This window comes from Coffea arabica, chromosome 11e (genome assembly GCF_036785885.1).
Source record: "Coffea arabica cultivar ET-39 chromosome 11e, Coffea Arabica ET-39 HiFi, whole genome shotgun sequence".
NCBI classification, from domain to species: domain Eukaryota; kingdom Viridiplantae; phylum Streptophyta; class Magnoliopsida; order Gentianales; family Rubiaceae; genus Coffea; species Coffea arabica.
The window spans coordinates 53996553-54068641 of record NC_092331.1 but is presented as its reverse complement, the minus strand read 5'-3'; the positions used below and the strand labels follow the sequence as shown (position 1 = coordinate 54068641).

At 34.5% G+C, this 72089-nt stretch overlaps 2 protein-coding genes and 1 non-coding gene across 3 annotated transcripts; 2 read left to right on the top strand and 1 right to left on the bottom strand.

Moving 5' to 3' along the window:
- Positions 1-22481: 22481 nt before the first annotated feature.
- Positions 22482-22588, bottom strand: LOC140026304 (small nucleolar RNA R71). The gene has a single exon (XR_011830249.1). It is a non-coding gene; the product is annotated as a small nucleolar RNA R71 (small nucleolar RNA).
- A 22916-nt stretch (positions 22589-45504) lies between these two features.
- Positions 45505-52171, top strand: LOC113718523 (uncharacterized). The gene is made up of 5 exons (XM_072072151.1): positions 45505-46426; positions 47268-47339; positions 50932-51444; positions 51823-52061; positions 52103-52171. The coding sequence occupies exons 1-5, from the start codon at positions 45505-45507 to the stop codon at positions 52169-52171; spliced, it is 1815 nt and encodes a 604-aa protein (XP_071928252.1).
- A 39-nt stretch (positions 52172-52210) lies between these two features.
- Positions 52211-53451, top strand: LOC140021744 (probable LRR receptor-like serine/threonine-protein kinase At3g47570). Its single transcript, XM_072073045.1, has 2 exons — positions 52211-52923; positions 53093-53451. The coding sequence occupies exons 1-2, from the start codon at positions 52248-52250 to the stop codon at positions 53443-53445; spliced, it is 1029 nt and encodes a 342-aa protein (XP_071929146.1). The 5' UTR covers positions 52211-52247; the 3' UTR covers positions 53446-53451.
- Positions 53452-72089: the final 18638 nt, after the last annotated feature.

Genomic DNA, 72089 nt, shown 5'->3' with positions numbered 1-72089 from the left:
ATCCAAACTGATTGTATCAAGCAACAAACATCAAGAAGTACACGAGCAAACGCACTTGCCTTGCATGTCGTAAAAACCCATGTGTATTCTAGAGCTGTTTCGTGAGATAATGTTCTCACCTGTTTGCAATGATGGAGCCAAGGGGGGCAGAGGGGGGCCATGACCCCCCTAAGTTTTGAGAATTTTAATTTATATTATGAGAGTTGATATATATATATATATGTATATGAATTAGTCATCTTTGAATGGCATGGCTTGCAAGCTTTAATTTGCCATGAATGTCCATATGCCTGTTACATTCATTGTTTGGCTCATAGGCTTCAATTTGCTTTAGTTGCAGCTTCTAGAGAAGTAGTTTCTGTTCACCAATTCTTCTCCAATTTAGTTGCAGAGAAGTTCTATCCGAATGATTTTATGGAGCAAGAACTAGTACGTCTAAAAATAGAACTTCAACATTTTGAACTCGACATTCCAAATCATCATGAATTGCAAGAATTATCTGGTATTCATGAGTTATGTCAAGGCTTGGTGAAGACAAAAAAATCAGTGATATATCCTCTTATTGATAGATTGATTAGACTTGTTCTTACTCTTCCTGTATCGATTGCAATTACAGAGTGGGCATTTTCAATTATGAAAATAATCAAGACAAAGCTCCAAAACAAGATGGAAGATAATTTCTTAAATGATTATCTAATTGTGTATATAGAAAAGGAAGTTGCTGAAAAATTTAGCAGTGATTCAATCATAGATGAATTTAGTTCTATGAAAGAGCGTAGAGCTCAATTTACTTCTAAGAAAAGATGTTGAAATTTCAAAATATGTTAACATAACTTTTATCTTTTTTCAATTGAAAATGGTTATATTTATATTACATGGTTATATATATATATATATATATATATATATATATATATATATTGCATAGGTGACATATTGGAGAGCATCTTCTCATAATGTGCAATTGGATGGTTTGTAATGTTATAAAATATTTAATCAAAGATTATCTTTTTTGTTAATTTTTGTTATGACTGTACCGTATATTTATGAATAGACGTACCTTTATAATTAAATTTAATATTTGATATTTTTAGATGTCATATATTTAAATAGAAGAAAATTATTTTGAACATAATATATTAAGATAATTTTATTAGGAAAAAATTTTGGCCCCCCCCAAAAAAAATTCCTGACTCCGTCACTGCCAGAGCATGAAGATTGGAGATAAAGAAGTATGCAGGAGCCAAGAAGACTACGGATCTTCTACTAGTGAAACTTGAAATGTAAACTTTTACATCTGGGAGCTTAGCCAAGAAGTTGCTTAGGCCAAGTCATTATGGAGTTCATCACTCATGCTAGGGGATATTGGACGGTTTAATTCCCACAGAAAGAGTTAAAGAGTTAGCTCAAGTTAGTGCCTTCTTTATATTTATGTGGCCATTAGTGACGAATGTGTTAAGCTCAACCCACACTCTTATGTGACTGTATATTAATATGCGTGATTTCTAAATTGTCAAACGGATAAATATTCTCAAATCAACCTTTCATTTTTTTTTCTGCCTAATCTTAAGTAGATTGCTTCGTTGATTCAATCAGATCAGCATTTAAATACTGCGAGCTTGCATTTACTTATTTGCCAAGCTACCAATCCCCCAAAGAGGCAACAACAAAAATACTACTTAGAAAAATCAATTCATCATTTTTAACTAATATTAGAAAAAGAAACGAAAAAGAAAAGCATAACCATAGACCCTGAACCACTAAGCAAGGTGGTGGAACAGCTTTCCACTTCCGGAGTGATACCCACCCTCCGAGTACCGAACGCAGCATTAGGCCAAAACAAATTTGAGTCCTGCACACATCGAAATGCATATACGGCATTATGCGTTCGTATCCCTATGAGATTTTTTATTATTACACCGGTTTCCTCTAAGGTTTGCAAAGTTACACTGACCTTCCCTGGTAGCAATTTGGGTTCAATTACTTTCATCACATGATGTGAAATTACTACTATACTATATTATGTCTTATTTGAAGACTAATATTTGACAAATGAGTAATTAGGGCATAAATTAATTAATTCCAATTGATTAACAAAAATAACTGTGGTGAAGTCCATAATCAGACACTATAACTACAATTACAAAAATAGCACTATTTTGTGATTGATATCAGTAACAAGAACAACAAATCAGTCCTATACACTATGAGAAGAAGGTATCTTGTAGAAGAAAGAAAACTAAGGACAAAGATGGAGAAAATAAAAGCTGAACATGAGGGGAATTTCTATTAAAACTTGTGAGGCTGTGATAGTAGCAAAGTGATTTAGTGGTTTCGAAGGAGAAAGAAGGGAGTATAAAGGCAAAATCTCAAATTGACAATCATAGCAATATAGGTAATCAATTCCTTGTTATCTCTGTCTAATACATGTTAGTTGCATATCACGAAATTTTCAGAGTTGATCATCATAAATTAAACCCTGCATGTGAGAACAATTAACTTAGTTCGCTGATAAACTACAAAGCATGACAAAAGAAACCTCTTCTCCTTTTATTAATTCTTTCTAGCTTTTATTAGTTTTCATTATTTTACTAATACAACTTGTATAGCTACAAAAGGGGCATTTATGAGAACTATTTTTCATTTTAATCCTCAAAATACCTTTTTAAGTGTACTTTTCTGATTTAAACTGATTTTGTTACAAAACACTTAACCTTAGGCGAGGTTAGTGTAATTTTACAAATCTCAGAGAAAGTAAGTGAAGTAGTCAGAAACTTCAAAGGAGGTTGCTGAAATTATCCCTATCTTAAATCTACTTGTCTGTGCTTTCCATCCAAACAAAGGGAAGAATAGCCGAAGAGAAAATGATGAAGCGGTCTAACTTCCCAGCCACTCATTTTATTTATCTTACCATTTTGAGTAAGTTAGAGCGTTTACACCTTACAAAGGGAAGGGTAAATGAAAAGACTGAGATTTGAACTAGAGATAGTGATTGCAATATTACTTGACTCCAGTATCACCCTAGATTAGGGGCATATAGACTCAAATGACAAGAAAAGGTGCCTAAAATTCTCCGAACTATATATCACTATCATGCATATTAGTCCTCTAACATGCATGTGTATTCACGCAAATTAATATGGCTGATGCTTTATTATTTGGAAAAAATATTTTCACTTGAATCACAAATACATTTTTTAATTACCTTTTTATCATTCCAACCACCATTTTATTTCACATACATCAAACTATAAAAAGTGTCACAACAATTATTCTAATAATGTCAATCCCTAGCTTTGAATTTAACAATTGGTTCGTTATCCACTTATTAATTCTTTGACAGTATATTTGTCCGGTCTTAGGTAGAATTTGATTCTCTTTATCCACCTTCTTTTCTCTGCTTCATCCTTCACTCACCTTCTAAATCTAAAATAGAAAATAAACATAATGAAAATGGCTCTGCCGTAGTCTAATTAACCTAAATGCCTTTATCGTAAACTTCTCTCAGGTCATGTTATGGACTTCATATTCCGCGTTTTCAAGTCTTCAGTATTACTGTTGAAGTCTTTTGTCGAGAATAAAAAAAAACTTGGGCGCCATCACAGTGGAATATCTTGAATAGCCTATGATTAATTATTTAATCCAAGAATTATTGCATCTCAATTAATTGTGATCTAAGCTGATGAATACCCTGTACGAATTAAACCAAGTTAGTTGGTTGCTTGGGTTGAATTCCTTTTTAAGACTAACTGAGGAGGAGGTACTGAGATTGGTGCCATCCACCTTCAAATTTTCAGACACTTGATTTTAGATTGGCTTGGAGTAATATCCTTTTCATCATTCTTGGAACATTGTTATACCCAAAATTCAATTTTGCCACATAGAATGCTAAAGCATCGGAATTGCTTGTGATATCAATTACTCGAAAGCGGGACACTACATAAAAAAGCTAGTCCGACAAAATCTATGTGCATATTTGGCTTTAAGTGGAATTCTCTCCCATCTAACCAAGTATAAGTCAAAAGACCATAAGGATCCTTTATCTTGATAAAGTAAAATTTACTCGAGTATTGAAAGAAACTCATTATTTAAGAACATAGTGTTCCCATTTTTTTAGTATAGTATCATAAAAACTAATCATCCTGATAATCTCAGAGCATTGGCTCTTTCATATATATTTATTTATTTTTAAATGTTTCGCATAAAGTTAGTAAACATGGAGCTATATGTGTTTACTCCCAATTGTAGGATAATTAGCCACATCTAATTGAGATTGGTCCCCCCCCCCCCCCCACAACAAAAAAAATATATTGAGGACATTTCACCTTAGTAGTCAGAGTATAAGGAAAATTTAAAAACTGGGAAAAGTTTGTTAATAGCATATTTGGGGACCAAATTTGTTTTAATTGAAACTTTGTCAGTTTGGCACACATGCCAAATATTGAGGATTAAAACTGTATTTTTCACTTTATTTCATTTCATGAGTTTGGTTTGAACACCATCCCTGCATATAGGGGTAAATGCAATTTGGTCAACCGACAGGTTCATGTGGTTATCTTAACCAAAAGTTAACATAATTAACCCACTTATACCATAGACTAGATTCATACAAAAGTTTCCAGTCAACTGCCATCCTTTCATGTAGAAAGACTGCACTAATAGCTTCTTTTGTTGGACTTGCCATCCTTTCATCTTGGTTGGTTGGAAGCAAATACATGGAAATGAGTGAATAGCTTCAATTCTCGACTCTGGAGCCTAAGGACTTAGACTGGGGTGGTTCTTGACCGAAACTTGTGTTTCCACACAATGAATGCCTTAGACTAATACAGGCCCATAGAGGATTAGGACACTTATCTGCATCTTCACTTCCTTTACCCTTAAAATTTTCAGACACTTAATAATTTTAGCTTGGAGTAGTATCCTTTCATCATTCTTGGAACATTATGTTATACCCAAAATTCAATTTTGCCACATAGAATGCTAAAGCACCGGAATTGCTTGTGTTACCAATTACTCGAAAGCGGGACAATACATAAAAAAGCTAGTCCGACAAAATCTAGTCGCCGATCGAGGACCAAGAATCAATTTTTTTAAGAAAGTAAAGTTAAAATTGAGAATGTTACTAAACATAGGACATGATGATAAATTAATTATCACCAATAGACTAGGAGAAAATACACTAAAATGGCAAGAACAAAGATTTTGGTTTAACCTTCCCACCCCTCCTTATTTCCTTCCAAATCCCAAACTGCCAAATTTAGGAATCAAATCCTGAACTTGGTAGCAAAGAGACTTCCTCATAGAAACTTGGTGAATAAATGAGGGAATTCTTTTTTTTTTTTAATGTTGTGTTTTTCATTTTAGGATATTTCAAAATATTTGTCATCTTAATAAAATTAAGGTTGTTTTTTATCACTTTTTCAATATTGTCCCTATCTTTAGTTGTATGTCAAGTTATATTCAAATTTGAATTTTAAATTTTTGAGGGCAAGTTTAGAAACAGATATCACTCTACCCTGGGACTACAATAACTGATATCAGAGATTCTTGACTAATGCCTCAATAATCACTTTCTCTACCTTATTTATTTCTCCCTTTGCCATTGAGTAATTACCTAATATTTTGATATAATAGCAACAGAAAAATTCAACTTAAAATTATTGACAAAAAAAATTTTGTGAATCGAAATACCAACTTTCCATGCTACATATTTTAGCTAGATTTTCTTAATTCAAGCATAATGGATAATTGTTATGCTGATAAAGTGGATTTGGAGATAAGATAGCGATAGAGATAAGCACAAAAAATGAAAATAAAAAAGGGCTCAGATGTTTAAGTTACATTTTTGTTAAACTTCAAGATTTCTTGTGTAAGTTGGACAAATATTGAGAGAGATCATGTGCTCTAACTAATTACCTTTGGGCAGTTGACCACTATCAAAGATTTTAGGTCTTGATGGGGGTGAAAAGTCAAACGTTCAAATTTTACCTCCCATCAATATGTCACTATATGTGGTTTCTTCTAAATCCATATGGGTGCATAGCGCACCTTTTCTGGTCCGATGTTGGTTCAGACTGTTCAGTCCTCGTCGATTTCTCTAGATCCTGTTGGGCCTCTCCCTCCACCCCCGGACTCTAGGTAAGAGTAAAGAGATCATGTGCTCTGAATATAGGGAATTTATGTCATTGTCCGAGTTTTGGTAGTTGGGTCTGAACGTTCCCACTTAATCTGTCCAGTCAACTGCCTTTCCTTCGTGATAAAAGGACTGTATTAATGGCTTCACTTCTTAGTTTGCCATGTTACTTGGAGGACAACAAACACAGAATCTGGAGTGTAGGGACTTAGACAGGAGTAGTTCTTGACCAATAAATAACTTGTCTTTCCACACAATGAATGCCTTAGACAAAATAGGGCCATGGAGGATTAGGACACTTCTCTGCATCCTCCCTTCTTTTATTCTTCAAATTTATTTTTGTATAGAAGTTTTCAAAGACATAAATAATTTTAGCTGGGCTTGGAGTAATATACCTTCTATCATTCCTGGAAAATTGTTATACTCGAAATGCCACATAGAATGCTAAAGCACCGGAATTGCTTGTGATATCAATTACTCTACAAAAACTCAACAGCGGAAGCTGAAGAAAATACATAAAAAGCTAGTCTGAGGAAATCTTGACAGCCAATCGAGGACCCCAAGAAATTTAGAATTGAAAATATAACTAAAAATAGGACAGGATGATAAATAAGGTTTGTAATTTTGAAAGTAATTAAGCTGTCTTTTTGATACTTGGAGAAGGGTTCTGTAGTAATCTACAATCAAATGATAAAATCTAACAAGGCCTTAGTCTGTAAATAACTAATTTTGAAAGCATAGAAGTAGTCCATCAATTGCAATTTTGAGACTGGGGTTCTTTGTTAAAGGATGTGATTGCAATGTTATGTGATTGTCACTAATAGACTAAAGCAACAAGACAAGCAAATTAGAATTCCCCCAGTAGGCATTTAATTCCTAGCAAGTAAAGGACAACAAAACGTCAGCATCCAAAACGCTATTGGGAAAGAACCCCAGTCCAAGTTGAGGTACAAAGCTTCCCCACGCAATAGATTCACCAAATTGAGCAATAGATTTCCTATAAGTTATTTTCTGTTGTGCTAGGGTAATATGTAGCAATCTGATAGAAGAAAACAATAAAGTAGCAAACATATATCGGAATGGAAACTTGGTGAACAGATGAGGAACTTCAATTTATCAACGTCCAACGGAATCATCAACCATGTGGTATACCACATTTGTGGATGAGTATTTTCTTTTTTTCATTTTTTTTGCCACACACTTATTTCTACAATGTGATTTACCACAATGTGGTAATATATCACTTCCTCATGGACAATGGGTAACAGAAATTTACTAATTCACGTGTGTAAACACAATCCAGTTTTACAATGGAAACACAACTACGATACGTTGTGGAAAAATTTTAACTCAACCCCAAGTATATGCCTATATAAGTCCTGCCCAATGTCACGATTTATGCTCATGTTTTATTAATTGTTTGGCATTCCTCAAATGATATTAAAATATATATCATGTAATGTTCTCAACTTCTTTTTCTTTCAGCTTTTGGCTTTTGAAAAGTAAAAGAAAAACTAAAATCAGAAGCTACAAGATGTCTACTTTTTCCAATAATTCTAAAATTTGAATTCTAATTTGGAATTTTGAAGAATCAACGTTTACAAAATGCGAATTAATTGAGAAGAGGCTCTATCCGTTATAATGTTCAAACTATGATATTAATGGAATGTTTTTGCTAGGGGGAGGGTTGGGTTAGGTAGTAAGATGGGAGGGATTGTAAGTATGATATTTTTGGTTTAATACCTCCAAAAAAAACTTAATAGAATATTTTTGTTAAAGTACATTTTCTAAATCAAAAAGGAAATTGCACATATACGAGCTAAAGTTTGCATTTACCTTTAGAATTCAAAAAAGTTAAATGGAAGTGCCATCGTAGTTCTTTTATAGTACCCTAAGAGTGATAAATAAGAAAAGTGGACAAATTATCTTTTTTAAGTACAGTTTTCTAAATAATCATGGTAGTCGTGATATATATTTTGTACAGGTCAAATTCCAAAAGATATTGGTAATCTTCAAGGCATGAGGAGATTCTGGATGGCAAGAGCTAACATGAATGGTAAGAGTGTTATCTACATTCACCTTATGTTTTAAGAAATTAAAAATATGTATCATAATAATAATCATGGTTTGTGTGAAATATATACACACATATACCTTTTATTATTGCAAGGAGAAATTCTAAGGGGAGAGGATGGATTGGATTGTAAGGGGAAGAGAGTGTCAGTGAGAAGTTTCGAATTCAAAACCTCCAACTTACACAAAAAAAAAAAAAAGAGAAAGTCTAACATCAGTCTATCAAAGCATATTACCTTTTACCTTTCTGGTTAAAGCATTCAACTTTACTATCCCTTAAACTTTGAGTCTGTTTAATAGAAGATTATTTTTTAAAAAATTTTGAGCATATTACCTTTTACCTCCCTAAGTAAAGTATTCGACTTCACTATCCCTTAAACTTTGAGTGAATTTAATTAGATAGAAGATTATTTTAAAAAAATTTACAATGATCTATAGTACTTTTTATGATGTAATATATATGAGATAAAAAGATAACTTCTTGTGATGTAAGTTTGTTAGAGCACATTACCTTTTACTTCCCTAGTTAAAGCATTCAACTTCACTATCCCTTAAACTTTGAATGTGTTTAATAGAAGATTATTTTAAAAAGGGTAAAAAATAAAAAAATCCCTTGTGGTAAATCTAATATATAGAAACCCCCCCTCCCCCCCCCCCCCCGGTGGCTTCAAAACGTATAAAACGACATCTCATACTTTGAACTAAATTGTAAAGGTGATGGTATCCATTAAAATTAATGAAAATGGCTTATTGGAATCTAAATTTTTTTTTCTATACCTAATTTGAGATAAATTTGCAATCCAAACATTCTTTATAATTGTGTAGGGGTATATCATGTGCCTAAATTTAGAAATAGGAGAAAGAGAAGTGTTGATTTTGAATCTACCCAAAAAAGAAGAAATAAAATAGTGCAGGTTTTGAAAAGTTAAACAAGTAATTTAGTCCTATAAAAAAAAGGATTATAATCACTTTACCCCCTTAACGTTTGGTGTCACTATCAATTTCCCCCTTAACGTTATCTTTTAGTCACTTTACCCCCAAAACTAGCTGTCAAATTTAATGGAGTTTGTTAATTAAAGTGAAAAGACATGTTTAACTCTTAAAATGATTATCACTTTACCCCCATAAACTATAGTCTCATTATCAATTTACCCTCTAGAGTTATTTTTTAGACAATTTATCTTACCATTAAACCAACTTAACAAGTTAAAAAACTTTAGAAGCAAATATCCTCCTCTTTGCATAATAAAAATAATAAAAAATTTAAAGTGGCTCTTCTCCTTTTTAGTATCAAGAAAAAAAAGTCAAAAAATTCATTTCTTTCTTCTTGGCAATCTTATTAATATTGAAAAAAATAGAAAGATGGAGAGGGGAAAGGGAGACGGAGAGAGAGAGCTCAATTTTTTTAAAAAAAATTACAAATAAGAAAGAATTGAATACTTTTATTATTATAAAATTATTTCACTTTTCTGTTTACTACCAAATTTCAATCCTAATCTGGACAACCTTAAAGTAATATGATAATGCTATATTTTTCTTTATTTTCTTTCTTTGCAAAATCTAATTTTCTGTCTCCTTCTTTCCTATCTCTTTTTCTTTTTTTGAGTATTAATAAGTGTGAAAAAAAGAAATTTGAGAAAATTCTTTTATTTTTATGTTTTTTGATCTCTTAAAGTGAAAAAAAGAAGAAGAATAACCATTCCAACTTTTTTATTTTTAATTATATATAAAAAGGGTAAATATATTTAAAATTTTTTGACCATACTAATTAGATTAACGATGAGGTAAAATGCCTAAAAAATAATGTTAGGAACTAAAGTGATTGTATCACTATAATCTAAACGAGTAAAGTGATAATAACAATGTAGTAATGCTATAAAATAAAAAGGGTATTTTTGTCCAAAATTTCTTAATATGTTGAGTTGAATTACTTATGGGGGTAAACTGACGAAAAGATAACGTTAGGGGGTAAACTGATAGTAGTGATATAGTTTAAGGGGGTAAAGTGATAATAACCCATAAAAAAATAAATAGTTGAGAAGTGACTAAAATATCCAATATCACACTGTAAGCAACTGCAGTATATTTCCTTCTATCATCTAGCGTGTGAATTGTAATCTTGGATTTTTCAGGCAAGATACCTGAAGCGGTTGGTTACCTTAACAAGTTGGAGGAAATAATACTAGACATGAATAGGTTTACAAGTCCCATCCCATCCAAACTGTTTACTGTGTCTTTGCTACGAGTAATATCCATGGCAGAAAATGATCTCCGGACAGTCTTCCCTCAAGTTTGGGTGCCATGTTAGCCAATCTTGAAGAACTTTATATTGGGGGAAACAGACTAAGTGGAGTCGTACTAACATATATCTCCAATGCTTCAAGACTTGCTCATTTAGACCTTACATCTAACCAGTTCACAGGTGTAATTCCTCGTTCTCTTGGTGACTTGAGACTTCTAAAAATTTTGTGTCTTGCGAACAACAGTTTTTCCTATGAATCTCATTATGGGGAATTAAGCTTTTTGAATTCCCTGTCAAATTGCAAATATCTAAATGTGTTGTGGCTAAATGAGATTCCTTTCAATGGGTTTCTTCCAGTTTCTGTTGGAAATCTTTCTAGTAATCTGGAATCTTTTTATATGAATGATTGTGGACTTTATGGACAAATACCAAGTTCCATAGGAAATTTAAGTAACTTGGCAGACCTGAATTTGTCTCAGAATGCCCTGGAAGGGACAATTCCACCAACCTTTGGAGGGCTATTGAAACTTCAGGAAATGGATCTTGGATATAACAAATTTCAAGGACCCTGTCCTAGTGAATTATGTTATTTATTGAACTTAGGACGATTAAGTTTGAGCAGCAATCTGCTTTCTGGTAGACTTCCTAGTTGCATAGGGAATATTACTTCCTTAAGATATCTATATCTGGACTCCAATAATTTAAGTTTTAACTTGCCCTCATATTTGTGGAGACTCAGGGATATCTTGGAGCTCAATTTGTCCACAAATTCTTTCAGTGGTTCTTTATCCTCTGAAAAATTTGAAGGCACTAATAATTGTGGACCTGTCTGTCAATAACTATTTTGGAGATATTCCCATTGCCATAGGAGCACTACAGAGTTTACAGGCACTATCCTTGAAGCATAATAGGCTGCAAGGATTTATTCCGGAATCTATGAAGAATATGTTGGAATTACAGTATCTGGATTTGTCATTTAACAATTTGACTGGTGAAATTCCCAGTTCACTGCAAGTACTCCAGAATCTTGTATACTTCAATGTGTCCTTCAACAGATTTAGAGGACCAATTCCACATGGAGGACCTTTTGCCAATTTTACGAAGCTATCTTTTCTCTCAAACGAAGCATTGTGTGATGCTCCTTGGCTCCAACCTCGTCAAACTTTTGAACAAAGTTCAAGGAAAAAGACAGTCTTGTTTGTGTTGTTGGCACTGTTGGATCCTTAATCCAACATTGGACTTATATGTCAATAATTATATGTTGCAAACTGTCAATTAAGGTTAAACCCAATTAAAGTGGTCAAATATAGTTTGGACTTAATGTATCTAATAGGGTGTGGACCTTTAATGTGTAGAGACCTAAGGGCTCCTATTTTCATGATGGGTTGAAATAGGGTTCCAAAGGATAACAGGAATATTACCTATAAATAGGGTCATGATCCCCAGGTCACACAGATTCTATTTTTGTCGTATTTTCTAGTACCACAAAATATAGCTCTTTCCTGATATCTCATCGTCAGGAAAGATACCAGAGAGATACTAAAGGGCTCTTTCAAGAATCGGTAAATACGTCTTGACCTGGAAGGCCACCCCAATACCTTTGGAGATTCATATATCAGTTTGTCGATATGAATCCAGATATGCTTCCGCATTTATATTACAGTTATATTCAAATATCTGATATTGGGATCCTGAAAATCTTACAAGTGGTATCAGAGCCTCCCCGATATCAAAATTTGAATTTTTAAGGTGGTAATTAATTTGGTCTTATTCATGAGTACACGGATTCCTCGTTGATTCTAATATGGCCAATTGTACTCGATTTTGACTATTCAATGGTTACTGTACTCGTGAATAGTTGTGTTTGATTCTGACTATGAGTCTGTGGACCCCTGCATGATACACAAGTCATGATATTGTTGTGAAATTATGTCTTCTGATTGGTTGCAAAGGTCATGATAGGGCCGAATTCTACATGACTTCTTTAGTCATGTTTTCGGCTTTACGGCTTCTTGTCCTTTTTTTGGAAGTCACGATTGTGGCTCTTTGTTATGTCTTTATGAATTGTGATAGCAAGAATGATGATTCAAGCTCTCTTATTTTATTTATTATTTATTGATATCTTGTGAATAATGAATGTTTACAGTAAGGGGACCATTTATGATTGCATAAGGACATATGGATTATGTGGTTTACCGTGGATTCCATATTAAACAACTTGTTTATATAGCTTTTATGACTTGTTTTCATGTTCAAGAATAAATATGCATATATTAATATGCTAAGAAAATTAGGGTTTATTTAATTTAAGTGAACCCTAATAAAGTTAAAATATGACATTCAAGTCCTATAAAGTCCGTATGTTTGACCCACTAAATATATAGTTTTATAAAGGATTTAAGGACTTCAAAAAAAATTGGGCTTGAATAATAAATTGGGTCAAATTATGGGTATGGACCTTTGGTCCAATAAGTCTTGATCCAATTGATTAGGTTTGACCACGTTTTGATCAGAGTTGACCAAAGGTGACTTTGATCAAAATTTTTGAATATTGGTATGATTATATATATTTTGGAATAAATTAATTGAAATAATATGCCACAAAAGTAACCTCTATTATGAAAATTAATTTATTTTAAAATATAACTAGTTGGGTACTTGTAATTTTATAAATATTGATCGATCCAAAGAAAGGTCAATATTTAATAACATTACATGTACACTTGTGATAATAAATACGTGATAATTATTTGAATTTTTTACATGTGATTTATAAATTAGCCCAAAGAAAAATTTATTTTTGGATATGTTATTATTATCAGTATTTATTACTGCATCAAGATATCACTTAAAAGTTAATATTTTTGTCTAAAGACAAAATATTAATGAAACACCGGTATCTTGAGATGGGACTACCATTATTTGAATTTATTATTGTTTTGGTTTATGTGAGATTGTTTTAATTATATTATATTTTCTGTTCAGTTGCGAATGATCTTACAAATATTACTTCCAACATCAATAATATTTCTATGTTGAATGGCACAAACTTCAAGTCTTGGAAAGAAAGTCTCTTGATAGTACTTGGAGTAATGGATCTCGATCTTGCGTTAAGAGATGATTCTCCCCCACCTCTTACAGATCAAAGTACCTCTGATGAAAAGAAAAATAATGAAAGGTGAGAGAGATCGAATCGCTTATGTCTGATGATCATTAAAAAGGCCGTTCCAAAAGCATTCAGGGGAACAATTTCAGAAATGATAGTAACCGCTAAAGAGTTCCTTCAAAACATTTGTCAAGAACGAAAAGGCTGAAATTAGTACGCTCTTGACACGCCTAATTTCGATGAAATATAGTAGTAACGGTAATATCAGAGAGTACATTATGGAGATGTCTCATCTTGCCTCAAAATTGAATGCACTCAAATTGAAACTCTCCGAAGAGTTTTTTTTTTTTTTAAATGTAAGTTGGAGGACTCGAACCCGAAATCTCTTGCTTACACTCCCTCCCTCCGTACCACCCAACCCATCCCTCCCCCCCAACTCTCTGAAGAGTTACTGGTGCATTTGATTTTAATATTTTTTCCTACACAGTTTAGTCAGTTTAAGGTGAGTTATAACTGTCAAAGGAGACTTGATTTCTAAATAAATTCATTTCACACTGTGTAGAGGAAGAGAAAAGGTTGAAACAAGATTAGACAGAAAGTGTCCATCTGGTATCAACCACTTATAATAAAAGTAAGGGACTTAAGAGAAAGAAGGAAAAGGAACTGCAAGTACAGCGCCACAAAAGAAACAACAAAAGAAATCAGATAATCAGGGAAAGAATAATTGTTTCTTCTGTGAAATTGAAGGGCATAAAAAGAAGTATTGCACCAACTATCACGCTTGGCGTGCTAAGAAAGGTATGCTTCTTAATTTGGTTTGTTCTGAGGTTAATTTAATTTCGGTACCTAGACACACATGATGGTTAGATTCTGGTGCAACAACTCATATCAGTGTGTCTATGCAGGGTTGCCTGAATTGACGAATGCCTAATGATAATGAAAGATGTATCTATGTGGGCGATGGCAAAACAGTTCAAGTTGAGGCAATTGGAGTTTTTTTATATTATTGTTAAACACCAGATTTTATTTGGATCTCAATGAGACATTTGTTGTACTGCCTTTTTGACGAAATTTAATTTTTATTTCTGCTTTGGACAAATTTGGATTCTTGTTCATTGAAAATGAAAAGTTTGAATTGTTTCATGATTAAAATTGGTTGGTTCTAGTTCTTTAATGCACTACGATAATCTATATTTAATTGATACAATTGTCTCATTTAATGAATCTCTGCATTTGAGTACTAGAGGAGTAAAGAGAAAATTAACCAATGAGAATTCAGTTGCATTATGGCACAAGAGATTGTGACATATCTCCAAACGGAGAATAGAAAGACTTGTGTCAAATGAAATTCTCGACTCTTTAAATTTTACAAATTTTGATGATTGTATTAACTGTATAAAGGGGAAACAAACCAATAAAAGAAGATTTGAAATCAATAGGTCCTTAGACGTCTTAGAACTTGTACATACGGATATTTGTGGGCAATTTTCTACATCTGCATGGAATGATCAACAATATTTTATAACGTTCATAGATGATTTTTTCAAGATATGTCTACAAATATCTCATTTCTGAAAAATCACAGTCACTGGACGTGTTCAAAATTTTTAAAATCGAAGTTGAGAATTAACTCAATAAAAGAATTAAAAGCGTCAGATCTGACCGTGGTGGTGAGTACTATGGTAGATATGATGGTTCAGGTGATCAACGTCCAGGACCATTTGCTAAATACCTAGAGTAATGCAGTATCGTCCCACAATACACTATACTAGATTCACCCACTACGAATGGTGTAGCTGAAAGACGAAATAAAACGCTTAAAGATATGGTAAGGAGTATGATATGCCATTCTACTTTACCAGAGTCACTTTGGGGTGAAACACTTAAGACTGCAGCATATATTATTAATAGAGTTCCAACTAAAGCAACTATCAAAACCCCTTATGAGATTTGGATAGGGAAAAAACTCAGTTAAAAGCATCTGTATGTTTGGGGGTATCCAGTTGAGACAAAGCCTTACAGGCCAAATGAAAAGAAATTGGACTCAAAAACAGTTAGTTGTTATTTTATTGGACACTCTAAAAGATCCAGAGGTTATAAGTTTTATAATCCCATAACTAAATCAATTTTTGAGACAGGAAATGCCCGGTTCTTTGAGGATATCGAGTTTGGGGGAAAAAATACAGTAAGAGACATTATCTTTAAAGAGGAATATATTAATATTCCCACGGTGTCATTGATCTTGCTCAAGATCCTATTCCTGATCTTGATCATGATATGACAAATCAAGACAATGTCGAAGAGTAAACTGTTATAGAAGAACAAACTCTTTTTCTCTAAAAACCAGTGCCATTAAGAAGATCCACTAGAGAAATGAGAAGTGTATTGTCAGATGATTACATTATTTTTCTCTAAGAACATGAGAATGACTTTAGATTGATGAAAGATGATCCAATCAACTTCTGTCAAGCCATGAACAGTTCAAATTTTTAAAAGTGGATTGATGCTATGAATGAGGAGATTAAATCCATGAAAGACAATGATATTTGGAATTTTGTTTCATTGTTAGAAGGAGCGAAATCCATTGGTTGTAAATGGACAGTTAAAATCAAAAGGGATTCGAAAGACAATGTGAAAAGATACAAAACTCGTCTTGTCGTCAAGGAATTTACACAAAAGAATGTATCGACTACAAAGAAACCTTCTCTCCAGTCTCTTCATAGGACTCTTTGAGAATTATCAAGACATTAGTGGCGCATTTCAATCTTGAGCTATATCAGATGGTTGTAACGACAGCGTTTTTCAATGGTAACATTGATGAAACGATTTATATGGTGCAACCAGAAAATTTTGTATCAGGAAATCCAAAAAATATGATTTGCAAATTTAAAAAATCCATCTATGGGTTCAAACAAGCGTCTCGACAATGGTATTTTAAATTTCATCAAGTGATCATCTCATTTTATTTTAAGATGAATTTAGTAGATGATTGTATATACCATAAGTTCTGTGGGAGCAAGTATATTTTTCTGGTATTGTACGTTGATGATATTTTACTTGCTAGCAACGATATTGATCTATTGCATGAAACTAAGAAATTTCTAACTAAAAATTTTGAGATGAAAGATCTTGGTGATGCATGTTTTGTGTTAGGCATACAGATACACCGGAATCACTCTCGGGGTATTTTAGAACTATCACAAAAGAGCTATATCGAAAAGATTCTTAAAAGGTATGACATGCAAAATTGTAAATCATGTGACACCCTTGTGGCTAAAGGAGACAAATTTAGTCTTGAATAGTGTCCTAAGAATGCTTTTGAGGAACATCAGCAGTAGAGAGTCTAATGTATGCTCAAGTATGTACGCGTCCGGATATTGCGTACATTACTAGAATACTGGATAAATATTTGATTAATCCTGAATTAGATCATTGAAAAGCAACCAAACGGGTCTTACAGTATCTACAGAAAATAAAAGATTACATGCTTACGTATCGGAAGTCAGATGAGTTCGAGATCATTGAGTATAATGATTCCGATTATGTTGGATGCCAAGATACTATGAAATCAATGTCAGGATATATCTATTTGTTGGTTGGAGGTGTCACATTCTGGAAGAGTACTAAACAGTCCCTGATAGTATCTTCTACTATGGTTGCATAGTTTATAACTTGTTATGAGACATCCAATCAAAGAATTTGATTGCGAAACTTCGTCACAGAATTATGTGTAGTGGATAGTATTGAAAGACCACTCAAATTATTTTGTGACAATAAATCAGTAGTCCTATATTCCAATAATAACAGGAGTTCGACGAAATCTAAACATATAGATATCAAATTCCTAACTGTTAAAGAAAGAGAACAGAGTGGACAGTTATCGATGGAGCATATCGGGACAAACTCCATGGTTGCAGATCCGCTTACTAAGGGATTGCCACCCAAAATGTTTCATGAGCATACTGCTCGTATGGGTGTCATGTTATTAAATGATGTACAGTTTTAGTGGGAGTTTGATATTTTAAATGCTCTTATGATACTTTTTCGGTTATTAATGATTTAACGATATTTTATGCATAAATAAAGTTTGGATTCATTTACACTCTGACTTTGGTATGGTTTGATCTCGTGAAAATTTAAGATGGACTAGTTGAAAATAGGCATGTTTTGATTACATTACATGAAATTTCGATGCTACACATCCATATCATTATTCATGTCATTCAATTATATCCATATATGTGACCATTAATGGGTCGGGTTACGAATTTGTAACAAAGCGCTTTGATCCTATATTGGTATGATTGATGGACCGAATTGGTTACAGATACATTATGATAATGACAGTAAAGTTGAGCTCATACGGTTAATTGCGAAACATAATTATAAGGTTACACATATAGGTCAAGTGGGAAATTGTTGGATTCTTAATCCAACATTGGATTTATATGTGAATAATTATGTGTTGCAAACTATCAATTAAGGTTAAATCCAATTAAAATGATCAAATATAGTTTGTAATTAATGTATCTAATAAGGTGTGAGATTTTAATGTGTAGAGACTTAAAGGCTCCTATTTTTATGATGGGTTGAAATAGGGTTCCAAAGTGTAACAGAAATGTTACCTATAAATAGGGTCATGGTCCCCAGGTCACACAGATTCTATTTTTGTTGTATTTTCTAGTACCACAAAATATAACTATTCCCTGATATCTCATCGTCAGGAAAGATACCAGAGAGATACTAAAGGGTTCTCTCAAGGATCAGCAAATACGTGTTGACCTGGAAGACCACCCCAATACCTTTGGAGATTCATATATCAATTTGTCGATATGAATCCAAGTACGCTTCCGCATTTATATTTTAGTTATATTCAAATATCTGATATTGGGATCTTGAAAATCTTATAGGCACTTGGATCAGCAGTTGTAACCATGGTAGTTTCGGTTTTGGTGATAAGAAAGTAGAGAAGAAAAATTGTGTCTCCATCTAACTTAGATCCAGATACAACATTTGAGAGGGTATCATTCCACGAATTCAGACAAATAACGAACGGGTTCAATGAGGGTGCATTACTTGGCTCCGGAACCTTTGGTTCTGTTTACAAAGGAACACGAGAAAATGGGATGGCTTGGGCTATAAAGGTTTTCGATTTGCAGCTCGATGGTGCATTTGAAAGCTTCGACAGGGAATGTGAAGTCTTACGGTATCTTCATCATCGTAATTTGACTAACGTCATCAGTGCTTGCTCAAATCCTGACTTTAAAGCTTTGATACTTGAATACATGCCCAATGGAAGCCTTGAGAAATGGCTTTATTCAGGCACTCAAATCTTGAACATCATGCAAAGACTAGACATTATGATAGATATAACCTGTGGTTGGAATATCTCCACTATGGTTATTCAACTGCTGTGATTCACTGTGATTTGAAGCCCAGCAATATCCTACTAGATCAAGATATGGTTGGTCATGTTTGTGACTTTGGAATTGCTAAGCTGTTGGGAGATGGAGAAAGTGTGGTACAAACAAAGACTCGCTACATTCGGAAATATTGCCCCAGGTAACTCTTCTTGATTGCAATTCCAATTTTTGATGTCAGTCAAATGATGTTTTGACTTTTAACTAATTAAAATTTTTTTTATTCAGTACCGAAGTTCTGAATTCACGTTATTAATTGAATTTAGCAAACGAATTTAATTCAATATTGATGCTAGAGTATGGACTAGAAGGACTGGTTTCAACAAGTTGTGATGTATATAGCTTTGGGATCACATTGATGGAGACATTTACTAAAAGGAGGCCTAAGGATGAGATTGCTGAAGAGTTAAGCCTGCAGCATTGGGTACAAGAATGCTTACCAGATTCTGTGATTCAGCTTATGGACATGAACTTAGTTCATCTTGAAGATGAACCAGTCAAGAATAAGATAGCATGCATATCATCTATCCTGGAACTTGCTTTATGTTGTACGGCAGACGCTTCTAAGGAAATGAACATGAAAGATGTCCTAAAAGCACTCCAGAAGATTAAACTTCAATTCTCTGAGGGGCTCAAACCTTTGAAGCAGGTATATAACTGTTATATAAAGATAACTAAAAATTGCAATTTTCTTTTTGAAATTTATGACATATCAGGCAATTATTCAAAAAAAAAAGAAAGTATTTGTTGATGCATTACTTTTAAGTATCTTCTGTTTTGAATATATAGCAGAGGCGTATGGTGTAATTGTGGTGAATCCTTTCCTTTGACTCCGTGCACACCAACCAAATGCTTCAAGTTCAAGACAGGAGCAAGAATTTTTTTTTTGGGGGTCAGAAAGGATGTTAATTTCTGTATTTTCTGATGCGGCATTGCTGATTCAGGTAGCTTTTTAACAGTGGTTTGCTCGCAATGTCATCAACAATTTGCATTTTCCTCCGAAGATATATGTTGGTGCTTAATTTTGCTACATGGTTATGTCGCTGTATCTTGTGCATGTTATCTTGAGCTTGCAAATCATATCCTATGAAAATGATCTTCAGTGAAAATGTCTGTAACTCATTTTAGGAAGAGCGAGAGTCGAGATGCATGTAAGACAGCATAAACAAGGCATGAATGCAGGGCAGTAGAATAGATTTCAGTTCAGTAATTTCTTGCCTTCGTGGACAACTCATTTATCATAAGAACTTGATAGCCTATGCAATCTCATGAATATTGTCTTTCGAAACGGCAAGTCCTAAAAGTCTCAACGCTTGGGTGATAATAATCAAAATGTAGTCACTTCAATTTTTAAAAATCGAAAATCATGCTCTAATCTAAATTTTTAAGTAGGTTTGGTAACTTAACTATTTTAAAAACTATGAGTTGATTACCCAATTTTTTTATTTGAATCAATTCAGCTTTCTCGGTAACTCTTTTTTCGGATTCTTTTTGAACACCCCTATCAAACAGAGCCAATGACCTACCATCTCCATCCGTCATGCTACGAAATGGAGGGAACATTTGTTAAATAGCTCTAGTTTGTGAGTTTACTCTTAATGGACCTCTTCATTAGACTGTTGATGATTTTTTAACGTCTCATAAATATATATGAGAACAGTTAATAATATTGCCTTTCAATCTGAGAACAATAAATAAGAAAAAAAAAGTACTGTAATGAAGGGCTAATTGCAGTTTGCACCCCCAACTATTGCGTGATCGGAGTTCGCACATTAAAGTTCTAATTTCTACAATCAACTACTTTAAACTTTTGATTCCTAGAACAATTTAAAAATCAAGCCAAGTTGGATTAAAAAACAAGAGTGGTGTGACCAGTCTACCGTTATTTTTTTTTATTGAACTTCGAATAATAGCCTTTAAACAATAGCCTATTAAAAATATCTTATGAAACCCAAAAGAAAAATAAATTAAAAAAATATAGTTCATGCATGAGAAGGTCCAATATCACCAATGTGAGACATAAATCTTCCTAGGTAGGTAAGTAAATTCATGACCAAATTAATATGTCGATAGGTTACAATTTTGCCATTTATTTTATAATTAATTTTCCTTATTACCTTACAAAATGTGGATTAATTGTCAAATTCTACTCACTTTTGAAAATTTATAATTATTATAGGGAGTGGAACAAAATACCATAAAAAGGTGTCAATTTGACGGTAGCTACCAGAAGAGTTTGAGTGGTAACAGGAGACACGAGACCAATTGAAGACAAAATTGAAGATTGTTTCCTTATCTGATAAGGAAAGTACGGCAGAGTAGTAGCAGTAGGACTCTTTCCTTTTGTTGGTTCCTGTAGCCGTATAGTAGGAAAATAAGGAGAAAAAATAGCAGTCATCGACACAGTAAATCTTACGGGCGTACCTAAGATTATTTCTCAATTAGAGTAGTGATTGACAGGCGTACCTCAATCATCAACACAGTAAGGAGGAGTTGACTGTCATCGCTTGTTTGACAATTATAACCTATTTATTAGTTAATAATTGGAATTATCTCTGCATCGATGATCAATTAGTTGAACCATTGCTGAAGTTATTGCTTGACTAGAGCTTGGCTATTATTAATTTGATTGTAATAATTTGTCATTTAATTGTTAGTTGGCTATTTACTTTTATTCGAACAGTTTAATTGTTACCAGTTCTATAAAAACCCCCCTTTGTTAGTTTGAATTTCAAAAGAGACAAATAACCCCAATTCCTGTGGATTCGACCCTACTTATCACTATCTATAGAAATTATATTTTATTTGAGCAGGTATTTATTATTGCACAGGCTCGACAACCTGTCAATTTTTTGCACCGTTGCCGGGGATTGGCGTTAGTTAATTTGTTTCTTTTTAAGTTCATTCTTGTTTTAATTTTCTGATATTTTTTTCTAATATATGTCTCGTTCATCTAGTGCAGGTGAATTGATCTTTGACCCTGAGGTAGAGAAGACCGCGCGGAGGACACGAAAAGAGACCAGACAGCTTAAAGAGGAGCAATCTAGTGCTGCATATCAGAGACTTGATCTGGAAGTTGAAGCGACGCATTCACTTGGTGATACTTCGAGTGACTCGAATCGATAAGAAATTACTATGGCTAATGCACGAACATTAAGGGAGTTGACTGTCCTTGATTTAAATCAGCAGCTATTATGCATTACTTTTTCAAGTTTGAATGATAACACCCCATTTGACCTAAAATCTGGTATAATTCATCTTTTACCATCTTTTTATGGTTTACCAAGTGAGAAGTCTTATAAACACTTGCAAGAGTTCGATGTTATTTGTAACAGTATGAAACCTCCGGAAATTACAGAAGAACAGATAAAAATGAGGGCATTCCCCTTCTCTTTGAAAGACTTCGCGAAACACTGGTTGTACTACCTACCACCAAGTAGCATCACAACTTGGGACCAGCTGAAGAAAAAATTCTTAAACAAATATTTTCCTGCGTCTCGAGCTGCAAGTTTAAGGAAGGAGATATGCGGTATCCAGCAACACCTAAGAGAGTCGCTCTATGATTACTGGGAGCGATTCAAGAAGTTGTGCATCAAATACCCTCAACACCAAATAAGTGAGCAATCGTTCATCCAATATTTTTACGAGAGGCTACTTTTCAGAAATAGGAGTATAATTGATGCTGCAATTGGAGAGGCGTTGGTGAACAAGACTCCTCGAGAAGCGTAGGAGTTAATTGAAGGAATGGTCGAGAATTCGCAGTAGTTTGGTACAGGAGAGGATGTCCCGACACGCAGAGTGAATGAAGTAGAAACATCATCTATCCAACAGCAATTGACGAAGTTAACATCTTTTGTTAGGAAATTGGCTGTAGGAAATGCGCCGCAGGCCAAGGTGTGTGAAATTTGTACTGCCACGGGTCATTCTACAGAGATGTGTCCGCTGATTCAAGAAAAAAATGCAGAACAAATAAATATGGCTGGCTACGCGCCCGCGCCAAGAAAACAATATGACCCGTATTCGAACACTTACAATCCTGGTTGGGGGACCATCCCAACCTCAGTTATGGAGGAAATAGGCAATCCAATTTTGTGCCAAATAGACAACAAGGGTATCAGCAGCAGTATCAATCTCGACCACTACCTCATTCGCCGAGCTCCAGTCCATCTTTGGAAGAAATGATGAAACAATTGATGGCTAGTACTGCGTAACATCAGAAAAAGATGAACTCCAAACTGCAGAACATAAGAAATCAAATGAGCCAGATACAAGCAATGCAAAATCAGATGAATCAGATGGCAATAGCAATCAATCATTTGGAATCCTAAGTTTATGGAAAATTGCCGTCTCAACCTGAACTGAACCTGAAGAATGTAAGTGCAATGATCTTAAGGATCGGGAAGGAAATTCAGAAACACGAACTTGTGATTCTGAAGTATAAAAATAAAGATCGAATTGAAAAAGAGCTTGAGGAGGAAAGAATAAGAAATGCAAATCCAAAGGTAATTCCTGATTCTATAATTAAAGTTGGAACTAACTTACCATTTTTTTCGAGCAGGTCAGAGAAACTAAAGAAGCAAGATAAAGAAAAGCAGATTCTAGAGGTGTTTCGAAAGGTGGCAATCAAAATCCCTTTGTTAGACGCGATCAAGCAAGTGCCAAAATACGCTAAATGCTTGAAAAACTTGTGTGTCAACAAGAAGAAGTTGAGGGGGGATGAGTAGATTGTGGTAGGTAAGAACGTTTCAGCGATTTTACAAAGGAAACTACCACCTAAATGTGGAGATCCAGGTATGTTTACTATCCCCTATAAGATTGGATATTCTAATATCAAAAATACCGTGCTAGATTTAGGGGTTTCTATTAATGTGATGCCTAAATCAATCTATGATTTCCTAAATTTAGGACCTTTAAAAGAAACAGGGATAATAATTCAATTGGCTGATCGTACATTTGCTTATCCGGATGGGGTAGTTGAGAATGTTTTAGTGCAGGTAGATAGACTAATTTTTTCTGCTGATTTTTATGTACTTTACATGGATGATGAAAGTGCCGCAAATCCATCACCCATTATATTAGGAATGTTATTCTTGTGTACTGTCCAAACTAAGATTGATGTTAGTAAGGGTACTCTCACAATGAAATTTGATGGAGAAATAGTTCATTTTAATATTTTTGATACAATGAAATATTCTGTTAACTCTTACTCTGTATTTGCTATTCATGCTATTAATCTTTCTATGCAAGAATTTTCTGAGTTTGCTTGTAGGAGTCAATTCAAAGTTGCTACGAACAAGTATCAGAGGATGAAATGAATTTATGAGATGAAAAAGAATAGAAAATTAAGAAAGAAGGCTGCACTCAATAGCTATTTGGATCCCGAAAGAAGGCCACAGATTACAAGAAAAATTGAATTACATCCAGATTAAATAGTGGTGTTTAATGTCTAGTCAAAGATGTTAAAGAAAGGCACTTATTGGGAGGCAATCCAATTTCTTTTAGTTATTTGTTCAGTTTTATTTGATAGTTTCAATATATTTTCTTAGAGTTTTTCCAGATTTCTGATTTAATTTTTCATTTTTGATAATTAGTAGGTGTCCCCCTGACATGATACGCCCCGTCAATAGGGCGCGTGGTAAAGTGCAACTCCCAGGTTCCTCATCAGAAGGATTTCCGCCGTCATGACGCGCTCGCATCAAGTCACTTGGAGAGCTCTTCTTCGATCCTGGAGAGGACTAGCCGTCATAACACGCCCGCGTCAATAAGGCGCATGGTAACTTTTAATTCAAAATCCTCATCAGAAGGTTCTTACCCTCATGACGCGCTCGCATCACCTGGACACGTGGTCATATGTAATTCTCAAAGTGTTCACCAGAAGGGTTCTCACCCTCATGACGCGCCCGCGTCAAGGAGATGCGCTATAACTTTCAAATCTTAACTCCTTCGTCAGAAGGGTTTTTGCCTCAAACATGACGTGAAGGTATGTACAAAAAAAAAAAAACCCGAAACCTATTTTCTTTTTCTCTTTCTTCCTTTCTTTTTCACTCTTTCTTTCTTTCTTTTTCTTTCTTTCTTTTTCTTTCTTTCTTCCTCCCTGTTTCCCTTGTCTTTCCCTTTCGGCCGAAACCCCACCAACTCGCGCCGCAACTCTCTCTCTCTCTCTCTCTCTTCGCCGCCGTTGCCTCAACCTCCACAAGCACCGCCCGTCTCAACCGCCATCACCTTCGCCGTCCCTTTCCTTCCTCCGTCGCACTCCGTAGCCCCGCTGGACGTCAGCCGCCCCTGTCGCTCCTGGCCGCCATTACTCCACCAGAGGGGCCACCACAACCGCTCGAAACCCTCCACCACGTACTCAGGAAAGTTTCGTTGTCCTATTTGCTTTCTTTGCTTTATGATATCCATTGAGGACAATGTCGGATTTAGGTGGGGGGGACAGCGGTGGTACTAGTATTTCTAGTTTTTAGTTTTTTGTTGTTTTTCCTTTATTTTTTTCTTTTTTCTTTATTATCTGCCTATTTTTCGTTTATTTTCTTTCTACTTTTATTAGTGATTAGCTCTTCTGTAACTACCAAGGATTGATGATGGTTGTTGACTCTAAATCTGCCTATTGTCAAGTTTTAGTAATAAAAGTGTATCATGTTAATTTGGTTGAATCCAAACATATATCTCTTTGGTGAATATCAATAATTTTATGACTTATAATTTCTGGTTACCTTTTCTAGGCATAAGGAATAACTGTTCGGCATTTTCATGTGAATTTATCCAATTATTAACTTTAGTTCTCCATGCTTGAAGAAATGAGGCTAGCTGTTGCTATTTAATGTGATATTTTGAGTTACTTTGTTGCCTGGTTGTGAATAAAAGTTGACTGTACTCTACTAGTTATTACTACTGAGTAACCGGGGATCTTCATCAAAAGTGTTGATTTTTGCGTCAAAAAGTAGTAATTTCTACGAGTACATGATTGTGTAGCGATAGGAGCTAAATAACCGGATTTTTTCATCTGACAAATGTTGGAATTCACGTTAAAAGGCTCTGATGGCTAGAGACTAAACCTATTATTACTCCAAAAGAAAAAAAAAAGAAAAAAAAGAGCACAAAAACAAAAACAAGTGTGTAAGTTGTGTAAATGTGTGCCTAAAGTTGGCCTTCTGATCTATGGGCTTTATATTGAGATTTTGGTTAATAGTTGGACCATTTGCTGATAAATGTTGATCGACCATTCCTTTTTCTTAGAGTAGTTAGTCATAAATTGGAGGAGTCCGAGGTTTAGAAGCTAGCCGAGGTGATGTTTCTTGGATCTTGAGCATTGAGGCTTGATAGCTGTTTTTCTTGATATATTGGCAATAAGGTAGATGGAGCTATAGCCATTGTCAGGAATTGGTGTTTGGTTTTTGCTCTCATGCTTGAGGACAAGCATAGTCTAAGTGTGGGGGGAATTGATAGGTTGCAATTTTGCTATTTATTTTGTAATTAATTTCCCCTATTACCTTATCAAACGTGGATTAATTTTCAGATTCTATTCACTTTTAAAAATTTGTAATTATTGTAGGGAGTGAAACAAAATACCATAAAAAGGTGCCTATTTGACGGTAGCTAGCAGAAGAGTTTGAATGGTAACAGGAGACACGAGACCAATTGAAGACAAAATTGAAGATTGTTTCCTTATCTGATAAGGAAAGTATGGCAGACTAGTAGCAGTAGGACTCTTTCCTTATGTTGGCTCCTGTAGCCGTATAGTAGGAAAATAAGGAGAAAAAGTAGCAGTCAATTCTGACTCCTTTTTGGCTTTGGATAATTTCGTCTTTTAGTGGCCTGGAGTCCACGTATGTTAGACACTGAGGTAGAAACAATTAATCATCTTTGGACTCAGTAATTTTCGATTATTCTTATTCTATCGTTTTCTCATCTCAATTTCGATGACAATGGCCGCAACTATTTCTACAAATTTATGTGGGTTTTTCTCATCAATGATGAATTAAATCCCTTTTTCTAGTCAAGGAACAACGGAAGGTTTGGTTCATCTAAAAATTGTGAGATCAAATTAATTTTATTTATTCCTCTTATTTGTTGGTATTTGCATATTTTCTGTTTGTAATATTTATGGTTATTTTGTTAATTGAATATCCTGGGTCCGGACGTTGAATTAATTTAGTAACCTGATGTCAATTAGAGCGTTAAATCCGTAATTGTTTAATTGCTCTAAAATAGTGGCAACTGGCACGATTAGATTCGTGTCAGGGGAATACGCAGGCTAATATAAAATAACCCCGGTAGTGTGTTATTTGGTTAGAATAGGGCTCCTCTAATACGTAAGGCAATTGGGGATTAAATCTTACCGGCGTATCTAAAATTATTTCTCAATTAGAGTAGTGATTGACGGGCGTACCTCAATCATCGACACAGTAAGGAGGAGTTGACTGTCATCGCTTGTTTAACAGTTATAACCTATTTATTAGTTAATAATTGGAATTATCTCTGCATCGATGATCAATTAGTTGAACCATTGCTGAAGTTATTTCTTGATTAGAGCTTAGCTATTATTAATTTGATTGTAATAATTTGTCATTTAATTGTTAGTTGGCTATTTACTTTTATTCGAACAGTTTAATTATTACCAGTTCTATAAAAAAACCCCCTTTGTTAGTTTGAATTCAAAAGAGACAAATAACCTCAGTTCTTGTGAATTCGATCCTGCTTATCACTATCTACAGAAATTATATTTTGTTTGAACAGATATTTATTATTGCATAGGCTCGACAACCTGTCATATGTGAAGACTGTTTTCAACAATATAATTTCAAGAGTAGATACTACTTCATTGAGATATGTTGATTGGTTTGCTGCTCCAATTTCCACTTCATATAGAAACCACAAACTCTTGCATCAGTTCCCTTTTTTTTTTATGCATTTTTTAGTTTTCATACATACTCAATCGTTTTACATGCATATCACCAAATTGCACGAGACATAAATGCTTTATGCAAAATTTGAAGTAAAAAGGTAATATATTAAGCAAATTATCTTGATCTAGTACGTTAAAATATTCCATGTAAAGTAAATCAATGTTTAAGAGAGAGAGATAGAGAGACCTTTTACTTCAATTTAATGGAGTCATTTTTCTTCCTTAACATTTAATAAGACAGAAAACCTAGTACCTTAAAAATTTTGTATTTTTCTCAAATAATTAAATCGGGAATAGGACATTAAATTTGAAGAGCGTCGAGGACATTGCTTCAACATGTAGAAAGAATTGATATAAACTAAAACTTTTTACCTATAACAATATATATTTAAGAAAGATTCAAACAATTTTTCTTAAATTACACCAAATCATGTATATTAGTGCATTAAATTATAGTTATAAGGGGCAATGATTTAAAAAATTTTGTATTGTATTTAGAGGTTTAAATGAACAATTAAGGAATAAATACAAAAAGTTTCAAGATTATCGCCACTCGCTATACTCTTTAAGCGCAAGTACTTTAAAATGGAGTACATATACCTAGAGCTGGATGGATCGATACATATATATACAATTCATAAATAAATGACATAAGCAGCTAGGATGCAAGGCATCCTCATTTTTTCATTGTTCAATAAGAATTTCTCCAAAAAAAAAAAAGTTTCTGATAAACACAAAATCATTATCTAATAAGAATTCATCAAGTTGCCCGATGAAGATTTGGTCTAAGCGGATTTCATGGTAACGTTAACTTTTTTTTTTTTTTTTTTTTTTACTAGTGGAGTCATGGCGCCTATTTATCTACTTATTCATTTCTTGTTATCAATTTTGAAGACTCTTTACAAAATTCTCAATTCCAAGTCAATTGAACTTGAACTTTCCAATAATAGCCCATATCTTGCGTCCATAAAGGCATGAGCTAATAAAGTCTAAATTCTTGGGTTTAATTGTCACATTCAAATCCTCATCAATATTCCAAAAGATTCCAAAGGAGACTTGGTGGAAGGAGCCTCGGGCACGAAAAGTTTTGTTGCCAACCTTTTGAAAAATCAGTCTATGTCAACTTATCGTTTTCTAAGTGTGCTCTGTTCAAAGCGTTTAAGATGATGGTGAGTCTTGATACTCATTTCTTGTGTTTCTCATTTCTGATGCACCAACCATAAAAATAATCATTCAGTTATTGACTAAACTTGGGAAAATTGGACAAGAAACGCACAATTTGACTACCATGTTTACATGATCGAACGATAGAATGGGATCATAGGAATCTAAACGAAATATGGTGAATATAAGCATATTAAACTTTGTAAAACGCAACAGGCAATTTAACTTTTATTCACTATGTAAGCCTCTAACCACAAAGTTTTTAGGGCATCTCCATTCTTACGTGTAAACTAAATCAGTACAATATTTATCAAGGAAACAAACAAATATAGAACTTCACATCATATAGGAAAAATATAGATCTGTGTGTAATTCGGACAAACATCAAGAGAGATAATGTACTTTGAATACCGGGCATTTGCATCATTCTACGAGTTTCCACTAGTTCCGTTTGAATACATCACTTAGAGTTTTTAGATTTTGTTTGGATTGTGATTTTTTTCAGAAAAATTTTTGCTTTTTTCATAAACACATTTATCACCTCACATATATCAAAACGCTGCACTACATTATTTTATAAAAAATTCTAAAAATAGCAATTCAAGCAGGTTGATGTCTTTCTCGAAGGGAAACAAACACAATTGTGTGAATAGCTCCAATTCTTGACTCTCCAGTCTGTGGACTAAGTCAAGAGTTGACTCTCCACTCTCCAGTCCGTGGACTAAGACAGGAAAGGTTCTTGACCGCAACTCGTCTTTCCACCCAATGAATGCCATACACAAATTAGAGTCCTTTATGATGTGCGTCTATGGTCATATGAAGTCTAATAAAAGCCTGCGAATAAACAAGGTTGAGATTAAAGGGAAAAACATCCGGAATACATGAATCGCAATTGTATATTGAGCAAATTGTTCAGCTGGCTCCTAAACTATTATCGTTATACACTTTTGGCCCCTAAGCTATAATATGTATCATTTAAGTTCTTAAACAATTTAATGTGTAATGTGCAAGCTTCTGACCTTTCTATCAACTTTTGCTATTTGAGCTAATGGAAAAAAGGAATAAAATTGTTCATCCACAAAATAAATGAAGGGATGACAGATTTTTAACTCTTCTTTCTCTTATTTCTCGCGCATTCTCCCATCCTTTAGTCCTAATTTTTATGAGATTCTATATGAATGACGATAGATAGAGTGGTTTGATCCTTTTCATTCATCTTCTCCACATTTGTCTTTTTATTAAAGGACAATTTTGCCCCTCCATTCCATTAGATCAAACAGCACAAATTGACAAAAGAGCAAAAGACTTACGCATTGCCTTGTTTAAGAGCTTAAACAATGCATATTATAGCTTGCTCATATATTTTGTGTGACAATGTACAATTTTTTATCCCACTATGTACAATGTACAATTTTGTGAGTTCATTGTAATTAATGACTTGTAACCTGGCAACGAGTTTATATTTATTCCAGCAAGGTGTGTTAGTTATAACTACATAAGCAAAAATATTTTTCAAAGCCTAAGCATTAATCTGCAGCTAATCCGTTTACCGAAACATTACAATCACACTATCTTGGCCAAGACCTGTAATTATTCTCTCTTGTCCTACTCTTCCTTTGATTTGGATTGGAAAAAAAAAAAAACAGGGAAATAGAAAATTTGACCCTTGGACACTCGTGCTTCTTCGTCAAGATAGCAGCATTCAAGGTTGAACGGGTCTTGATAAAGGCAGTGAGTGCAATGATACGTGATTATCACTAATAGACTAGGAAACGATGCACTAAAATGATAAGACAAGCGATTTAGAATTCTCCATAACTATTACTATCATTTATCATTTGAAAATAACCTGCACATCTGAGACGAAGTCCAACACGTGGCATAGATTTTCCCCTGGTTTGTGACCGTTCCTCCAATTGGTCACACACAGCTAATTCCTTAGATTATAGTTTTTAAAAAAAAGTCGGCCAAACGTTACTTTGATAAAGATGGTGTACCGAATCATACCCCTGTCATGCTGACGAAGTCCGATAGGGTACTTCACTCTTTTTTTTTTTTTTAAAGGCCAAAGCTTTCGTGCTGACTAAGCACGATAGCCAAGAATTGTGTAGTGATAGGGTGCAATTTTATCATTTATTTTATTATTAATTTCCCCTATTACATGACCCGATGTTGATTAATTATTAGATTCTACTCACTTTTCGTAATTTATATTTATTTCAGGGAGTAGAATGAAAATGCCACAACTAATGCCAATTTGACAATCATCGGAAAAGAATTCAAAAAGAAGGCACCCAAAAACATTTTTGAAACAAAAGAGACGCGAGGCCTTTTTAGTCATTTTGGCCGAAGTCTTCCTGGAAGGGGAGAGCTGCCGCAAAGGATATCAATAAAAGGGGGCAGCTGCAAAGCAGGAGGCAATTTAGAGTAGGAACTAGATAGGAATAAATAGAAAATAGGAGCAGAGGGTTTTCTCTCCTTTACCTTTAGTTTATAGCTTTGACTTCTCTTTTGGTTCTTAGTAGCTTAGCTCACGTATGTAAGAGGCAAATAAGAGCAATTGAAAGCATAGTTATTAAACCCGGCCCGACCCGGCGGTCGAACCGGTGGACCGGTCATTAGATCGGGCCGGGTTTGGAATCAGATCGTTTGTGCAAAGAGACCGTTGACTTAGTCAACGACCCGGCGGTCGAACCGGATTAAACCGGAAACCCGGCCGGTTTTGGCCGGTTTTGTCACTAACCGGATTTTGTGGAAAAATTATATTGCTATTGTTGGAACTCAAACTTCGGACCTCTGCCCCAACACTACCGCCTGCTTACCACCAAACTACTTCCAAATATGTTGATATAGTAGCTTTATTATGATATATAAATGGTTTTTCAATTCTATCTTTTTTTCTCTAAAACAAATTTATTTGGAATCTTTTAATAAAAATTTATTACCCTCCAAACTCTATAAGTTATAAAATGGATTCCAAAAATAACATATTACATGATTCATTTAAAGACAAATATTATTTTAATAATTTTTTACACTTAAAATTCATAAATAAGCTAGATAATTACACTAAATATAGATAAAATTTTACACTTGAAGTTTGGTATATTAATAAATAACTTTATATTTGATTGATTCTTATATGAATTAATTATTTTATAACAAATTAAATTAAATGAGCTTTTGTTATGGCATTATTTATTACAATTTATATCATATATCTTATATAAATAATTATGAAATATAATATTTAAATATATGTAGTGACCCATCGGTTCAACCACTCACCCACCGGTTCAACCAGTAACCCGTTGACCCACCTCCTTCGCCGGGTTCCTTCCAATGTTTTAAAACCCGGACCGTCAATTGAACCGGTGAAGTGAAAGGGTCGAGATTCAAACGGTCGGACCGGTTCAACCTCGGTTCAATGAATTTTTTTAAAAATAATTTATATAAATATATATATGCACAAAATAAGACATGCAATAGACTAATTTAAAACTTTATATGATGAAAAGTTTACTATTTTTGAATAACTTGGATTTTCAAAAATAAATTTTTTAAATTATAAGTTAAAACAAATAAATTTCATTTCAATTTCAATTATATCTACCAAAATAATCTTAAATCTATCCCAAAAATATCACAATATTTTGAAATTATACAAAATTCACGTCTATGAGGATTTGACATTGTAAACTTAAATTTTAATTTATGCCTTTGGGATTTAGATATTGCAATTTAAAAAAGAAAGTTTGGAGTTCGAAGGAAGTCAAGAGAATCGAAAATAGAAATGCAAACTTGATAAGAAACAAAAAATGAGATAAAAGTGAGTGGTTGTAGCATTAAATAATTTGGGTTAAAAAAAATAATTCTTTTTTAACTTTTTTCAAATTTGTGTTTTCAATTCGGCCATTTGACTTTCTCACTTAGTCCATATTCATTGGAAAGAAAAAAATTCTCCATATTCACATTTTTTGTCCATTAGAAAATTGTTATTAGCGCCCAATTATTTATCAATGTTCCCTTATTTAATATTTATTTACCAGTCAGTTAGGTAACAATATCCTTATTCAATGTTACTACCTAAGATATTGTTTTGAGATTGTAATTGAAATTAAAATTTTTAAGTATTTTGTTTATTCACACAAATAAAAAAAAAAAATCAAGGAGTCATGATGTAATGTGTACAATGTAATTATAAATATTTTTTAAAATAATAATTACTTATCAATTTTTTTCCTAAATACTTGTCTACAATGTCAATTGAGCAAGAATATCCCTACTCAATCTTTCTATCTATTATTGCATTTCAACCATTATTTTATTGTGAGATTGTAACTGAAATTAAAAGTCTAAGTATTTTTATTTATTTTCACAAATTAAAAAATCAAGGGGATTACATTAATAATCAAGGGGAGTACATTAACAAACATAGATATACCAACAATATATTTATGATGTAAAGCACAAGTGTTTCTGATGTAATTAAAATTTTTGAAAACAATAACTTATCTAAACAATTCAATTTAGTTACCAAATTAGATCTTGTTTGGATTGTCATTTTTTAAAATTTTTTATTTTTTCACAAATTTATTTCTTGATTATTTTTATTCTACACATATTAAATCGTTGTCGTACATTTTTCTACAAAAATTTAAAAAATAATTTGAAAAAGCTATTTTATTAAAGGATTTTTTTAACGGTTGTCCTAACACATTTAATACACCTAATTTATTATATATATACATATACTAACAATTATTACTATCTTTGCATTTATATATGTTTTATATACAAAGAAATAAGTTTGATGTATCTTAGGTTTAGGGTGTTTTTAGTTTTTCATTTAATAAGTTAAGTAGATATCTGCACAAAATAATCATGTCCGCTGCCTATGGTTTAGTGGTAAGGGCTTCTTATGACAAACACAAGGTTTGGTGTTCGACTCTTGGCGGCTACAATTTGGAAATCCATTTTGAAATGTTTCAAAAACCGCCGGTTTTGGAAATCCATTTTGAAATGTTTCAAAAACCGCCGGTTCACGGTCTAAGCGGGTTTTTCCGGTTCGTCCGAGTCATCCGGTTTGCAGCGGTTCTTGACTACTCTCCGGGTTTAGCTCTGGACCGGACCGTTGGCCTGTCCGGTTCGCGGTCCAACCGGTTGAACCGGCCGGTCCGGTCCGGTTCTGAAAACATTGGTTCCTTTCCGGGTTGGGTTTAATAACTATGATTGAAAGATTCCTTGTAGTTTTTTTCTTTTGACTTTTCCTTGTGGTCTGTGGTGGATTCCTCTCGCCGCATGATGGCCGCGACTATTGCTTCAGCTTTACATGGATTTTTTGCAACGAACATGAAATAATTTCCTTACTCTAGTCAAGGAACAGCGAAGGCATTGGTTCGTCTAAAATTGTGAGATCGATTTAATTTTATTTTTTTCTTTTATTTATTGGTATTCGCATATCTCTTGGTTGCAGTGCTTATGATTGTTTAATTAATTGATTGTCTTGGATCTGGATAATTAGTTAATTTGATAATCTATTGTTAATTGGGACGTTAAATCCGTAATTGTTTAATTGTCTCAAGATAGTGACAACTGGCATGATTAGATTTGTGTCAGAGGGATACGCGGGCTAATCTAAAATAATTCTGGTAGTGCGTTATTTGATTAGAATAGGACTCCTCTAATACGTAAGGCAATTGAGAAATTAAATCTTACGGGCGTACCTAAGATTATTTCTCAATTAGAGTAGTGATTAACGGGCGTACCTTAATCACCGACACAGTAAGGAGGGGTTGACTGTCATCGCTTGTTTGGTAGTTATAACCTATTTATTAGTAAATAATTAGAATTGCCTTTGTTTCAATGATCAATTAGGTGAACCATTGCTAAAGTTATTCCTTGGCTAGATTCTTAATTATCACTCGTTTGATTTTAGTAAATTGTTATTTAATTTCTAGTTGGCTATTTTATTTTTATTATTTTACTTGTAGTTGAATTCCTTTAATTGTCACCCCTTGATATAAAAACACTCCCTTTGTCACTGTGAATTTGAAAAGAAACAGTTACTCCCAGTCTCTATGGATTCGACCCTACTCACCACTATCTACAGAAATTACTTTTAATTTGAGCAAATTTTATTATTGCACAGGCTTCGACAACCTGTCATGTAGTGCTGACTAAAAGGCATTAGAAAGAGTTGATGCTAAACATCAGAAAAACTAGCTCCTTTGGTTTCCATAAATTTTGAATTTGCCCATTAACATTTCAATTCAACATCTCCATTTGTAGTTTGTACTATGAACAAAACCTTATGCAACTTTTGGACTAGGACCCGCCCTCCCATGCAATTTATGCTCTTTCAATTCAGAAGAACTCATTATACACTTTTCGCCAAGAAGTATGACTATTTATCCAGTTATGCTATAGCAAAGAATACAAAGCAAAGATTAGGGGATAATAGAGTTAATGCAGACTGAAACTACGTAAAGAGGAGGGCGATAGACATAACAAAGTGAAATGAATTAAATAAGAAGAATGCACAGAATGACTGCTTAAACATTCAAGTGCTTTGAACTATGACCATGAACTGACAGTATCAAAGACTTTGTATACCAAATGAAACTTGAAAGAAGAATACAAGCAGACAATTTTGGAACTATGATAAACCATCTGCCAGGTATGTCTATCCATTTGCAACTAGGAGACGGATGAGCATGGGCAATATATAAGAGCTTCAACAGAAATTGCTTTACTAGAATGCAGAAATCTGTATTTAAATTAAATGCAGTGAACTATGTGGACTGTGTGAAAAGAGTCAAATGCATATACCAATAACTATGTGCCCAGTAAATTACACCTTGTACTCATGGACTCGCATCCACTTTGTTGATGACCACTTTTTCCCTCTAACAACCAGGGCAACCGCCTACAGAAGCACACCAGAAGACTCATAAACAATTTACACATCTAATAACTCATGATATGAGAATGATGTTAAAAATGGCAATCATTCAATGTAGTACAAGAAGAAGGAAAAAAAGAAAAAAGACAAGCACTTGAAAACCAGTTGAGTCCTACTGCCATCAGAACTACAGTTCAATACATACTGGAATAACCTCCAAAACGGTTTCTCCACCCTCTTCAACATCTGACCTGCTCATAATAATAAAAAAAACACCCCTGCCTAGCAAAGTCAACTCGGCGGGGGACAAAAATTTTTTTTTTAAATCCAGTCAAACAACTATGACAGCTTCTGCCAGAAAAGAATCTGTCAGTCCCTTTTTTGTTTTGACTTAGCACAATAGTGTCAGCCATATAGAAAAAAAAAAGAGAAATTGCCTTACCACAGCGGATATAATTTGGTACACTATTCTTGTCAGAGCAACATTTGATCAATATTTTTTTTAGTTTTAATTTAAGGAATTAGCCCTCACATTGCCACCAATATCCTTCACGACCAGCAACAGCCTTACGAGCAAAAAATTCGACTAGTCCTTTCTCTCCCAATATGGTAGACCAAAGCTCCCATTGTAGCTTATTTTTTAGTTTCTATATGCATGTATTCTGGAATGTATATTACTTTTTATAATCATAACTATGAATTAATATATCATATATTCTTAGTGTAATTTTTTTTCCACAAGTGAATCTGGATCCACAATGATAGGGTGTCGAACCTGTACAATAATAATTACCTACTTAAGAAAAATACAAATTTTGTATATAGCGGTGAGTAGGGTCGAATCCATAGGGATTGGGGATAACTTATTTCTTTCAGAGTCCGAAGTATGGGGGTTTTTGGAGAATATAAAATAACTAATTAACTACCTAATAAAACAACTACTAGAAATAAATAGAAATTAATCAATAACCGATACGACTCTAGCCAAAGGTTCAACTTTTCAGACACGGTCCATGCAACTGATCATCGATGCAAAGATAATTCAATTACTCATTAATAGATTGGTTATAATTGTCATACACGCGATGAACAACCAGCATTTCCTTAATTTCTCGATAGTTAAGGTACGACCGTTAACAATTTCCCTAACCAATAAATAACCCTAGGTACGACCGTAGGATTTGATTACTCGATTGCATTAATAATTAAAAAAACCCAACCCTAACCAACAAACACGCTACGAGGATTTGTTTAAGTTAGATCATACGTTTCCCTAATATGAAATCAATCACGCTAGTCGCCACTGGTATTAATCAACAGAACAATTACGGATTCAATCAATTAATATGACAGTAGATTATTAGGTTAATTTGAATATCGGACCCTTAACATTCAAATAACAAAATAATCATAAGCAATTAAACCAGAAAACGTACGAATACCAATGAATAAAAGAAATAAGTAAAATAATTCGATCTCACAGATATTTGGAATCGAGTCTTTAAGTTGACCTTCGACTAGATGAAAAACTTAGCCACGTTTCATGAGAAAATCTCCACGTAATTTAACTGAGATCCAGGCCATCAAAGGAACCCAGAAAGAATAAAAACTAAACTATGCCAAAAGCTAAGCTAGAACTATTGATCCTAGCTCTCTGTACGCCCCTTTCTCTTTTAAAGCCAAAGATGACTAATGCTATCTAGTCCCGTGGTCCGTGGAAACCTTTATGGTAGGAACCTGCCTATGGTAGGAATGCCGGCAGAGAGCGACACGTGTTGGGGGCAAAACGGTCCAAACGGAGACGTTAAATTGTTGGAGAGCGCATGCATAGGGAATCAAGTAGAAGCGTGTACGGATGAAAGCAAACAGCAGACTGACTTCCGTACTATGTTATTGCAAGTCTTTCCTTTGTACCAAATATTTGGTGACCCCACTTCTTCCCCATAGCGTCTGAAGTAAGCTTCAACTTTGGCTTTCCATTATTGAAGTTCGGCTTCCACTATGGACCCGAATACCGGATGGCACAATGTAACTACATTCATTTTATATTCATTTTTACATGACATATGCATGTCATTCTTTTTAGTGGTTGCACCTTATATTCGTGAACTATCTGCAGAAAAAAAATAAAATTTTAGACTATACTAAATTTGTTATACCAAACATGTTATTCTTATTATTGTATTATTTGTTACGCCACTTTTCTTATTTTGTTAGGTCTACATTAATGCAAGTTTAATTCTTATTATGTCTCGTGTATCAGAAAATACATATTATCTTATTGACGTTGATACGTCCAATAGGTAATCAAATTGATGCTAAAATTTTAGAATGAATAAGTTGCTTTTGCATAACGGTTGTAAAGGTTTCTCGAGACTTTATGAATTATTCTTCTTGCATTTGCAAAAACAATTGCAGAAGATTTTTTGTAGGGGAAACGGAGTTAAAACTTGCTATAGGTTACTTTCCTGTATTTCAATTTTATCCTAAAGGGTAATTTGCTGTTCAACCTAATTTTATTCCAATTTTATCAAACTAGTAAATTAACTTATGAAAAATAGTGAAGTGGATAATTTATGGAGGCAAGCCGTAAATAGTGGGTGGTTAACTGTAAAACGCCTTTATGTTTATTTTATTTCGATAAATAAATTTATTTTTGAGAAAATGGTTACTCTTTCCTTATAATGCAGGAAAGCCATAAACAGCGACTGTTTTATTAGAAAACGGGCTTATTTTCTTTTTTTTTTTCGAAAAGAAAATTTTTTTTTGGAAAAATGAGTGTTAAAATAAATTTTCTTTTGATCTGATCAATTAATTTTATCTAGACATCCATACAAAAATTTATTTATCGGATAAAAAAAAATAAACCTGTTTTTGAATACAACACTAGCTCTTTATGACTTTCCGCCATTATAAGAATAGAGTACACATTTTTCCATAAAAAAAATTTATGGATAAAATAAAATTCTACATAAACCCATTTTTCAATAAAACACTAGCTCTTTATGACTTTCCTACATTATAAGAACACAGTGCCCGTTTTTCTCATAAAAAATTTTATTTATCGGATCAAATAAAAATAAACCCGTTTTCCAATAAAACACTAGTTCTTTATGATTTTTTTCCATTATAAGAACAGCGTACCCATTTTTCTATAAATAAAAAATTTTATTTATCGGCTAAACTAAAAATAAACACATTTTTCTATAAAATACTAGCTCTTTTTGACTTTCCTCCATTATAAGAATAGAGTACCCATTTTTGCATACAAAAATTTTATTTATCAGATAAAATAAAAATAGATCCTTTTTGAATAAAACACTAGCTCTTTATGGCTTTCCTCTATTATAAGAACAGAGTACCCATTTTTCATAAACTAATTTATTTATTGGATAAAATAAAAATAAATCTATTTTTCAAAATAAGCACCAGTTACTTATAGCTTTCCTCCATAAATTATCTATTTTCTTAAGTTAATTTATTAGCTGGATATAATCAGAAAAAAAATTAGGTTCAACAGCAAATTATCCTTTACGATAAGATTGAAATACAGGAAAGTAACCTATAGCAAGTTTTAACTCCATTTCCAATACAAAAAACCTTCTGAAATTCTTTTTGCAAACGCAAGACACCTAATTCATAAAGTCTCAAGAAACCTTTACAACCGTTATGCAAAAGTAACTTATTCATTCTAAATTTTTACTATCAATTTGATTATCTGTTGCACGTATCCACCTGAATAGGATATTATGTATTTTCTGGGACACGAGACATAATAACAATTACACTTGTATTAATGTAGACCCAACAAAATGAGAGAAATAGCGTAACAATTAATACACTAATAAGAATAACAGAGTTGGTATAACAAAATTAGTATAGTCCAGAATTTTTTTTTTCTGCAGATAGTTCACGAATATGAGATAGTCCATAATTTTGAGAACTCTAAAATATATATTACAGAGATTTTTTTTGTTAGGATCCAAACACGGAATAAATAACTATTGAGATATCAAGTGCACAATAATTTAATGGCAAATAAGTCACAAGCATGAAAGATAAACGACACACAATATTTAACGTGGTTCGGCTCCACCATTGAGCCTACGTCTACGGAGAGAAACCTGTTCTTTATTATGAGAGGAAAACCCTATACAAGAATACAACTTGAACCAAGCCTAACCCTTGTATACCATCTCTCATCTCCCAAGAACTCTCTCTCACACCCCATGTATAAGGCTATATGATGCCCCTTGTGTCTCCTTGTGTGTTTCTTTTGTGTGTTTCTCTGTGTAGTATGCCAACCCATCTATTTATAGGGAACATTACTGCCAAAAAATCAAATAACAATTGGAAACCAATACTATTTCCTAAACTTGCATAGAATAACTTCTAATCCTAAACTAAATAGAATATTTCTTGACTACTACTTCAAGTAACTAAAACCAATTAGAAAACTAGTTACTTTCACACAAAATAAGAATTCTACCTAAAAGAAATTAAACCAATTTCCTAACATTTTTAAATATACGTTAAAGTTTATAAAAAAAATGCTAATCTAAATGCAATCAACAATTTTAGAGGTACAAGACAGGAGAAAGATTTTTTTTTCTAAAAATGGAAGAAAATAAATTGGCTATAATTTATTTTTTTATATTATAAGTTTTGATATATGAGTATGACATAATATGTTTTGTTGGGTACTGATAAATTGATTTTTTTTAGAAAACTCTTCTCACCTTACCACCCAACCTAACCCTCTCCTTAAATGCGTTAACAATTTCTCTATCATGTAAATCATTATAAATTAAAATTTTTTCAACATGTTAAACATACACTTCTTTAAACTTTTTAGTCTATATATATATATATATATATTATTCTGTACCACAATATATAAATATATACAATATTATTTTAATTTGAAATATAATCCCGTGCATAGCACGGGTCAAAATACTAATATATATGTATTGCAGAAGGAATTTTGGATAAGGAGCTTTCCAAATTGTCATGTTGTATGAATACTATTTTATTACAATTTTACATTTCTAAAATTAAGAAATGTTTACCTGACAACTAATCCTATAACTGGTCGTACAAATCCTATAATCATGCTCATGTTTGTCCCACATTTCCCTCATGTTTTCCCTTCTAACCCATAAATTAAAACTCCTAAATTTTAACTAACAGATAATAACCACCCATGTAAAATGATATCTGCAAATTTCAATTAATGTCTCACATTTACTGCTGATTTTACTGAGACTAATAACTAACAGTTATTACTGACATTCACATCTTACACTTATCACAATACTCATAGTAATAACTAACTGTTAATTTAAGAAATTCGTAACTAGGAAAGTCACATATCCAAAATTTAGGAGCATGTTTCAATTATAATTTTCACAATTCAACGTATTTTGTAGTCATAATATAGTTTACTCTCACAATCATTTACAAAACTGATGCTCACTAATCCAATTCACCCATTTCATTTTTCATCATATAAATTCAATACAGTGAAAAAATTATGTTTCATACATTCACCATAGATAAATCTCAGTTACAAACATTTCAGTCAGTGACAAAGCCAACATTTTATTTTAGAGGGACTAAAATGGGTACTCTGTTTTTATAATAGAGGAAACCCATAATGAGTTACTGTTTTACTGAAAAATTGATTTATTTTTATTTCATCTGATAAATAAATTTGTTTATGCAAAAATGGGTAATCTGTTCTTATAATAGAGGAAAGCCATAAAGAGCTAGTGTTTTATTCAAAAACGAATTTTTATGCTTTTTATCCGATAAATAAATTTGTTTATGTGAAAATTGGTGTTAAAGAGGTGGTATTTGATGAAAAAATGATACTTTACGATACCAATGGATAACAGTTCAAACACAATCATAGATTTGACATTTTAAATAGTGAAGAATCGGTTCCGTTTGGATTAGATATTTTTCGGGATATTTTTTTAAAAACAGCACTATAGTCCTTCAAACATGAACTACAAGTATTGTACGTATCTACTATTATTTTCCCTTTTAGACCATTCCTTTTGACTTATGTGCTTTCTCGTAGAACATTTTCATTCATTTTTTTAAAAAGCAAAAAATATTAATTAAATATGTACAAATCGAAAAAAAATACTATTTTAATTATTGTCACTTTGCTCATATGTTGCAAGACTGATAAGAAAACCGTGAAGCGTTGCTATTTTTATGAATGATAACTTTTCCTGTAAATGGCTAGCTCTTTATGGCTTTCCTTTATTATATGTCAATGCACCTGTTTTTAACGACCGTTTTACATCTCATTTATTTAGTACTTTAAATAATGATATTCAGAATGTTTCTTTCCCTTTTATACCAACTACTTTAACTTGTGGATTTTTGTGCTCTGAGGAAAAATGTTTTCGCTTTGTTTCTTTTAAAACTCCAAAAGAAAAAATTAATTTCCCTACAAATTTCAAAAATACTTATTTATTCACATACGATCAAGTATGTATACAAGTATATTAACAGTACATACTAAGTAAGGTACTCAGTTTTAATCATTAATAATACATTTTAGTGTTATTTCAAATAACACTAAAATATGGCCTTCGTATAAGTTTTTTAAGCATAATACAATATTTTAGCCATACATTAGCATATTTTTGTCATTAATCAAATTAACTATGTTATCAGTAAAAATCACTATTTATGTATACAAACAAACTTTTACTTCAAATAAAATTACACCCTCAAAAGTCAAAAGTATATTTGCGATATACTTTTGTAATTTATCTCTTTAAAAAGTATGTTTCATATTACTTACAATTTACCTTTTCGATTGCAAAACTTACTAATTTATTACGTTAACTTACTATTTTAGATGAGAAATTTAATCCCTTATTTTTACCTATAATCCTATTCAAGTGGATAGGTCTAACGGGTTATCAAATGATCGCTAAAATTTTTATAACCAATTACATCATGTCTAAAACTATTTTGTTTACCGTAACGATAGTTATGAGACCATTTTACCGGATGCTTAAGCTGAACACTTGGGTACTAAATTTATATGTGTATATAAATATATTGAAGGCTTCAATATCTTTGTGTTTCGCGTTGCTGTTGAACTACTACGTTTACCTCTGCTCCACTTTTCCTTCTTTCAAGTTATTATCCCTGACACGTGTGACATTTACATTTATTATTTGTTAAAACTTAAGTACCTTCTTTGTCCAAGGCATTTCCAATATTTTTCCGTTCCTAACGGGTACAACTGCAAATGCATAAATGCCAGTGGTTCTGACGTGTAATTACCCTTCCCTGCCCCAACCTACTGATTTGGAAAACGGAAGTCCGAACTTGTGCTTTTTTTGCTTCTGGCCAAAGACCAAAATTTGAGATTTGCTCTTCACGCGTTCTCCAACAATTTAACATCTCCGTTTGCAATCCATCCACCTGCAACATGTGTCGGCCTCTGGAGGCCTTCCTACCATAGGCACGGTCAACGCGTTCCTACCATAAAGGTATCCCTGTACGTTTCTTTTCCAAAGAATCACTAATGATCAATCTTTTCCGCGTGGTCCCTGCCGAAATTGAAGTAAAAGAGTACAAGCCGTGAACTGCCTGGAACGGTTGTCTCTGACAACCGTCCAGGCCCCTCGTCCGTGAACTGAAGCCCTGCCGACTTTTTCTCCTTCTTGTTTCCTATTGCTAGGCAAAGACTTCCTTGTAGCTTCATGCAGGCCAGTTTTGTGAGGCTTTTTAGACTCTTTTACGTGTGGGGCAATTTCCTTCTGCAGGTCCCTTTTTTAGCACTTTTCAAATTGCTTTCCTGTAGATAGGTCCAAATATCAAATATAAGTATATATCAACAATTTAAAATACTATTTGGCAAGAACAAAGGGAAAATTAATAATAAAATAACTAACAATTAACACCCTATCACATAATTTATGATACAAAAACTCTATTCAATTGTGTGGATGTGATAAAGTCACATAATTCTTTACTCCCTAAGATGTCATTTTTATACACTTTTAGCTCCCGAGCTATAATATGTACCATTTAAGTCACCAAACAATTTAACGTGTAAACTTTTGGACTTTCTATCAATTTTTGCAGTTTGAACTAATGGAATAAAGGAATAAAATTGTCCGTCCACAAAATAATGAAGGGACAACAAGCTTTTAGCTCTTCTTTCTCTTATTGAAGTTTTCAGAGACATAATAATTTTAGCTTGGCTTGGAGTAGTATATACCTTTTATCATTCCTTGAAAATTGTTATACTCAAAATGCCACAGAGAATGGTGAAACACTGGAATTGCTTGTCATATCAATTACTCTACAAAACATAACAACGAAAGTTGAAGAAAAATACATAAAAACTAGTCTGAGGAAATTGAGAAGGTTAAAATTGAGAATGTTACTAAAAATAGGATAGGATGATAAATGAGAATTTGTAATCTTGGGCAGTAATTAAAGTGTGTTTTTAATACTTGGAAAAGCATTCTGTAATAATCTACAATCAAATGATAAAATTTAACAAGACCTTAGTCTGTAAATAATATAACTAATTTTGAAAGTATTGAAGTAAATCATCTAGAATACATGCCTGGCAATTCTGTATTTAGTCTAACACTGCACAACTTCCTATCCCTCTATTTTGTTAGTTCATTGTTATTAATGACTTGAAACCTAGAAACGAATTTGTATTTATCGCATCCTCAAGGTGGATCAACTACAAACCATAAACAAATATATTTTTCAATAAACACACCCAATAGATTTGAGACTTGGACTCTCATGGTTCTCTGTCAAGATAGCATCCTCAAGGTTGACCAAGTCTTGTTAAAGGTAGTGATTGTAATGATATGTGATTATCACCAATAGACTAGGAGAGCATGCACTAACGTGACAAGACAAGCAATTTAGAATTCTCCATAACCATTATTACTACTATTTGGAACTAACCCAATGATGTCCAAAGAGAGGAATTAATCTTCCCCCAGTGGGCATTTAATTCCTAGCAAGTAAGGGACAACAAAACATCAGTATCCAGAGAATAGAGCAGCAGGTCTTCATCAAGACAGCGTCCTTAGTGAATGTGGTCTTCATCAAGACAAGCTGCTTAAATTGTCCAAAAATACTGGGAAAGACCCAAAGAGATCGAGAATACACTTGAATTGGTTGCTTGGGTTACATTCCTTCAATGCTAAATGAAAGAGATCGAGAATACACTTGAAAATCTACCATGACAATTGTCAGCCGTGGGGTACAAATGACAATTTCACACTTACGAGTCAATAGTTGGTATTTAACTTAGTTTTAAATTGTGAAAAATTAAAAACATATGTCTCAGAGATAGAGTCAAGGCTATATTTTTTATTCAACCTGGTTATCCAGTTTTGCAATTGAAATACGACGACGACATTTTGTGGAAAAATATTAAGTCAACCGCAAGTATGTGCCTATATAAGTGCTGCCCAAGGTCACAATGTACTCATGTTCTATATTTGTTTGGCATGCCTCAAGTTTTATTTACCTCTATATAAGCAATGCAGAGAACTTATTTTCTTTTCGTTGCAGCCTTGCTACTGTTGCACTTTATAACAACAAGCTCAGCTAGCGCAAGTGTTGCCAACAACCAAAACAACACTATCGATCTGAATGCACTTCTGGCCTTCAAATCCACAATTTTCGATCCTCAAAGGATCATCCCAACCAACTGGTCCACTTCTACCTCTGTTTGCAACTGGATTGGTATCACTTGTAATGCTCGTCATCATAGAGTCGCAGCCATTGACCTTTCTTACATGGGAATTGCAGGAACTATACCTCCACAGTTGGGTAATCTTTCTTTTCTCGTCAGGTTGAATGTTATGAATAACAGCTTTCATGGACATCTTCCAACCGAGCTATCTCGTCTACGCCGATTGAAGTACATCAACTTGGAAGATAATGCCTTTGAAGGAGAACTACCGTCATGGTTGGGAGGTTTAACTGCACTCCAATACTTATCCTTCCGAGATAACGGATTTTCAGGTTCATTATCAGGCAGGCTCTCTAATTTCACAAATTTAGAGACCATCAGGTTGGGTTTCAACTTTTTTACTGGAAATCTTTCAGAAGAATTCAGCGCTCTACCGAAATTGACAGTTTTGGACATTCAACATAACCAACTTGTTGGCCCTCTACCATGGGATTTGTTTAACCTCTCCTCATTGCAAATTATTAGTTTTACGAATAATAGCTTATTGGGTTACCTTCCAGCACATATCTGCGATCATCTCCCACAACTTAAAGGGCTTTACTTATCATGGAATTACTTTGAAGGTGAAATTCCATCAGGCATCGGAGAATGTTCAATACTCCAAGTTTTATCCTTGTCTTACAACAAATTCCGAGGATATATACCAAAAGAAATTTGGAATCTAACCACTCTTACACAAATAATTTTGGGTGGGAACGACCTGACAGGTAAGTGCCAACTTGACTTTGTTTTGGGTGGGAAAAATTCTTGTGTATTTCGAGCACCAATTGATCGCAGATTTAAATGCTTGCAGGGTGTGGAGAAACACTTAATGTTTAAGTAAATTAAGTTCAAACTTAAATGTTTAAGTAGACTGAATATAAGCAAAGCTCCTTCTTTTTGCATTCCTTGTTCATCAATGATTACATGGGGATGTTTGAAATATTTTGGTTAAGCCGCTAACTTGTTACACCAATGGCCTTGCCGGGTTGATGTCTAGGCCGGGATTAATGACTATGCCAAACACACAATTTTGTTGATGTAAGAAATAAAATTGTGAAAGAAGGATCAATTAACAGTATGTATACTAATGGGTAGAGTAGTCTTTTTGTACAAAACCATTGGTTCTGATGGATTACATCTCTCTTGCCTTTGAATCCAAAGCATAAGGATGTTAAAAGTATATTTTCAAGCCACATGGGTGGTTTTGAGTAATTTCCCGTTAAACTTTTTGGACATTTGAAACTTCATGGCTTTACCGTCTATGAAAGAAAATGTAAAAAGTATTAATTTCGATATTCATATTTAGATTTTATATCAATTTTATTTCTAATTTATGCACACATTTAAAAATCCATTGACATAGGCATAGAGATTGGCACCAAAATGACCTCCAATTTTTGGAAGTGTATGTAATCGTCATTTTGTCAATATTTATGAGAGATTTACATGATACTGTTTGAAACTAAACTGAAGATCCTTAGAATTCTGAAATGCATATATGTTATATACATATAATTATGCCATGCCGTGAATTATATTTATCATGATGCCATGATTTTTGAGCAGGTGAAATTCCAAAAGCCATTGACAATCTCTATAATTTGGAGATACTAGCCATGGAGCGTGCTAATGTGACAGGTAAAAATCTTGATACATTTTGGCATGAGATCTATTTAATTATTCCATCATTAGAATACTTTTCTCAAACTTGAATTTGAGCCAAAACGAATGGACTCTTTTTCATACGTCAATTGGTCAGTCATACTAGTGCACTGCATAAGCCAAAACGATTTTGATCAGCTTGATCTCAATATGCTACAGCCTACATCTATAACTCAACTTCAAATTTCAATTGATTGCACTTCAAAAATAGAGATACTGATAGGGGGCTAACAGATTATACAATGGGAAAAAGGAAGATGAGGAAGTACTTAGAGAGAGGGTACACATGGTCGAGGTTCAACAGGGTCAACTGGTCTGGATTTCGTTTGCCCCTTTTGACAATGTCATGTTATTTCGTTTGCAACATTGTCTCAAAATGTTTTGTCATTTCCAAAATTGTCAATGAATTATACCACTTGCTTTCCAGTCTTTACCCCTGAATTAGTTGGCATGCTTCCTCTTTCATTAAATTTAGCTACTTGACTTTAGATATGTGAGATACAAAAGTTTTGCCATGTTGTCATGCTTTGGTTACTACTCATCTAGGCAAAAATTCTACAAAATGGTATAGCAGTTTGTACCAATGAGTACGGATCAAGTACATGGAAGACACAAATACAATTACTGATGTCAAAGTGGTTTCGATCAGGCACACGAGCTGTAAATTTTATCGAGAGACATAAGGCTCAGTACAAGTTAAGAGTACCAAGGTGCTGTTGTGATAGGGTTGTGGGGCCCAAATTGATTGAACATAAAGATGATTGAAAGAACTGAAAGTGCAGGGCTTTAAGTATGGTGGGCAGAGTTGGGGAATTAAAAAGGTAACTTGTTAGTGGTTGAAGCACTTGACGAGGACAATTAAACCAATCATGGGTAGGAGGAAAATGATCGTAAATTAATATGTACAATTAATTAAACCAATCATAGGAGAAATGATTATTAATTATTAAGTTAATAAATTGTAAATGAGTAAACGAATGGTTAATTAATTAGTTGAAATGGAATATGATATGCGTGGGGTGTGTATATATAAATAATCTCTACCTCAAGTTTTAAATTTGTAACTTTCTAAATACCTCATACACAACTGTAAGTATACAGATCATATTTGAGTATATGATATTAAGAATCGATCACACAAATAAGAGTGATCAATTATCGATACTATTCGAACTCCTTTATTATTTAGACGCTCACTGATACAAACATATAATAAAAAGGAAATAAATCAATAATATAAAGCTCCTAGGGAATGGAATTCATAACCATTTTTAACTAGCAATATTACTTGGGCAATTGAACATTAGTTCCTTGGTTAGTTATGACTTAATTTCCTTATGCACGTGAAATCTATTTTTGTAGTGAATCAACTATACTTATAACCAATTTATATCTACTCTCGTGGTTGTGAAATTCGTTACAATTTCATGAGCTTCTATGAAATTACTATAAAGCAAGTCATAAAGGTAGACCTCTACTCTCGTAAGTGTATTTTTTAAATTTAGTACTTTCTTGAACTAACATTGAATTACAACTTTTATTGATAATCCAATATCTTTAAATAATCACAACTAATAGCCAATTAATCCTGATTATAAGAATCAAAAGTACTAAATAACTTACTCAAAACAATAGCATCAACCTCCCAAGCAAATCTCACAAACAAATCATAGCTAGTTCATACAACCCGAGGCATGAAACGTTAGCTAAATATAAAGCAAATGAAAATACAATCCAATATTGTATTAAAACTAACAAAGGAATCAAATACAAGAGTTAAAATGTTAGAAAAGATCAAACCATTGTCCCTAGAGCTCAACTTCTCCATCTTCATCTCCCTTTGTTCCCTTGTTGAGCTAATACAAAAATTGAAGAACAACCCACTAATTGTAAATTAATCCTACAGTAATCCAACCTCGACTAAGAAGACTAAGGATTTCTAGTTTAAATCTACATTTTGATAGTGTTTTTCTCCCTCTTTTTGTTTACAAAAATCATCCAAGAGAAGTCTCATTAATAGGGAAAAGGAAAGGCTCAATTATTATGCAAGTCGTTCAAGTTGTGTTGCTTTTCTGACTCAAATCCGGCCGACAATCCGTGCACAGATTGTTGGAGTCGGCTAGATTGCTCCCTTGTTTATGCTGAAAAATTGCAGGAAAAATACTTCCAAAGTGGTTCCACGAGGTGATCCATGGACCTGAGGTCCACGGATCCGTTCACAGATCCATCCTTTTGCTTTGTTCTTCATTAGTCTTTTGCCCTCTACCTGCAATTCATTCTGCAGGAATCCGAGCCCATTCATGTGGAAATTTCTACTTGAATAAAGCTGAATTAGCTTTTGTTTAAAAAATCAAATTTGTAGCCCTTTTTGATAGTTTTCCAATGACTCAAGAATCAAGTCATTTTGAGATTTGGGAACTGAATTATGATGAAAATACTAGTGATTGGTTAGATATCATTATATGAGAAAAGCACTTCAGTAATTTGGATTTTTCACTATGAAAACATGAGAACTGGATCTTGTAGTTCGCATAAGAATTGTAGTCCTTCCTCTTAGCTTTAAAATGATTTAAAAATCATCTCAATTCAAGTTTTGTAACTCAAGCTATAGCCAATGTACCAAAATGCATTTTTGCTGCCAATGCTTTTCTTCTTGTTTCTTGATTGCATTTCATCCCTTGCTCCTTCATGTCACATGATCTCCACTTAAAATCATCAACAATCATGCAAGTATCTTCTCACTTCCCTTCAATTGATGATTGAATTATCAAAATCTATAAAAACATGAAAGTTCCGCACTTAAGTCCATAGAAATGCAAATTTTCTCACTTAACCACCAAAATGCAAAAACCTAGTTATTCGACTTGAACTTGAATGAAAACACACTAAAATACACATAGGTAACCATACATAAATATGCAAAACAAGCACTTATCAGAATATTTGTAGGAGAAATGATATGTTGTTGCATGATTGTTCATTATATTTGTGGGCATAACATAAAGAAATTTTAAAAAAAAAGCATTTGTAATAGTATTATACCAAATTAATGCGAATGAATTGATGACATAATAACCGGAGTGCATATAGGTGAAATTTAATTAGACTATATTTGTCACTTTTAAATTTTCAATATTATCATCACGGTCACTTAATTATATTTTTATCATTTGATTAACATGTTGCCTGTGTATTGTCCACCAATAGCACAACTAACTTTCACCGCTAACCAACAACAAACATTATAATTACCAAATTTGTTAAAATAATATTAAAAAAGCTTTTAAAAGATCAAAGTTTTTTCATTTATTAAAATTTTTTACTGATTTCTTCCATATAAAAAATGATTTTTTTAAATTGCACGTAAATTGAGTGTGCCCTTTATCACTAGTAATGCTAATGGTATTCCTACTAATGTATACATGCTTGAAATCAAATATTCGTATTGATTAGACTATATAGTGATACAGTTAAGAATACTTTTTAATAGGTGTAAATACAAAAATATAACTCCTCATTGTCTATTCTAAAATCTTCACATTTTTTTCTTACCAATTTGATTTGTCAGGTATAATACCTCAAGAGGTTGGTAATCTTAGCAAGTTGGAAGTACTACACATGGGAGAGAATAGGTTAAAAGGTCCCATCCCGCTGAAACTTTTCAATAGTTCAACTGTACGACTTATTGCTCTCACGGAGAATGATTTATCAGGCGAGCTTCCATCAACTATAGGTGCTTTCTTACCCAATCTTGAGGAACTCTACCTTGAGGGAAATGAATTCACTGGAACTATACTAACGTCCATCTCAAATGCTTCTAGGCTCAGAATGCTACACCTTGGTATGAACCATTTTACTGGTGCAATTCCTCATTCTCTTGGAAACATGAGATTACTGGAACAGTTTGCTATATGGCAAAATAATTTTTCTGAGGACTCGCTATCCAAAGAGTTGAGCTTCATCATATCCCTATCAAACTGCAAACATTTAAGAAGGTTGTGGATAGGTAAGAATCCTCTGAATGGCTTCCTCCCAAAGTCTATCGGAAATCTTTCTAGCTCAATCCAATCCTTTCATGCAGGTAGTTGTGGAATCAAAAGTGAAATTCCAAGTTCGATTGGTAATTTGAGCAACTTAGTAGATCTGTTCTTTCAAAACAATAGTTTGACAGGGTTAATTCCCACTACAATCAAATGGTTCTTGAAGCTTCAGAGGATAGATCTAAGCAACAATCAAATACTAGGTGCTATTCCAAGTGAGTTTTGTAATTTGTTGAACTTAGGAGAATTAAAACTTGGACAAAATATGTTCTCTGGTATGGTGCCTTCTTGTTTAGGAAACGTTACAACACTCAGATATGTTTATCTCAATTCTAACAATTTAAGTTCTATGATACCAAAAAGCTTTTGGAGCCTCAGATATATTTTGGAGCTAGACATGTCAGGAAATTATTTGACAGGTTCTTTGCCTGCTGAAATTGGAAACTTCAAGGCATTAGTCTATTTGAACCTTTCAAATAATCAATACTTGGGTAGGATACCCAGCACTATTGGAGCACTACAGGATTTGCAAGAACTCTCCTTGGAACGTAACAAGCTACAAGGATTGATACCAGATTCCATGAAGAATATGTTGCAGTTACGGCATTTGGATCTATCTTTTAACAATCTGGAAGGTGAAATTCCCAACTCATTACAGGTACTGCCAGATCTCCAATACTTTAATGTGTCCTACAACAGATTGAGAGGACCGATTCCTCATGGAGGGCCGTTTGCAAATTTCACGAACCTATCTTTTCTCTCAAATGAAGCATTGTGTGGCGGTCCTTGGCTCCAACCTTGTGCAAGTACATTTGAGCATGAATCAAGGACAAAAAGGATAGTCATGATTGTTCTGTTGACATCAGGATCTGTCATATTAGCCTTGGTGATTTCAATTTTTTTGATGAGGCTAAAGTTGAGAAAGAAAACTCTAGCTCCGAATCAGAACTTGCTTCCCATGGCGACATTTGAAAGGGCATCCTTCTATGAACTTAGACAAATAACAAATGGATTCAGCGAGAGTAACTTACTTGGCTCGGGGAGCTTTGGTTCAGTTTACAAGGGAATTCGCGAAAATGGGATGGTTTGGGCCATAAAGGTATTCGATTTGCAGCTAGAAGGTGCATTTAAAAGCTTTGATCGAGAATGTGAAGTCTTAAGCTGCCTTCGTCATCGAAATTTAACTAGAGTAATTACTGCTTGCTCTAGCCTTGACTTTAAGGCTTTGGTGCTCGAATACATGCCCAATGGAAGCCTTGAGAAATGGCTTCATGTAAACCGTCATGTCCTAAGTATCAGGCAAAGGTTGGGTATCATGATAGATGTGGCTTGTGGTTTGGAATATCTCCACTATGGCTATTCAATGCCTATAGTTCACTGTGACTTGAAGCCTAGCAATATTCTCCTAGATGAAGACATGGTTGGACATATTTGCGATTTTGGAATTGCGAAGTTGTTGGGAGATGGAGAATCTGTGGTACAAACAAAGACTCTTGCTACATTTGGATATATTGCCCCAGGTGACTTTTCTTGATTCCAATTTCAAATTTTTTATGTCATTCAAATTAAAGTTTCAACTTTAATGGCTAGTACAGTATGTGAAATTTAAAAATTTTGAAAATATGTAAAATTGGTGAACTGGTACTAGTACTTGACTTTAACAACTAGTTTCAAATTTTTTGATGCTAGAGTATGGACTGGAAGGATTGATTTCAACAAGTAGTGATGTTTATAGCTTTGGGATTATATTGATGGAGACATTTACAAAAAGAAAGCCTAAGGATGAGATGTTTACAGAAGAATTAAACCTCAGGCGTTGGATACAAGAATGCTCACCAGATTCTGTGATTCAAGTTATAGACGCAGACTTGTTTCATCCTGAAGATAAAACGGTACAAAGGAAGATTAAATGCATATCGTCTATCTTGCAACTTAGTTTAAGTTGCACGACAGATGCTCCTGAGGAGAGAATAAACATGAAAGAAGTTCTAGGAGCATTGCAGAAGATCAAACTTCAGTTTATCAAAGATATCACGCCTTAAAATAGATAGTAATAGGAATATAGGATAAGTTTTTATTCATAGCATTTCTGTAAGATTTAATTTTCAGTTTTGGGACTTGTGACTTAAATCTATAGAATCCAGGCATTTCTGTATTTGATGCCTGGTGGATGGATGGGCCATGGATCCATGAATGGTTGATTTCCTGTTTGTTACTTAGAAACGTTTCGGTTATAGATTCAAGTGAGCCCATTCTGTGCTTTAGTATTTTGTAAAGGATTCTCTCAATGGATTTTGGTGTTGTTTAGTAATACCTCTATTTTGCTAATTTTGGCAAGGGTGTTGATAGTTTTACAATAAATTCTTGTCGACTGTGTAAACTTATTGGCCAAAACTGAAACATATGAAAAAATAATTTTAGGCTACAAATGAAAAAGATAGACTTTCTGGAGGTATAAACTGCAATCAAAAGACGTACAATACTCTTGAATGCTTAAACAACATGGTTTACGTACAATACTTCTCAAAAGACGTTCGCACTAATTCTGTTTCAAATGAACTCAGAAAAGCGAATGTTAGATTTTTGATGCATTTGTAAGGTAGAGAAGATAACTAAAGTCCAGTTGAGGAAATTCTAGTAGCATGATGAATTTATATTCTTCTTCGTTGGACCGCATTAATACGTGAAACATGAACGGGATTCATACAAGATTGTTCTAGTCTAGTGCCTTTTGAGTCAATATTTGAAAATACAAACTTTTTTAATGGCTTCTCTTCTCAGATTGCAGTCTTTCTTGAAAGGAAATAGCACAAATAAATAAATAATGCGCCAATTCTTGGCTTGAGACTGAGTCAGAAGTTCTTTGGTGCCACTTTTTTCTTTCCACATAATAGTATGCTTAGACAAATTATGGCCCTTTGTGGTATGAGACAGTTAGAGGATTAAAAAACTTGAATAAGTCTTCAGTCTCCTCTTCTTTTACCATTTAGGGGGTGTTTGGTTCAAATGTCGAAATCAAGATTGAGATTAGAATTATGGACCTCACTTGATTGAATACTCTTGATTTTTTTTTTCTTTGTATAGGCTTGCACGTATTTCTATTCCATGTTAGTGTCTGGACTATCATTTTTTTAACCTAAATTATTGGTTGGTCAAAAAACACTGCTGCCCTTATTTTAGAGATAAGTAACGGATGGATAGCAAGTGAATTTTTTTTTGGAAAAGCCCACCATATTTGTGGGAAAGAAAATAGACACTCCCTCTCACATTGATAACTACAAAAGAAACAAAACAATACCAGCAGATTTTGTTTAAAGAAGGTGTAATTTATGTAAAAAGATATTTGACAAATATTATATATCACCAACAGCACATACCCTATCACATAAACAACCAAGAATCTTCATCATGAAGGCTTTGGAAATACAAAAGAAACAAAACAATACCAGCAGATTTTGTTTAAAGAAGGTGTAATTTATGTAAAAAGATATTTGACAAATATTATATATCACCAACAGCACATACCCTATCACATAAACAACCAAGAATCTTCATCATGAAGGCTTTGGAAATTGAGTTTTATTTACGTACAGAAAAGGAAAAATGGAAAAAAAATTTGAAAGATATATTGATTACTCAAGCTAAGAGAAGAATGACTAAATGAGAGAAAAAAATGAGTTTTCAAATAGAAAGTAACGTTATATTTGTCTGAAGATTCGAACATTTGAAAATAGACCTGATTTTGAAATTCTAAAAACACCAACTACTCAAAGACAAAGTTGAATTACAGAATGACTAAAATGTCACAAAATTAATGTTATAGACTATGTTGTAAAACATTCCAAACTTTAGGGGGCATAGTGCATTTAAAGAAAATTCGAAGAAAAAGAAATGACTGCATTTGATGTAAAAGCAAGAACTGCTGTTACGATTTCTTTTTAGACATAGTTATTCACTACACATAAGATTATCCTAAAGCTCGTGTATTGGTGATTCGACATGTATCAAAACCAAGTATGGTTACAAAGAGAAAGAAATAAGGGTGCATGCAGGGGGAAAAACACAAGTGATGCTAGAGCTCATGGTGCAATTGGAACTTGAAATTGTAGAGGCATGTAAGAAAAAAGATAATAACTACAGCGCGTAGAAATTTTTTTTTTTTTTTGTGCCCGAGGGGGTGGTGGGAGAGGGAGGGGAACACCTGTAGCAGGTCTAGGTCTTGGGTCAAAGTCTCGAATCTATTTCTCGCTTCTTTCCATCCAATTAACAGGAAGGATATAAGAAAAAAGAAAATAATTGCTGCAGGTCTAAGTCAAGATAACTCCGATAATTATTTATCTTTCTCCACACTTCACTTTAGAATAATTGGTTGAAAAGAAGAGACATAGATTTTGACCCTTGTAGTCTTCGTCAAGATGGCAATATTAGGTGACTTTAGTATCACTATCACCTCAGATTAGGGGAACATAGACTCAAATGACAAGAAAAGGGGTTTAAATTTCTCCATAACTTTATATCACTCTCTGGAAAGAAGAACCCGCTAATTACCACGAAGTCCAACATGTGGAAAAAGTCTTCCTTGGTAGGCAGGTAATGTCTAGCAAGTAAATGATTGAAATGCACGTAGACTCTGAGCAAATTAATTTATAAATAGAAATTTATTTTGGTCGATTTCTTTCTTTAAGATATATCAATAGATAGCACTGGCTGTAGGTTATTTCTTGCTAGTCGCTGCATACACATACAAGCATGTTTCGATCCATTATTATTTGAAATTTTTTTTACTTGAATCACAAATAAACTTTTTAATAATTTTTTTGTTATCTCAATCATTATTTTTTTCACGTACATCACGCTATAAGAAAGTGTCATAATAATTATTCTAAAAATGTCATTACCTAACTCTACAGTTAAAAGCAATTGGTTCGTTATGCACTTATTTGATTCTTTGACAGTTTATTTTTCTAGTCTTAGGTAGAATTTCATTGTTTTTATCCCCTCTCTTTTCTTTGATTCATCCTCCACTGATAACCTTCTAAATCTGAAATCGAAAATAAATATAATGAAACTGGCTCTAGTGTAGTCTAATTAACCTAAACGCATTGATCATACAATAGACTGAGGTCATGCAATGTACTATAAATTCCACGTTTTCAAGTCCTTAGTATTATTGTTGAAGTCTTTCGTCCAAAATAAAGACTTTGGCATCATCTCGGTGGAATACCTTAGATGGCCTATAATTAATTATTTAATCCAAGAATTGTTGCATTTCAATTGATAGTGATCTAAGCTGACAAATACCCTGTACGAATTAAACCAAGTTTTCTTACTAGTTGGTTGCTTGGGTTAAATTCCTTTTCAACCATATAGATAAAGAGGGAACCGCCCCCTGCCACGTTTGATGGTCGTCCGCCCATGTGTGTTGTAAGGATTGGCCGCTGGTTATGATGTCAACTTCCCGTACCAGGTAGTCTTCTTCTTCTTTATGGCAGGTAGTTTTTGCATGGTTTTTATATATATTTTTTTCCCACAACAAATGAACTGATGTCATTAGTCATTAGTCATAGTCATCATTGGTCATTAGCGGCAGAGCAGCCTCTTGGTCAGAGGTGAAATTACGTTTTGCTCCTTCAGAGTTTGTTTTTTTTACCTGTTTTTTTACTTCAGTATTTGTTGGTAATAATCTCTGGGGGTGTGCCCATCTGTGTCAAATGGCCTCTACCGCCAAATTTTCAATCTTCAACTTGCTTCCGCTTTTAACAACGCGACATCTAATCCCTGTACGGCCATGCTAGGAAACCTCGTAACCGTTGGGCAATTCGCTCGGTTTCTGCTGGATATCTTTCTTTTTGGGTTCCATTTAGCTTGCTTCTGATTGCTCTGTCTTCTGTTCACTGCTTTTTGCTATCACTTGTTTGCTGTGCTTATGGTGAGTGTATTCTGTCTTCACCGTTGCTTTTGCTTTTTAAATTTTGTGTTGTGCTCTTTTAGCTCTGTTTGTCTTACATTCTTTTTGTTTCCTGGTTGTTAGCTTTGGAGTTGGTTACTGTTGCATTGCCGTCTTCCATAAATGCAGCTACAGGTTCTTAGTTTTTTTCCTTCTGCTTTTTTATGATGCACTGATGCTGTGTGTGTTGGTGTTCCTTTTGTTTCCAGAGATTTTCTGCCTTTTCTCTGGGTTTTAACTTTCTTCTGCATGTTCCCAGTGTTTTTCCTTTGCTTGTAGCTTGTTACTGTTGCATTGTCGTCTTCCACAACTACAGCTCTAGCTCCTTACTTTTCCTTCCTCTGCTTTTTTGTGATGCGGGTTTGTGCTGTTGCCTTCGTTGATGCTGTGCATGTTCGCGTTTGTTTTCGTTGCAACCATTTTTTTTATCATTTTTGCTCGGTTTTTAGCTCTCTTCATTTGTTTGTTGGTCGCTTTCATCCTCTGAACCTTGCCTTGTTCGCTGCTCAGTATTTTTTCATTCTTCTCCTTTTTGCACTCTATTTGTTCGCTGTAATGCTTGTTTGTGCTTTTTGTTGTCTATTTTCCTTGCTTTTATCTTCTTTCTCCATGTTATTCTCTGTTGCTTCTGCTGTTGTGTACGTGCTAAACCTTTCGTTGCTTTTCTGGAAGCTGTAGCAATGTGTTGCGCCAGTTCTGTTTCACCTGGTGTTCCTTTGACTTTGGAGACGTGTGTTTCCAGTCAGTGCTTGTTTGAGCCAGTTCAGGTTTTAAAGCTATTCTAACCTCCTGTTTCTTTCTTTAAGCACGTTCGTTCTTCCTTGTGCTCTTTCATTCAGCTCTACATGTTTTTATTATTGTCCTGTTATGCTCGAATTTCTTGTTACAAAAAAAGTGTTTTGTCCTCTATTCTATGCCTCTGTTGCGTGCCTCTGTGTTTGTTGCTGTGTGATTGTATCTATTCCATTTCTTCTCTTGCCTGTTCTGCACTCTGGGTGTTGCTGTGTCATTTTTCCTTTGGTTGTTGGGCTTAGTTTATGTTCTTCAGCCTTCCGGTCTAAGAACATGGATAGGAATTCAAGGCGTCGCAAACGCTATGCCGAAATGCCAGAGCAAGAAAAGGCCAAGCTTTTGCGCCGTCGCCGTGATTCTAATGCTGCAAAGAAAAGAAGGCTTACTGTTCCTGGTAATGGTCGCGCAAATGGGTCGCCCCTTGGTCAGGGCGAGGGTAGCCAGCATAATTGTCAAACCTCTCTTGCTTGCGCCTTTCATAGTGCTCCTCAGCGTGCCGATAGTAGATGTTATGACGAGTCGGTTCCCCATTTGCCTGCCTCTCTTAGTAATCTAGGTGTTACTGCGCTTAATGGGCGGGACGCTGGGGGTATTCAACAATCAGATTGCCATCTTAATTCTGGATTTACTCCATTAGATCCTCACAATCAAACATCTTTCTCCACTCGTCTTTGCCGTTTGCCTCCGTTTTCTTCTTCTAGTGGTACAAGTTCAATTGTTTCTGCTTCTCTGAAACCTCTGTTTTGCATTCTTTCTGCTTCACATTTGTTTATTGTCTACCCTCCTGTGTCGGTTGGTGATTCCTACTGCAGAGCAACGCATGGAATCAGCGTCTGCCACCAATGAAATAGTTCTGCCGTCTATTTCTAGGGGGGAAAATACGCACGCTTTTACTGAAACGCTTCATCCTTATCTGCGAACTGGTAGCCAGAATGAGCTTTATGGTATTGTGCAGCATACAGATAATGCTCGGCTGCATTCTGACAGCCAATTGTCTCCTTCTATACGGCCGAAAGCTCTGCCTACACCTTCTTTGTCCCGGGGTAATACTGTTATTTGGCCGCTTTATCTGATCGTAGTTTCTTCTTATCTATCCAGTGTAGCTGTTTACAAAATCAAACCTATTATTTAGCTTTTTATGCTACTGCTTCGTACCAGCTTATGTTTCCATTTATATGGTCACAAACTCCTTTCTTTTTTAAAACTATTAGAATTAGTCTCGTTTCTCTAGCATAATGGTTTTTCGCTGTGGACTTACAGCTGTCTCTTGCCGACGTGGCCGTTCAAAACTTTCTAGGCTTGAAAGAATTCCTGAGGAATCTCTTATCCTTCCCAGTGTTCCAGATTGTGAACATTGTGGTGCCAAAAGGTTTCACATGGAACCTTCTTCTTTCTGCTGTCGTGGAGGCGAGGTTAAAATTGTCTCTCCTCCCATGCCTTACAGTTTGAAACGTTTATTTACTGGTTTTGATGAGGAGTGTGAGGATTTTCGAAGAAAGGCTCGCACTTATAATAACAATGTAGCTTTTACATCGTATGCTACAAAATATGACAGGGAATTAACAAAGAATAAACATGGAGTTTATACCTTTCGAGTTCAGGGTCAGGATTATCACTTTTTGAACTCTTTGCTGGCAAACGGTGATCAGGCTAGTGGAATTCAATTATATGTTTATGATACTGATGAAGCATTAAAAAAGGTAGCTCAAAACTCTGATAAGCTTCGTGAGGATACTTTGAAGCTGCTTATGAATGTGCTACAAGATAATCCTTATGCAAAATTTTTTAAAAGCTTAAGGGATGTTCCAAACCTTGAGAATCATAGAATTATTCTCAATTGTAATCCTGGACTCGACCAACGAGTATATAACCTTCCTACTGCGTCCCAGGTTGCTGCTATTTGGACTGAAACTGACGATGATTCAGTTGATATGCGTCCTCACATTCAAGTTTATAGTCACTTTAGCACGAGCTATAGAGTCCAGCTTTATTATGGATGCTGTGATTCTTTACAGTATCCTCTTCTCTTTCCTAGAGGTGAATCTAGGTGGCATTATGGAATTAAACGATTTCATAAAAAGAAAAAAAAGGAACTTTCTCTGAGATGGACCCATCTGTTGATCTTTCTTCCATAAATACTCCATTGCAGTTGTTGGAGCTAGAACAAAGAGGCAGATTTTTTCCCCCTTGCTTTTTTCTGACTTCATTTAGTCATCAGGTGTACGTTTTTTCCTTATTATGTCTATATGTCTGTCCTTTTTAGTTGCTGACAAGGCTTCGACTGAAGACTATTTTGTGTCTGCTAGAGAATATTATTGCTACAAGTTCCAAGTCAGAGATGATGATGCGTCTATGTTGCTGCACAGTCTTAGGTTGTTTCAGCAGTTTGTCGTGGGTTCCTACATTAAGATTGAGACGTCTAGGCTTGACTTCCACAGAAGAAAACAGAATGAAATACGCACAGATGTGCTCCAGGGAGTTCTAGATAGCATTGCTATTGGTCAGACACAGGGTTCTAGAGTTGGTTGAAGGACCATTTTACCAGCATCTTTTATTGGGGGTCCGAGGGATATGAAACGCAGATATTTAGATGCCATGTCTTTGGTTCAGAAATATGGGAAACCTGGTATTTTTTTTACCATGACATGCAATCCTATGTGGAAGGAGATTCAAGAAGGTCTGAGATATACAGAGAAGCTACAGGATAGGCCAGATTTATTGTCTAGAGTTTTTAGAGCTAAATTTGAAGTCCTTAAGTCTGAACTTCTGCATAAACACATTTTTGGAGAGGTTGCAGCGTGTGTCTATGCTATTGAATTCCAGAAACGCGGCTTTCCTCATGCTCATGTCTTATTAATTCTTAAGCCAGAGTTCAAATTGTTAAATGCTGAATCATATGATAAAATTGTTTGCGCTGAACTTTCTGACCCAAAAGAATACCAGCACTTATACTCTCTTGTAGTTAAGCATATGATTCACGGTCCCTGTGGAGATATGGATAAAAGTTGTCCTTGCATGAAAAATGGTTCTTGTAAAAGTCATTATCCAAAATTTTTTTCGGATCATACCATTCATGTTGAAGATTCATATCCATGTTATAGAAGGAGGAATGATGATAGAAAGGTAAAAGTTCGGCGGCATGAGTGGGATAATAGATGGGTTATACCTCATAACCGATACCTGCTTGCTTTGATCGATTGCCATATAAATGTGGAAATCTGTTCCACAGTGAAGCTTGTCAAATACCTTTACAAATATGTTTTTAAATGACCTGATCTTATCAGCTTTCAGGTCATTGATCAGGCTTCTTGTAGTGACGTCGATGAGATCAGTAACTTTCAGAAAGGCATGTGGATATCTCCACCTGAAGCATTATGGCGAATCTATGAGTTCCAGCTAAGTGAAATGACTCCGTCCGTTTATACTCTTCAAGTCCATCTTCCTGATCAGCAATCCATTTCTTTTGACAGGAATTCAGATTTGAATTACTTGCTGAAAAAAATTGATTTCTCTAGGACCATGTTGACTGAATTTTTTAAGACAAACAAGTCAAATGCAAAAACGCAGAACTTAAGGTGTTTATATAGGGAGTTCCCTGAACATTTTGTATGGACTCCTAAAACAAAAACTTGGTCTGAAAGGGAGCACCGAGGAGTAATAGGGAGATTAGTTACAGCAAATCCAAAGGAGGGTGAACGATATTTTTTGAGGCTCTTGTTATGCCATGTTCGTGGTCCCACGTCATTTGATGATCTTTTGACTGTTAATGGTGAACTAATAAGCTCTTTTAGAGAAGCTGCTCTTAAGATGGGTGAAACTCTAGAAGAAGCTGTAGCTTTTCAAATGCCATCATCTCTGCGGTTATTATTCGCTACTCTTCTATTCTACTGTTCTCGTACTGATCCTAAACTCTTGTGGACTAGATTTGAAAAGGATCTCTCATCAGATTATATAAATGCTCAGAAGTTTACTCATTATTCTGATTGTGAGATTAAAAACGAGTTTTGGAGGACATTAATAGGTCATTAGTACAAATGGGAAAGAGTATAGGTGAGTTTCACTTAGTTGTTGATTCCTTTGCTATGCCTGAACGGAGTACCAGAGAAATGGAGAGTGAGAGAAACATTGTAGTTGATCCTGAGGATGAATTGTTGCCTTCGAAGTTGAATCCCGAACAGCGATACGCTTTTGATTTAATTTTACAATCAGTCTTCTCTTCAGAAGGTAAAGCCTTTTTTATTGACGGTCCTGGTGGAACTGGAAAAACTTTCCTATATAGGTCGCTTCTGTCTGCTTTGAGGGCTCAAGGTTACATTGCTATCGCTGTTGCTACTTCTGGTGTTGCAGCATCCATTCTTCCTGGAGAAAGAACTGCGCACTCTCGGTTTAAAATTCCTTTAGATTTCTCAAACAATAAGACTTGTCAGCTTAGCAAACAGAGCAGCATAGCTAAGTTAATTTGTGAGTCTAAATTGATTCTTTGGGATGAAGCGTCTATGGCTAAGAGGCAAGCAATTGAGGCTTTTAACAGTTTACTACAAGACTTGAAAGATTCTATTCTCCCTTTTGGTGGACATGTTGTTGTTTTTGGTGGAGATTTTCGACAGACCCTACCAGTTATTGAACAGGCTTCTGAACAGGATTTAATTGAATCAAGCCTTCTTAGTTCCTCGTTGTGGTTGTGTATGCATAAGTTGACATTGAAGGCAAATATGCGAGCTCTTTTAAACCCAGGCTTTTCTGACTTTTTGTTACGAATTGGTGAAGGACGAGAGCCTGTTGATGAAAATGGAGATGTAACACTCCCTTCTGACTTGGTAATTCCCTATCATGACAAACACAAGTCCTTGGACAGGTGATTTCAGTGTCTATCATTCATGTTATCCTTTGAATGCCTGTTTAATTCCTATGTTATACTTTTTTTTACTCCAAATTTCTGAAAATTAAATGCAGATTAATACATTGTGTTTTCCCTGATCTGAATCTCAATTCAGCCGATCCTTATCAAATGATCAATAGATGCATCCTTTCTCCTAGAAATAGCTCTGTTGATGAGCTTAACGACATGATGATTGAGAAATTTTCAGGGAAGCTTTATACCTATATAAGTTCAGATAAAACTGTTAACCAGAGGTTTCAGGGAGATTATCAAGACTTTCTAAATAGTCAGAATCCAAAAGGACTCCCTCCACATAAGCTGCTCCTCAAAGTAAACTGTCCTATCATGCTTCTCAGGAATTTGAACCCGGCTGAAGGCCTATGCAACGGCACAAGGCTCATATGTAGAGAGTTACGACAGCATACCATCTGTGCTGAAATTGTATTTGGTCAGCACAGAGGGAAGCGAGTTTTCATTCCCAGAATTCCTCTGCAAACCCCTGAAAATGAAAAAAATGGTATTCCTTTCATAAGAACGCAGTTCCCCATCCGTCTATGTTTCGCTATGACGATTAACAAGTCTCAGGGACAGACTTTGGATTATGTTGGAGTTTATCTGCACGAACCTGTGTTTTCTCATGGCCAGCTTTACATTGCACTGTCTAGAGCCAGGACTCCTGATATAGTTAAAATCTTGATTGTTCCTGGAACTTTTGACGATATCAAAATTGATAACAAAACAAGAAATGTTGTTTTTACTGAAGTGTTTCATTTAGCTACAATGTAACAATACTTTGTCAAGGTCAGTTTATATAAAATGCTTGCCATTTATAATTGTTATTCCCTTCAGTTTCATCTTCATTCCTTCAGCTTCATTCTTGTTTTTTTTACTTCAGGATGTCACAGATTCTTCCAATGAAAGAGATTCTTCCTGGCACAAAAAATTGGACATGTAAGATCACAATTCAGGAAAAACAACATGTTACATCGTCACTTGCTACTCCAACAAAAAAACAAAAATTCATTTTCCTGGACTCAGAGGTACATAGCTAGCCATTTCACTATCTCAATTCTATGCTTAAAACTAAATAACTAGAGCTTTAAAAGCCTTTAATGCTTATGTTCGAATTTATCGGCTGTGCCTTTCACAGGCTTTCCCGTTCCATTTTCTACTGCCTTAAAAAAGTTTGTTGCTTCGAGCTAGATTGTCACCTCATTCTGTTTTTTTATAGGGATCTTTGGTTGAAGGGATCATTTTCAATAATGACATCCCTAAAATGAGTCCTCTTCTGCAAGTATATAAGAAATATCTTATCTCAAATGCAGTTGTGAGACCAATTCCTCCAAAATTTCAGTCTAACGGCCTGTAAACACAGTGGGTTATATCCACCAGGACACTTGTTGAAGAGGTCAGTGATGATGAAGATGTTGTACCTGTGAAGCTCACCTATACCAAGTTTACCGACCTGATCAAATACATGGATATTAAAGATCAATCTGTGGGTAAGCTTGTTTGCTTAAAAATATATACATATACGTTTTTTCTTTTGTTACAGGGACTTTGTTCACAATTTTTTTTTTGTATAGACATCTTGGCTGTTGTTATATCTACGCTCGACCGGAAACAAATTACCAAAGATGGTAAAGAATCCAGCGTGCAGAAGTTTGTCCTTGTTAATGAAGAGTATGAGCTTCTCTCGCTTATAATCATTTCTTATATTCACTTTTCACAGTTTCAACTATGATGTTCATTCTTTTCTCTAAAAAACAGCTTTCAAACTGTCAAACTGTCCATGTGGGATGCTTTTGTCGATGATGAAGGCCAGAAAATTTTACAGAACATGCACAGGTTTCCGGTCGTTGTATGCAGAAGAGTCAGAGTTGGCTGTTATAATGGTTCACTGCAAACATTTTCTCAGCAGTTAACTGTTAAATTTTTTTCTCGTGGTGTTTTTTCCCTAAGTCATACATGCTATTTTCTTTTAGGTGTAGTTTTATCTACGTGGTTTGACTCTGTCATTCTTGTTGATCCACCTGTCCAACAAGCTAGAGAACTGAAAAATTGGTAATCTCGCGAACATATGCTTCTTACTTTCGGTGTTCAGGCTTCATTTTTAGTTCCCTGTTTGAATGTAACCTGTCATTTTTTTCAACAGGGCAATGAGAAATGAAAATTTTCTTTTGGATATAGTTAACCACAAAGTATACGAGAACTATAATCCAGAGCTCTCGTTTCAGCCAAACCAGAAATTTACTCAGGTTTGCAATCTGACAGGAATGCGGAAGGTATAATACATGTGATTTCCTTGTATGATTATTTATCCATATGGTTCTCGATGTAATAATGGCTCGCCTGACTCTTTCAGGCTGCATGGGTCAAAGTTCGAATCTCTTTTGGAAACATTTTTCAACGATACTGGTACATGGCTTGTAGTGAGTGCTTTCGGTCTACATCAACAATGCATGGAGTTACTTTCCTCTGTAATTCATGTAAAGAAAAACACTCAGCTCAGCCAAGGTAACTTATTACACAATAACAAGCCTTTACCTCGATTTACCTATTGCTCTTTCAGGCTGTAATAATGGCAAAACACTCAGCTCAGCCAAGGTAACTTATTACACAATAACAAGCCTTTACCTCGATTTACCTATTGCCTTTTATATATTTGAATCTCTTTTGTCAATAGCATCTGTTTTTTTCTGTTTGAGTTGCGAGGCTGGCTATATGACTGATGTTTCTATGTAGATGCCGCTTTGACGTTGATTTAGCAGATGAAACTGGCACAGTGACAGCTTCCATATTTGGAGATCTGGCTGAAAAGCTGCTTACCTTCACCGCGGCTGAAGCAATGGATCATTTTAGCCAGGTATCTCTATTACCTCTATGTTACATTAGTGATGAATCGATGCAATTTTTTAAAATTTCTCCACGTCACCTTGTTCCCTATTCTATTTATGCAATTTTTCAGAACATAGAGCTGCAGCTTGATCATGTCCATGAATCTCTAAAAACAAAAATGGTTTGTTGCGTATATGAAACCTGTTCAGAGTCAAATTGCAGATGCAAAGCAACGATATACTATTATATATTGTTGTGAAGAGTCTCAATACCAAACCGAATAGCATCTTATTACTCAGGAAAGTAGTATGGTTCCACTGACTTGCACAAACATTGAATCTGCTGAAACTATTGTTGAAGGTATGCTTTGATTCTTTATCATTATACTTTTTTCCCCCAAATTCTTACATTCTCCCACATTTAAATTTTAAGATTCCTTTCAAGATGCAGGAACCTCTTCATCAAAAAGAAAGCATTGCCTCCTTAACAGATTTAATGATACTGGGACAGATGATTCGGCAGCCTCGCAATTGATTCAGCCAGAATGTACTGATAACGACCCGGCAAAGAAAGCAAGATTGGAATAAGCATTCCAATGTTCAACAGATAGCCTGGCTTTTTTATTTTTTGTCAATCATGGCTGCTCATTTTTTATTCTACTGGGACAGATGCTATTTCTGAATGAGCCAAGCTGTTATCTTTTGCTCACTTCATTACAGAAGTTATAACTGTCTCCGTGCACTTTCTTCTTTTGTTTGCACATGTAAATGAAGCAGCCCTTTGAACCATTTCCATCTTCTATGTCAGATGATCCTCTTCACTACCTATCAATTGTCGTATTCTCTGTTCTTATTCTTCCTCAATCAATTTACTTTTTTTCGTTCCTAATTATAACATAATTTAATGCAACCTTCCATTTTGCATAGCAAATATATTATTTTTTTACTGCTACTGATGCTAACTACAATTACTTCATGTGCCATCGAAACCTATAAATATTTACATTGTCTGCATTTCTTGTGGTCTCATGTCACTTCAGTCAAAAGTACCTCACCTACTTTTTATTATTCTCCTTACTGGTGCGTCTCTGAACATTGTACTGGTTTGTTTCGTTCAGGATTCGTTGTGTTTAACAAATACATGCTGGTTTATATACAAATCTTATTCAATTCTTCTTGTTCAGCTTTTTCCCTCTTTCAAAATTACTCAATTCTGCGCCTTATAAATTATCACAAGCATGACAGCCTAAAAATTTCAACAAACACTGATATCAATAAAATACTTGACCTAACAAGACATCGACTCTTCATATATCATGCCTACTTTATTAACTGTGTCATGTACAACAATTATGTAACATACAACTGAAACAAAAAACCGCAACTCTATACAAACAAGTTCTCTTCGCTCTTTATATTTTTAGCTCATTCATTCACTTGCTCGTTTTGTATCTATTCCTTCTCACTGGTATTTCTCTTGTCTAACGTTCTTCTGTCAGTTTAATGGCAGAAGGACTTCTCACTTCTCCGGCAGATTTTGAGCTACCTAACGATGATTCCAGGCCCTACTATTTTTTATTTAGATGTAGCCATAGAGGACAGGTACACCTTTTTTCCCTTTGCAAGAGTACCTCTCAGTCTCTCTGTATGTAGATTGCTTATATCGGTTTGCCTGACTTTATGTTCTGAATATGCGAACTTCAGGTTTTACCTTCCAGGTTCACATCTTTACTTAATCATCACCAGAAAAATGTCATCGTTCTCAGATATGGAATACGAAGTTGGCCTGTCATAGTTAATAACAGTTCGTTTCAGGATGGATGGGATGAATATTGTCGTGACAATATTGTTAAGACCCATGATATACTGATGCTTCGACATACCGGTGGCCTTATTTTCGATGTTCTTCATTTCTGTGAACTCCAGCAACAGGTTTACCTGCCTTGGACAGTTCCATTACCAAGTCTTTTGCAAAATGCTGCTTATCATCAACAAGGCCAGTACATATCTCAGTTTAATTTATATAGCACTTTGCACTGTTATTATTTCTTACTCATTATATACTTAATGTCCTTAGATGATACATCCTCACTGATTAGCAAGCATAGAGTGACTTCATCAATCAAACCAGATTCCTGTCAATGCATGGTTGATTCATATTGTTTTTACCAGATTTTTAACGCATCAACTCCAAACACACTGGTGAGCTATTTTTATGTTCATTTTCTTTTGTTTCATTTCTCCCATTTTTACATGCTCAGCTTTCCATCTTAACTCTCACCGATCATTACTAGAAAATTCCAAAATTCACTGATCACTTCTTGAATGGTGTAAAGACTCCCAGTATTCTCATCAAGACAAGACATAACATTACAGAAATTGGAGTTAAGGGCAACAAGCTCAAAAAAAATTGGAGATCCTTCGTTTTTCAACACCAATTGCAGCATAACGAAGTTCTTGTATTTGTTCCAGAATCACTGACTACATTTGCAGTTTTAATTTTTGATTACGATGGAGCTGAGAAAATATTTCCATGGTACCAAACAATCGCTATATAATCAAATGATCAAACTTGCAGTTTCACTACCTGGTGTATCGTTTCCAGCTGGCCTGATCTGTATGGACATTAGACTATTGCCATGCTCATTTACTGAAGTTTCTCATATTTAATCACAGCCTTGTACCTTGTAATAGACTTTAAAGGAATAAAATTTTTCTTCTGTCTATTGATCATCTTTAAAGTTAAGTTTATTACAATTCCAATTCCATCCTCCTGTGTTTGTTAGCTTCTTTCGGCTTGTTCGCAGCAATGAACTATTATAATTAAAATAGGCTTAACAGCTTCTGCATCTTTCAAACACTTAGCAGTTTATAAACAAACAATTAGACATTACATTGAAACTTGCACCTCGTTCCAGACATATTTACCAAGCTGCTAAGTATTTCCTGCTCTTTACAGGCCTCCACAAGTCATCCTCAGTGCTTTTCTTTCAAACTTCAAAACTAAATCCATCAATTCAAAATTGCTTTTCACTATTGCATCTCTGGACAGAGGGACACAACCTTTTTGCAAGTACTATACAAATATGTTCATCATGTAATATCAGCAACCGTAAGTTAAAAATGAGCACAGACATCTATTCTGTGTTCTTTACTTTCAAGCGTCTTTTCGATCTAATACTATGTATCAGCTTTAATTTATAGATTCAGTCCTACTTCTCTTGTAATTTATTGATAGCGCATCCTAAGCTCTGCAATTCGTACTTCATCCCTAGTGGTGGATATGACATTTGCTTAACATGACTTTTTTACCGTACAAATGAAACCAAGTTCCTTTTACTTTTTCCTCTGCTTTTTCTTTCCCATTAGTTCTACTTCTTGCAGATAAGCGCCAGTTTTTCTCTTGTTCTATTTCTTTTCCATCCATTATATAGTTACGTGTTTTATCTTCACCTCGTACTTTTTAGTTTGTTTTAGTTCCATTTGCATCTTCCGTAAACACAGCTATAAGTTCTACACCTTTAATACTTCAGTCCTTTCTTTAAACTTAAGCCCCACTGCCTTCTATTTCATTAAAGAGGGTCTGACCATGGAAGCCAATGACATTCCCTTATCTGCTATTGATCCATCTCTGCTGAATTGGAGTGTTTATCTCCGAGCGATTGAAGTCACTCATACCAAAAGTAATTCCTCCTCTCATCGAATACTCCGCACGTTTGTGTTAGCAGATGACCAGGTGACATTGATCGAGATATTTCTTTTCCATTATGCCTATTATATTTTATCAAAACATAACTTTTTCCCTTATTCCAGGGTCTTCGAGTTACCGTCTATGCTGCTGAAGATATGCTTGAACAGCTTGCCAACTTGCTTGTCCCTTTCAAAAAATACTACATATCGAGAGCTGCTGTTTGCTAACCACGAACATGTGCTAATACTGATGAATATCCATTTTGTTGGCTCGTCACTCCAAACACCGTCATACATGAAATACAGGAACCTGTTCCTTCATTTCCTTTTTATTTTCACCTAAACCCTTTTTCTATGCTAGATATCTATGCTGATACCTATCATTTGCTGAGTAAGTAGCAGCTTTGACAATCCATTTCTTCCACCCCCAGCAAAGTTTACCAAGCGTATTCTAATATTTTCTTTTAAACAATATATATCAGATGTCATGGGAGTTGTTGTCCATATTTTACCTCCTAAAACAACACCCTGTCACGGATCACCTTCCATTTCTCGAGATTATGTGATTATTGATCAAAGGTAAACCCTTCCTAGGTCATCTCGTTCTTTTCCAATCATCATTTATAAAATCAAAATGCCTTTATCAGTAGACTTTATGCTCTCTTTTTCTTCCCAGTATGAAACCGATGATTCTAACCCTTTGGAATGAATTCGAAGAACTGGATGGTCCCATCATTAGAGCTCCTGGCCTCCATTTTCCCATCATTATTGCGACAAGAGTCAGGGTCACAACAAACAATTGTAGCTATATACTGCTCCCTTTTTCTTCAAGAACGTGAAATGCATCTGTTTCTTAGAAAGCTGTTGGTTTTAACACTTTTCTTATTTCAATATCAGACCTGAGCTTCTCAACTTCTCATTGTTCAGCCATTACGGTGGCTCCATTTTCACAACAAGCAATGCATCTTGATTTCTGGTTAGAAGTATTAAATATATGGTATACCGCTTTCCCATTTACATTGAGCCACTTAAAGACCGTTTCTCCCATTTTATATATATCAGGTACCATAGTCATGCACTTGCAATAGACAAGTTAATTGATAAAGGAAGTTACACTGATCCGTGAGTTCTTCTCCCTCCTGTTGCCAATAATAGAATTCTTCGTATTAGTACTGCACTTCAACAGGTCGCTGTCTTGTTGCTATTTATATTCTATAAATCATGTTTACCTCCTTTCTATCCTTATTATTATTGTTTTACAGAGAACCACTACTGCATGGATTAGAGGAATCATTGAAATTTCCTTTAGGCCCCAAAAATTATTCTATATGGCATGCCCCCAATGTCATCAACCAAACAGCTTTGCAGGCATGTCGATAGTTCAATGTGAATACGGTCAGGCTAACATTGAACTCTTACCAAGGTTTTTAGAGCTCTTCAGTGCATACATTCACTTTACTCAATGAATTCATGAAATGCATACTTTTTCATAACTGTTATACCATCTTCTCCCTTACAGAGCTTGTATTACCATTTTGATTGCTGATTCAAGCGGATCATTGGCTGCTACTGCTATGGGAACTGAAGCTGAAAAGTTAATTAACTACTCGACTGCTGAGGTCCATTATTTATACGAACAGGTGCCTATTCATCCCTATCCAGTCACGAGTGTTTTCTTCCCTTTATGTTTTCTTTACACTGATTTCTTCCCTTCGTTTTATTGAACCAGAGAATTGATCTAGCTTCATACCTCATGCGTACTTTGCAAGGAAGGACAAAACTGTTTTACGTTAAACCTTCCTCTTCCAGATTAGCCGGCATCAAATGTGCAGCCTATGAAATAATTACTTCATACGCTATGGATGAACCCATGAACATCAATCACATCAACTTCAATGGCCTTAACATCAACAACTAAGCTTTTCTTCGCTTGCCTTTAGCTTTTAAGCTATTTCTAGCCAGATGGCTGCTAGACTTTGAACTTTTTTTATTATTCCCCCATGCATCTATTCTGAATTATTGCAACTACATTACAGCAATTTATATGCTCTATGTATTATTGTCTGATTTCATTCCACTGTCTTACCTTTCTCGATTATCAACCTTGCTGAAAAACTCCATTAATAGAATCTGCCTGGGCATATACATTTTCAAATTTTCCCACCGCGCACTTGCGCGGTGAACCCCTCCTAGTAAGACAAAATGGGCAGAAGGTACTGGGAAAGTACTAAGGTGCCAAGTCCCATTTGGGCTCCAATCCGACGAGAAAAGAACATGTTGGCTGTGCGGCACAACCGCAGGAATAACGCTTTAAACTTCGAAGTCTAAAGGATCCTTTTATCTTGATAAAGTAAAATTTACTCTAGTATTGAAAGTAGTACAGTATCATTAAAACTTTTCATCCGGGCTCCTTTTTATTTGTTTATTTATTTTCAAATTTTTTATACGAGGATAGTAAGCTGTCAAATGTTTCACATAAAGTTAGTAAACATGGAGAAATATATATATTTACTCCCAATTGTAGGATAATTAACCATATTT

Coding starts and splice junctions, on each gene's coding strand:
- LOC113718523 (XM_072072151.1), top strand. CDS start 45,505: ATGCAGAGAACTTATTTTCTTTTCGTTGCAGCCTTGCTACTGTTGCAC. Junction 51,445..51,822: donor AATCCAATCCTTTCATGCAG/GTAGTTGTGGAA, acceptor ATTATTTGACAG/GTTCTTTGCCTGCTGAAATT. Junction 52,062..52,102: donor AAATTCCCAACTCATTACAG/GTACTGCCAGAT, acceptor GTCCTACAACAG/ATTGAGAGGACCGATTCCTC.
- LOC140021744 (XM_072073045.1), top strand. CDS start 52,248: ATGATTGTTCTGTTGACATCAGGATCTGTCATATTAGCCTTGGTGATT. Junction 52,924..53,092: donor ATTTGGATATATTGCCCCAG/GTGACTTTTCTT, acceptor TTTTGATGCTAG/AGTATGGACTGGAAGGATTG.